The sequence below is a fragment of the Lolium rigidum genome, chromosome 6 (genome assembly GCF_022539505.1).
Source record: "Lolium rigidum isolate FL_2022 chromosome 6, APGP_CSIRO_Lrig_0.1, whole genome shotgun sequence".
Lineage (NCBI taxonomy): Eukaryota > Viridiplantae > Streptophyta > Magnoliopsida > Poales > Poaceae > Lolium > Lolium rigidum.
Genome location: NC_061513.1, coordinates 317,704,606 through 317,776,694, shown reverse-complemented (window position 1 = coordinate 317,776,694; position 72,089 = coordinate 317,704,606). Strand labels below are relative to the sequence as shown.

Sequence of the window (72,089 nt, the reverse complement as noted above, 5' to 3'; positions counted from 1 at the left end):
ACACCGGATTGGCAGTCAAATAGGTGGCACCAAGATTGTCACACCACAAAACAGGAGGACTGGATAGAAACACACCCAGAGCTCGATGGAGGCGAGGCAGCGCGAGGCGGGGACGGCGCTGGAGGCGGCGAAGAAGACGTGTCTGTCAAGACACAGTCAGGCGCCGAGCGGGACGTCGATCGAGGCGACGAGGCTGCATGGGAGCCGGGCCCGGGCACGCCAGCCGAGGCATGCAGGTGCAACGGTGGGACGTCGATCGGCTGTGGCGAGGCAACAGGAGAGGCCGCCGATGAAGCTGCAGGTGTAGGCGCCGAGGAAACCGGCGCATGATCCAAGGCAGAGGCGTCAACTGGTGAGACCGAAGGCGCTGAAACCTGCACAGGAGAACTAACAACACAACCAGGTGCATTAGCCGGTAACAAGGTGATGTCATAATTGCGCGTGTCGAGTACTTCGTGTAACTGGTTCATCAGGAGGAAACGACACTGGAAGCAGTTTAGATACATCAACTGTGGCACCGGGAGTAGCATAGGGAAAAACTGTCTCGTCGAACACAACGTCGCGAGAAATATAGACACGACCAGTGGACCGATCTGGACACTTGTAGCCTTTATGCATGGGACTATATCCAAGAAACACGCACATCCGAGACCGAAACTCCAGTTTGCGAGAATTATATTTACGCAGACTAGGCCAACACGCACAACCAAAGGTGCGAAGAAACGAGTACTCGGGAAGCATGTTCAGAAGGCGAAAAACAGGTGTGGCATTATTGATCACCGGTGTAGGCATCCGATTGATAAGAAAACAAGCAGTAAGAAACGCCTCATCCCAAAACCGAAGGGGTAGGGAAGAGTGGGCGGGAAGAGCGAGGCCCGTCTCGACAAGATGACGATGCTTGCGTTCGGCGATACCGTTCTGTTGAGAAGTATGAGGACATGACACACGATGAGCAATGCCGGTGCGCTGAAAATAAGCGTGGAGACGATGATACTCACCGCCCCAGTCCGACTGAACTGAGCGGATCTTGGCATTAAGGAGGCGCTCAACGTGATTCCGAAAGGTATAGAAAATACTCTCAACATCAGATTTATGTTTGATCAAATAAATCCAGCAGTAGCGACTATAATCATCGATGAAGCTCACATAATACTTAAAACCCCCAGAAGAAGGCAAAGCAGGACCCCAAACATCAGAATGAATAAGCTCAAGTGGAGATGTAGACACACGAGTAGAGTAATTATAAGGTAATTGATGACTCTTAGCACGCTGACAAGCATCACACACGGAAGACTCAATGTTTGAGGAACAAGGTAAATTATTGGAGCTAACAATTTGATGAACTACTTTATTTGAAGGATGACCAAGACGCCGATGCCACTGCTCGGAAGACAGCCGAATGCCAGAAGATGCTTGACGTCCAGAAGCCGAGACACGATTGAAAGGAAGAGGGTAGAGACCGCCGCGACTCCTACCGCGAAGAAGTATTCTCTTCGTGACCTTGTCCTTGACAAAGAAAAAATATTTATGAAACTCAACAAAGATATCATTGTCAGACACAAGGCGATAGACAGAAAGCAGGTTAGTGCTAAGTCCAGGGACATGAAGAATATTTTTGAGTTCAATAGGTGATGATGAACCAGGTAAACGAGAGTGACCAACATGCGTAATAGACAAACCTGAACCGTTTGCGACTTGCACTTGGTCCGTGCCGGTGTAACGTTCCTGGACAGTCATCCGGCCCATGTCGTTGGTGAGGTGATCAGTAGCGCCGGTGTCGAAGAGCCAAGACTGACCGGTGCCTGCCTGGTAGGCGGCAGAATTACCAGCACGATTGCCCTCATACTGGAACGCCTGGTTGAAACGCTGTTTGCATTGGAGCGCGTCGTGTCCCCAGTACGTGCAAATTTGGCATTGTGGCCTATTGCGACGGCGGCCGCCCTTGCCACCACCGCTGTTGCCGCCACCACCATTGCCGCCACCACCACCGCCCCCTTGATTTGGACGGTTGCCGCGCTGACCCTGTGGCTGCTGCTGCTGACCACCCCCGGAAGGCTGGCCGTTTGGGCGGCTGCCGAAGCGACCCCCGTTATTGTCAACGAACGGACGCCCTCCCCCACGGTTTGCATCGCCTTGCCTAGACACAGCATTGGCGGAGGTGGAGAACTCAGGGGCTGCAAAGTTTTGCTCGTTGATCTTCTCGCAGTTGAGCAGCATGGAGTAGAACGCCGACAAACTGAGGTTATCGGCGCCGGTGGCAGCAAGCACCGTGAGAGAGTGCTGAAGGGACGCGTACTGCGGCCCGAGACCGATGATGATGTAGTCCACCAGCTCGTCGTCGGTTATAGGGTGGCCGGCCATGGCCATGGCATCGGCATATCCCTTCATCTTGTGAAAGTAGGCGTCGGCGGTGAGATCATTCTTCTTCTCCGACGTCAGTTGGCGCCGCATCTGGCGCGCTCCGGCCCTGTTCTGAGCCGAGAACATGGTCATAAGGCATCCCCACACGGACGCCGATGTGCTGCGGCCGACAAGGTGGCCGAGAATCTCCTCCGTCATAGAGCCGACGAGGATGCTAAGAACCCGCTGATCGGTGTAGAACCAATTGGCGTACTCCGGGTTGGGCTTGGTCACGGCATCGGCACCTGATCCTTCGGTGACTGTAGCCGACGGCATCGTAGCCGAGCCGTCCAGGAAGCCGTACCATCCTTGGCCGGCGATGTTGGGGACGACTTGCATCTTCCAAAGCAGGAAGTTCGAGCGGTCGAGGCGGACCGTGATGGTGTTGAGGGTGGAACCGGTTGGGGCAGAGATGATGGCGCCGGCGGGGATAGATGGAGCGGAAGCGGAAGCCAACGCGCCGGCGGAGGTGGAGAGCTGCAGCGCGGACGACATCTCGCGCGAGGACAGCAGCACGGTGCGGCGAAAGCCTGCACGGAGGAGAGGCGGCGGCGGCGCTACGAAGGCGCGGCGGCAGCGTCTCGAAGGAGGACCGAGAAAACCCTAGGTGGATCGGTCGCTCTGATACCAAGTCAGAAACAATTGTTTGCCGTGGTTTGCCCCAAACCGGCTGGCATCATTATATATGGGTAAAGACTTGTACAACAAGTATACACACGGTAGATCATACCGGAACACACACATATATCTATACAATGCCATATACAACTCTAACACAAGACAAGTTAAGAAAATAACTGTCAAGAGATCTAACGTCAGTAACCAAGATCTGTACGTCAATTATAGTGCAATAGCAACAAAAAATAGGCAAACGCTTGTGGTGCCTGCTAAGCCACCTCACTTTCACCTGCCTTCAAAACCTCGACAACAATATCATCGAAAGTTGCAAGGAGATGCATAGAATGAAATAAAAAAATAAACATGATATGTCATGCTCAGTCTACAGTCGCAAATATTAGCATTCAAGCTACTGGTAAATCATGATATATTGACACATAAATAATTTCACTGGATAGGCTCTAAATTGTTGATGGATAGCTACATTTTAAGTACCCTTTGTTAGAATAGAGAAAAATGAGATATAACAATACGGAACGTCAACTCACTGTTTTCGATATCTTCGTATGTACATAAACTAATGAATCATCTAGAACTGTCACTGTTCACTTACTTGGCCATTGTGTTTATCTTGACAGATCATAGTGGCTATCCATATATGTGCATTAGACCAATTGCTCCACTGACACACAATCCATAGATAGCCCAATGAGGCGGTGAAGAGGGTTTCTAAGATTCTAGTCATGACTCGGATGGTGGTGAAGGCATCAGATGACGATTTTGTTCTAGCCATTAAGTAAACCTAGAAGATTCAAGTCTTTGTGACCCCTTGCCTGCAAGAGTTTCATCCAGGTGTTAGTTCACATGGCTCTGCAATAGAGTATAGGATTATGAGATACCAATTAAAGCAGTAACAAATCAATTAACATGTGACTCTGTTGTAAACCAGAACAATGAATATTCAGTTAACTTGTTTTCCAATATGATCATCAGAAGTACTTCTCTACACTCTATCATTAAAAAGGTATCTGTTCATAGAATTCTATAATAGCGGTGAAACATATTACCGAAAAAACAATAAGGTTTAATCGGTAAATACCACACCTGCTCTAAAAATGTAAAATCTCCGGTAGGCATTCCTAAGAAGTGAGCGCATATCATTACCTTGCGTGCAACATTAAACTTGAGCAACACGCTTGTTCTTCAACTGATATGCATCGCCTTGGAACCATGGAAAGAGCTGAACATGATCTAAGAAATAATAGCAAAACAAACCATAGAGTTCTCTGGAAGAAAACAATGCTTTAGTTGATTGTTGTTCTGATCAGCTACAGGCACAATGAGCTCTCGTATATTCTCAACTTAGGAGTGGCGTCATGAGTGGTGTCGGTGAACTGATCACACTAAATTAGAGGCAAAAATAAGTTGCCATTTTCTTGCAGCAATTAGTGTTAACAGCAAGACAACCTGAAAATAGAACAATCTATTAGCACCCACAGGGTTTGGATTTGTTTATGTTATTCAATGAATTATTCTGCCACCAAAGCAAATGAAAGCGAAAGAATGAAAAAAAAGAGATAACGGAAACCAAAACCACGAAATGTGTGTGTACTCCCCCTCAAGCTCCCATATAATCTAGCGATACATCCTCCATATTAGGAAAATCACTATAACAGGCCCTTTTTGCTAACCCAAAATCATGGAAACTTCTTAAAGGTGTAATTTCTGTAGAAATTAGCAACCAATTTGAAAGTTCCAGACATGCTTGGTTTCAGGAAAATCCATCTAATTATGCCCTGCACAAATTATAGATCTTATAGCTAAGAGCAACCATCTGATTTCAGCTACGACACAGAAATTTCTTTTATGGAATCAGAGATATGTCGTCTAAATAATACTTGATATTAGAACACACCTCCTGCTTCTCTTTGGCTAGGTTCGGAAGTAGTATTCAAAACCAGCCAGTAGCTTTGTATTTTCGAACATCCAGAAGCTGTTGAGGAGACGACGGAATAATTTGCATACATCTTGCTTGCCAAGATCTCTAAATTAGCATCGCAACACTATAAATCTCAGCTGTGATTTTCCATCACGTCCAGCCTCTGAATTCATGCACCTTGAAGTTTTTGGAAGCAATATTTGTCATAAATATTCGTAATTAGTATTGAAATCAAATATGTTTGATGTTCACGGTGTTTACCTGCTGATGGCTATGAACATTTGATCTACATGAACTTGGTGGCAGTAGATGATCTTGGAAGTGTTATTTCCTAATTAATTTACTGATGTTGAAGCCCGTAGTCCCCTTTTTGGTAGAGTACTTAAATTTCATAACCATGCTGCAGCTATTAGGCTATACGTTTTTTTTTAGATAATAGGCATAGATATGCCCGACTTTAAATTAATAAAGCCAAAAGAGTTCACAGGAACCAATACGAGTACAACCGCTGCGGCATACAGCTTAGCCAAATAGGACAAAACGACAAGCCAACTAAACAAGGGCAAACGTTCATAGCTGACAATGCATACCATCCAAACTGTCGACTCTCAGTACACTGCAATGCAAATGTAGAGTGACAGGTCAGGTCTACTCTATTACTTGTCAAAGAACATGCAAGAGGCAAAAACTTAAGAATGTCCAGTGGCAGATGAACAGTAAAGCGCAGATTTCAGAAAGAAAAGTGCAATACACCGCCTAGTTGTAACTTGTAACTATATACTTGGAAATAACAAAATACCATATACTACTTGCTAGAACCTGGCTTCTGCAAGAACAACCATTTAATTGGGCGACCTCCACATTGACTAAAATGTATGGATAAGTAAATCGAACGGAAGCATTAAGACCATACACACACATATGAGGAAAGAGAGAGAGGTTACAGCTCGTGGAGGTACCTGTCGCTGCGGACGGCGACTGTCTAGTGCCACCAATCCACCACATGGAACCTGCACCAATCGCTGACGAAAAGCATCACAACCACCAGGTAAGGGCGAACCAACCCGTGAGCATGAACTCCGCTGCTCCCCCGCCGTGCTCTCCTGCAGCCGCTCCATGGTGGACATCAAGCGCGACATCAGGGACCTCCATCTGCGTCGGGTCATGTCCCATCTCCATCACCGGCGCAGTCAAATCCCCAAGCGTCCGCCGAGGAGATTTGATGGTGCAGTTGTCCAGGAGGCCCGTCGAGAAACTAGATCGCATGTTGATGGATACCGAATGGGAAAGTAAATACCCTATGGTGTCAGTCCGTGCACTAGAACGTATTGAAAAACTGTCTGACCACGCTCCCATCCTTCTAACCACTGGAAATCCCAGACCTGTTTGTAAACGGCCGTTCAAGTTTGAACTTGGCTGGATACATCGAGAGGGATTTCATGATATGGTTAAAAGGGTTTGGGAAAGACCGGTCGGTGGAAGCACACCTATCTTGAGATGGAATAATAAAATGCGGTCTATGCGCAAACATCTCTCTGGTTGGGCTGCCCATACGGCTGGTATTCTTAAAAAAGAAAAGACTCGCTTATCAAATGTGATTGATGGGCTTGAGGCTGTTGCGGAGATTAGACCGCTGTCTACACATGAGATTGAACTTAAAAATCAATCCAATGAACAGATGGCCGGTCTTCTCCGCGAAGAGGAACTCAAATGGTATCAACGATCCAAGGCTCAATTCATCTTGGAAGGAGACTCAAATACGAGGTATTTCCATGGCCTAGCCAATGGGAGACACCGGAAAAAACGTATCCACTCTCTTATTCAAGATGAAGGGTTGATTGAAGGCCATGAGCAACTCAAGTCTTACATTACTAACTATTATAAGGGTCTGTTTGGTCCTCCTGAGGAAAGTAATTTTACTCTTAACGAGGACCTAACGGATGATATACCCCAAGTTTCGTTGGAAGAAAATGGCTTGCTAACCGCACCTTATACTGAGGAAGAGGTTAAGAAGGCTGTTTTCCAAATGGAATGCAACAAAGCACCGGGTCCAGATGGTTTTCCAGCAGAGTTTTATCAAACCTTCTGGGATACTATTAAATCGGACCTTCTAGACTTGTTCAGTGATTTACACATTGGACAACTAGAATTATTTCGTCTAAATTTTGGCGAAGTCATCTTGTTACCGAAAATTAATGAGGCAGAAAGGATCCAACAATATAGACCCATTTGCCTATTAAATGTAAGTTTCAAGATTTTCACTAAAGTGGCCACCATTAGACTTAATACGGTTGCGGATCATGTGGTTTTACCATCGCAAACAGCCTTTATGCAAGGACGGAATATCCTTGACGGAGTGGCGGTTTTGCATGAGACGGTACATGAGATGCATTCTAAGAAATTAAATGGGGTTATTTTAAAGCTTGATTTTGAGAAGGCGTATGATAAAGTTAAATGGTCTTTCCTTCAACGGACACTCGGGATGAAAGGCTTTTCACCCGAGTGGCGAGCTCTAATTAATGATTTTGTGTATGGTGGTAGTGTGGCTATACGGGTCAATGATGACACCGGACACTACTTCCAAACGCGAAAAGGGTTACGCCAAGGGGATCCGTTATCTCCGATGTTGTTTAACATCATAGCGGATATGTTGACGATACTCATAGAGCGGGCCAAGTCTGATGGTCAAATTGAAGGGGTGATTCCACATCTAGTTGATGGTGGCTTATCTATCCTTCAATACGCCGATGACACAATTCTTTTTATGGATCATGATCTTGAAAAAGCTCGAAATCTGAAATTAATTTTAGCAGCTTTTGAGCAATTATCGGGATTGAAAATTAACTTCCATAAAAGTGAATTGTTCTGCTTCGGTGATGCCCAAGACGATGTAGCTCTGTATTCGAGTTATTTGGTTGCGGGCAAGGCCAATTTCCGATCCGCTATTTGGGTATTCCGATTCATTATCGGAGACTTACAATTGCGGAATGGAAATTAGTGGAAGAAAGATTACAAAAACGCCTCAGTAGTTGGAAAGGTAAACTGTTGTCCCTGGGTGGAAGACTGGTACTCATTAATTCAGGTACTAACTAATATGGTACTCGTATATGTTATCATTCTTCATCTTACCCAAAGGAATTCTGCACAAACTCGATTATTATCGATCCAGATTCTTTTGGCAAGGGGACAACGAGAAAAAGAAATATCGATCGGTTAAATGGAGTATAGTTTGTAGTCCCAAAGATCAAGGAGGGCTTGGAGTTCATGACCCGGAGGTCAAGAACTCAGCGCTACTGGGTAAATGGCTATTTAAGCTACTTACTGAGGATGGGATTTGGCAAACTATACTTCGGAGAAAGTACATTGGCTCGAAGACATTATCTCAAATGGTTTGGAAACCTGGGGATTCACACTTCTGGCCGGTCTTATGGCGACAAAAAATGTCTTTTTCGACATGGGACTTTCTCCATTAAGAATGGTGCACGAGATACGGTTCCGGGAAGATGCTTGGCTCGACAATGCACCCCTATGTGAACAGTATCCCGCTTTGTATAGAATTGCGCGTCGCCAAGGTGATACCATTGCAAGCTGTAATGGCTACCTCACCCCCGAATGTGACGTTCGGACGGGTTTTACTAGGACAAAGGCTCGTGGCATGGAACAACCTAATTCTGCGGCTTGGAGATATTCAATTATCGCCAGAGCCAGATGAATTTCGATGGAACCTCCACGTAGATGGTTCCTTTTCTGTAAAATCTTTCTACAATGCGATGCTGCTCTCTGATTTACCAGATTGATAATAATAAAAAAATTTGGAAGATGAAGATACCATTAAAAATTAAAATTTTTGGATGGTATCTTCGTCGTAGGGTTATTCTCACCAAAGATAATCTTGTTAAGCGGAATTGGCACGGAAGTACACGATGTGTCTTTTGTCATCATGACGAAACCATCAATCATTTATTCTTCCGGTGCCGGTTTGCGAGATCTATATGGTCGATCATCCAAGTAGCGTCTACCTTGTATCCCCCGACTAGTGTTGCTAATGTCTTTGGCAATTGGCTGCATGGTATCAATTCAAGGATTAAAATGCTTCTTAGGATGGGGGCGCTGGCGATTATCCGGGCGCTACGGCTATGTAGAAATGACAAGATTTTTAATGACAAAAATTGCTCTTTGTTGCAGGTTATCTACGGATGTACAGGTATTCTCCGTTCGTGGTTACCTCTTCAGCGGGAGGAGAACCGAGACCTGTTCACGGAGGTCTGTACACGGTTGGAGGATACGGCGAGGGATACTTTTTCCCTACATGGGTGGCAGCATAGTCTACGGATAGAAGCTCCACCTAGCTCTTAGGCGTTATACAATTCATCGTTCCGATATGTATTTCACCTCTTTTTGTTTTATGTAACTTTGGTGACTTGAGACAAACAAACGGCTGTGTGCATCCTGGTTATGCAGAGGCTGGATGTAATTGCTTCTTGAAGTAATAAAGCATCCTTTATCGAAAAAAAGGAGGCCCGTCGAGAACGGCACGTCTTCAGGGATCCGCCATTGAGCAGCTCTCCATCGTCGTCATGAAACGGCACACCCTCACAGGTGCACGCCATGGTGATGATTCCTCGAGGAGGCCGACCACGGGGGCGTAGCGAACCAGCGCACGGTCGAGGAGCTTCTCGATGAACTCGATGGGGATTTGGCCCGTCCGCCAAGGAGCAGCATGGCTTCCTGCTGAGAGGAGGGTGCCTCAATTTTGATGGAGTGTGCCATAGAAGGCACGGCGGAGTACCTGGTTGAGAGAGGGGCGGAGATCAGGAGGAGGGTCAGAGGAGAAAGCCAATCAACCAAGGATGCTCCGTCTCCAAGATCCGAATCGAGAGAGGGGGAGGAGAAGGCGGCGGCGACCTCCCGTGATGGCGGCAGCGATGACAGAGATCAGGTGACATGCAATAGGCATGTCACCGATGAACAGTGCCGTAACATGCGTTTTAGACCGTTTGATCAAAAATGCATAGACAAGATCAAGCACTGTAGCGACGCACTGTAGATGACCCTGTAGCATATGTACTGTAGCGACACACTGTAGATTTGCTACTGTAATGCACCGTAGATTGTCCCTTAGCAGCTATTGTTCATGTTCATCTGACCATCCATTTTTTATCCAACGATCAGAACATGGTCGCATGTTACGGCACTGTTCATCGGTGACATGCCTATAGCATGTCACGATCTCTGTCCAGGACGGTGGCGTGGAGCTGCCATGGCATCTCGGGGGGACCTGGAGAAGAAGCTGGACACACCGAAGGAAAGTGAAGAAGAAACGTCACGGTCTCGGCTGCTCTACCGCCGCCTTTGACTCGCCGGTTAAGCGGCGACCGCTTCTTCGCGGTGTGTGGAGGCTACAAAAAAGAAAAAAAAAAAAGGGTAAGAGGCCTTGTTACCGGGAAGGAAGCCTCATAGCCGGTATCCGGTTGCTCATCTAGGAAAAAAACAAAAGAAAATGTAACAAAACAGCGATCTACGTTACCTGGAGGTACACGCGTCGGTATAATATTGGAGAAAAATACGCATCAACAGTACCCAAATTACTATCATAGCTAAACTGTTTAGCAATTATATAGGGTATAATTTAGATGTGTTTAGACACTATCTAGTATATTCAAATTTAGTTAAATCTTAGGCAAGTTTCATGAGACGGAGTATATGTACTCGGTATATCAACTTTCAGAAATCATTTTGTGAAACTCATTCGCAGTCCTTCCCGTTGTTCTCCAGCGGCCCGACCCATTTAGGTCACAGGGTTGGGCCGCGGTCACGAAAATCAACTAAAAAGGCTAGAGTTGCCGTTTGCCTCTGCGGTGTCCCCAGTGGCCCGATGATTTTTTTTAACTATCAACATCATTTAATGGCGACCAACGTTTCCGTCGAGTCCCGTCGCTGGAGATTACCAGTTCCCGCATGAGGGCAGTCGATTCCCACACCTGGCACACCGCCTCTCGCGTGCAGGAAACCGAACGTTGGTTCCCACCCTGTCGTGCCCATATAATGGACGGTACCTCCCTAACAACGGTAAACCCTATCTACAATCCATGGACGACCACAAAAGTACATGGAGCCGCATCACCGCCATGGCTCGCGCCCGCTATACGGAAGATCCGGACAGAGCAGAGCTCCACGTGATGGTTGCGCTCGACGCGGAGCAGACCACCGCATACGCTCGCAAGGACGAGCTCTACGGGCCCTACCGGGAGGGCATGGGGGAGGCGGCAGCGCGTGTGGTTGTTACCCAGGCGGAGGAGCATGGGCCCCTGGAGTCCCTCCGTCGCTAGCCACCGTCGGCGACTCAAGCCGACATACAAGCGGCCAATGCCAGCCTCGCCGAAGTGCTACTACGGGAGTCACGGGAAGCCCTGCGCGCCCTAGGCCCCAACCTGAGCGTCGTCTACCTCAACGACGACGAAGATGACGACCTCGCCGACTTGGGCGACGACAGGGCCATCGGCGTGACAGACGAGCAGCTTGCGCTACTCGCGTCATTCGAGAGTGTCCCGCGGGACGCCAATGTTGGCTCTTTTATAAGTAGTGGGGATTGGCGAGGATACCGGCGTTGGAGGAATCCGCGATGACCGATGAGGGCATCATAGTTGGGGAAGGTGATTTTCATCATGCCTTGGTGGGGGTGGATTTTGTCCGTGATATGCGCGAGGTTACCGGGAATCACTGCTGGTGCGGTTTGGGCGACTCGGGTTGTCAAAAAATGTCAAAAAAAAAAACGAAGTGCAATGTCATTGGAGAGGCATAGACCGTTGGATATCAAAGAATGAAAGGCCCAGATTGGATGTTTCTGCCATGTTTGCTCTTTTATAAGTAGTGGGGATGGGGATGGGGATGGGGAAGTGGGGATGGGGAGGAGATGGTGGCGGTGCTCAACGGCTCAAGTACGTCATCAACTCCGTGCGGCCTCCATGGTCTGTTCAAGCACGCCAGGATGGTAAAGTATATACGTCATCTTACTTTGTGCACGTTCTAAGTACTCCATATTTCTTTTCTTTTCGTGATCTTTGGATCTTCATATTCTGATCTGGATTATTTTTCCGGTGCTTCTATCTCTTCTATAAAGAGTACTCTAGAAAGCACGATCCACCATGAAGGTATGTTTTTTTTTTGAAAATTTAAGAGATATAGATGTTGGAATCATGATGGTGTTGGAAAATGTGATAAGTTGCCTTTACAGCTTCTATTTTTCCCTGGTTTGATGCGGTGATGCAACCGAGAATTTCAGAAATGAAATACATACAATCTGAATGTCATCAAAATTGGTGCAGATGGTACATTCGCAGTACTTGGATCCATCTCTGCTGCCTCAAGTTCTAAGGCAACTAAATTGAATTTTGATGCAAGTAGTACATTTTCTATGACCAAAGTAGGTGAAGAGATTTGAACGAAAATTTTCTATGACGTTTGTATTTTGAATTGAGAGAAATATTTTCCAGATGCAATACAACTTTATATACTAAAATAAAAATGTAGAATATAGCTTTAAAAATCACCTACATGTTTGGCTAGCTGGCCAGTCAAGTCTAATCAGCGAAGAGAATGCATATGCTAAGGAGCAGGGATTTTTTTCTCGGCCAATAATTTTGAAATATCACCGGTAACCGGATTTCTCGGTATGCACCGGTGTAAGAGAACACCAGCCAGTATTTACCACATTTTTTTTAATTTACTCAAATTTGTAGAATTTTAAGGGCGATATTTGGATCGGTATTTCCGGTAACCGGTAATACCGATGTCCACTGGTATTTTTTCGAGAAAGAGAATAAAAACCTTGCTAAGAAGAGGAAAACATTGTTTTTCTAGCTGGCTCAAACGTGACCTCGTGCATGCAACACAATTTCTTATGTGTCAGCCTGCTCTAATGGTGTCACACTAATCCTTGTTCCTAGCCGCCGCCTCCAAGAAAACCGCGCATTGGCCTCCACTATAGATCGGTTCCCCCTCCTCCAGTCGGCCTTGCCAGCGTCGTGATGGGTGGGGAACCCGATCCGTGCTTGAAGTTTTTTATAAATTAAGTAGGTTTTCAACATATTAGGTTAGGGTTTGGTAGTCGTCTTCTTGTTGGCCTTCGCCACATTGGAGATTTCATCATCTACAATAAGTATTCTCAGTCCTTCATTCGACGATAAGATCTCATTCGTGGTGTCAATGGTGGCATTGGAGGATTACAATTATCTAGGTATGGATCTTCAGATCTTTCGTTGCTACAATAATGTTGGATCTTTTCTCATGGTTGCCGCAAGGAGGATTATCCTCGCAATATTTGTCACGGTTGCTACGTCTTCGACAATGGTGATTCGTACTCTCGGCTCTTCAGCGACATCGACCATGCTATTCGGTTAATTTTCCTTGGCATACTGGTGTTGGTACTCTTGCTGATGTTGATTGACTACTGATACGTCTCCAACGTATCTATAATTTCTTATGTTCCATGCTAGTTTTATGATAATACCTACATGTTTTATTCACACTTTATAATGTTTTTATGCATTTTCTGGGACTAACCTATTAACAAGATGCCACAGTGCCAGTTCCTGTTTTCTGCTATTTTTGATTTCAGAAAAGTTGTTTTACAAGTATTCTCGGAATTGGACGAAACAAAAGCCCACGACCCTATTTTCCACGGAGTGTTCCAGAAGACCGAAAAAGAGTCGAGGAAGGCCAGCAGGGGGCCCTCCCAATATGGCGGCGCGGGGGGGGGCCCACTACCGCGCCGTGACGTGGGGAGGGAGCCCCCTGGCTCCCCCGACGCTGCCCCTTCGCCTATTTATTCCTTCGTCCCCGAAAACCCTAGTACCGAGAGCCAAAATACCAGAACAGTTCCAGAGACGCCGCCGCCGTCAACCCTAACTCGGGGGGTTCAGAAGATCTCCTCCGACACCCTGCCGGAGAGGGAATCATCACCGGAGGGCTCTACATCACCATGCCCGCCTCTGGACTGATGCGTGAGTAGTTCATCCTTGGACTACGGGTCCATAGCAGTAGCTAGATGGTTGTCTTCTCCTATTGTGCTATCATGTTTAGATCTTGTGAGCAGCCTATCATGATCAAGATCATCTATTTGTAATGCTACATGTTGTGTTTGTTGGGATCCGATGAATATGGAATACTATGTCAAGTTGATTATTGATCTATCATATATGTGTTGTTTATGATCTTGCATGCTCTCCGTTGCTAGTAGAGGCTCTGGCCAAGTTGATACTTGTAACTCCAAGAGGGGGTATTTATGCTAGATAGTGGGTTCATGTCTCCATTGAATGCTGGGGAGTGACAGCAACCCCTAAGGTTGTGGATGTGTTGTTGCCACTAGGGATAAAACATCAATGCTTTGTCTACGGATATTTGTATTGTTTACATTACGCACAGTACTTAATGCAATTGTCTGTTGCTTGCAACTTAATACTGGAGGGGGTGCGGATGCTAACCCGAAGGTGGACTTTTTAGGCATAGATGCATGCTGGATGGCGGTCTATGTTCTTTGTCGTAATACCCTAAGTAAATCTCATAGTAGTCATCATGATATGTATGTGCATTGTTATGCCCTCTCTATTTGTCAATTGCCCAACTGTAATTTGTTTACCCAACATGTTATTTATCTTATTAGAGAGACACCACTAGTGAACTGTGGACCCCGGTCCATTCTTTTGCATCTAAAATACAACCTACTGCAATCATTGTTCTCTTTTGTTTTCTGCAAGCAAACATCATTTTCCACACCATACGTTTAATCCTTTGTTTTCAGCAAGCCGGTGAGATTGACAACCTCACTGTTAAGTTGAGGCAAAGTAGTTTGATTGTGTTGTGCATGTTCCACGTTGGCACCGGAATCTCTGGTGTTGCGCCGCACTACACTCCTTCACCAACAACCTTCACGTGATCTTCATCTCCTACTGGTTCGATAATCTTGGTTTCTTACTAAGAGAAAACTCGTTGCTGTACTCATCATACCTTCCTCTTGGGGTTCCCAACGGACGTGTGCTTTACCGTCACAAGCAACTACTTCAGTGGTTGCACGCGTGCACATAGCCTTGGCATTGGGGCTCAAGTTAAAACAATAGGAAAACCTTGGTTTGTATTTTGAGATCTATGGTTCGGTATCTATTTTTGGCTGACTTTAGAGAACTATAAGATTGTGTCATGGAAGGAAGGAGAATTTGAAGATCTCAATGATTTGCTTGTATCTCTACCATGTATTATTTGTTACTATAAATATATATGTATTGATTGTAAAAAAGAATTGTCATGTGTGTCATGCTTACATGTACGGCAAAATATAGTTTGAGAAAACCGTAGCGACGCACGGGCATTCAACTAGTAACTCTAAAACTACGGCTGATTTTTTTGTTGGCTTGCCCATACATAAGTTTAGTTGGCAACCCTTAATTTCTTTTTCAACACACCACCTTGTGCAAGACTCTAAAAAAACCAAAAACACGTTAATTATACATAGTTCAGATAGAACTCTCACACATTAAATTATCATAGTACGATGTAACATAAAAAATCAGGGTAATTTTTTTTTAGAAATGGGGGAACTCCCCGACCTCTGCATCCAAAGGATGCACACAGCCTTTTATTGCATCATCCAAAAAAAAAAGTAAATAGTTGTGAATACAAAACGAACATAGGATCATGGATCGGCTAAAGTTGCGACATGAATCAACCATCTAAAAAAAGAGGATAAAGACGATCTAAGCATCTTGTAATCTATTAATATGCCGCCAGCCACCCTGGTTGAAGATAGCCCGAACGACCGCCATCAAGCGAGTGCACCCAGAATCCATATGTGCCCGCTGGTCCTCGGGGAGTAGATGGGTCCACATATTTATCCAGTAAGTAGTTCGATGAATAGCCTGCAAAAATTGGGAAGAACTCGCACCGTTAAAAACAATATCATTTCGACAATTCCAAATTGCCCAAAGTAAAGCGCAGACTCCTATACGAATCCGCTCTTTAACAACTTTGTCAATACCATTCAGCCACTTCCCAAACAAGTTTTTAACATTTGTTGGAGCAGGAATATTAAACGTGAAATAAATAACTCTCCACAACAAGGTTGCAAAAGGACACCTGATGAAAAGATGTTCTATAGATTCCTTAGAATCACAAAACACACATTTAGTACAGCCAGTCCACTTCCGCTTTGCCAAGTTGTCTTTAGTAAGTAAGACCTTCCGATTCAAAAACCACATGAAAATTCTGATTTTCAGTGGCACTTTTAATTTCCACAGGTATTTTTTCAAAAACCGAGTGTGTCCACTCATGAAATCAGTATAAAGAGATTTAACTGAAAACTTCCCAGAAGTTGTTAAGTTCCAGCAAAAGCTATCCGGCTGATCATTAAGTTGTACCTCCATCAAACGTTCTACTAAACTCAACCAATCTTCCCATGTTGAACCCCTTAAAATCCTATTGAAAGTAATATTCAGCGTTGGTTGATTAAGAACATCCGCGACCCTCACATTTCTATGAGCCACCTTGTTAAAAAGTACCGGATATTGAACAGAAAGAGGAGAGTTGCCAAGCCAAGAATCCTCCCAAAACCGCGTAGTCAGTCCATTGCCAACACTAAAAGATCCCCGTTGAAAGAACTCATCTTTCACACTTAGAATACCCTTCCAGAAGGGTGAATCCGTGGGTTTAGCTTGAACTTGGGACAGGGTATGAGACCTAAGATATTTGTTATGCAATAGCTCCTGCCACATCCCTTGTTCATTAAGTAACTTGAAAAGCCATTTACTTAACAAGCACTTGTTTTTAATATCTAAAACCTCAATCCCTAAGCCCCCTTGGTCCTTCGGTCTACATAGAATGTTCCATTTTGTCAATCTATATTTCTTTTTTAACTGATCGCTTTGCCAAAAGAAACGCGACCTATAGAAATCTAGTATTTTCCGTACCCCTTTGGGTATTGGAAAAAAGGATAGTAGAAACATAGGTAAACTTGACAGAACGGAATTAATTAAAACAAGACGATCTCCATAAGATAGTATCTTTCCCAACCAACACCCTAATTTTTTCTCAAACCGATCCTCCACAGGTTTCCATTCTTTGTTTAAAAGTTTTCTATAGTGAATAGGAATTCCCAGATATTTAAATGGTAACGAGCCAACCTCACACCCAAAGATTTGTCGATAGTCTTGCTGTATATCCTTAGCTTTACCAAAGCAAAATATCTCGCTCTTATGAAAGTTGATTTTCAGACCCGACAGTTGCTCAAACAAGCATAGAATTAGCTTCATGTTAACAGCTTTCTCTACATCATGCTCCATAAAAAGAATCGTGTCATCAGCATTTTGTAGAATTGATACCCCACCTTCTACAAGGTGGTCTATCAATCCCCCGACTTGTCCATTCTCTTTCGCCCTTGCAATGAGAATAGCCAACATGTCCGCAACAATATTAAAAAGCATGGGCGAGAGGGGATCACCCTGTCGGAGACCTTTCAAAGTTTGAAAATAATGACCTATGTCATCATTCACTCTTATACCAACACTTCCCCCTTGAACAAACCTCGCCACCCAATCACACCACATAGGTGGAAAACCTTTCATACGCATAGCTTGCTGTAAAAATGCCCAATTCACCTTATCATAGGCCTTCTCAAAATCTATCTTAAAAATGATACCATCCATTTTTTTCCTATGAAGTTCATGGATGGTTTCATGAAGCACATCAACTCCCTCTAAAATATTTCTTCCTGGAATAAACGCAGATTGTGTTGGTCTAATTACCTTATACGCCAAAGCAGTCACTCTATTTGTGCCAACCTTGGTAAAAATCTTGAAACTAACATTCAACAAACAGATAGGCCTATATTGCTCTATTCTACTAGCATCTTCTTTTTTAGGGAGTAGTGTGATCACACCAAAATTTAATTTAAACAGAGGCAAATCACCAGTCCGCAACTGCACAAACATGGCCATCAGATCCTCCTTTATCACTTCCCAAAATTTTTGGTAAAACTCCGCTGGCAAGCCGTCTGGCCCGGGAGCTTTATTTCTCTCCATTTGCATTACCGCTTCCTTCACCTCATCCTCCGTAAATACCGCCGTTAGAACCTCAATCTCATCACTAGATACTTGAGGAATGTCCTCATTGTTCTCTTCCAGCATAGAGAAACAATTCGGAATCGGCGCCCCAAATAGTTTTTTATAATACTCAGAAATAAAATTTCTCAAGTTAGCCTCACCAACTATTGTGCCCTCATCCTGTTCTAGTTGGAAATTTTTTTTCTTTCTGTGTTTTCCATTAGCAATTAGGTGGAAATACTTAGTATTATTTCCGCCTTCTCGCACATGCCTCACCTTCGCTCTTTGGGCCCATTTGGATTCTTCCTCACGCCTAAGCTTTGAGAGAGAATCATCCGCCTCCTTTTTAGTTGCCCTCTCAGCCACACTAAGTGGCATGGTTTCAGCCTTGATGTCTAGTTCATCAATGACCCTTTCAAGTCTTTCTCTTTCTTTTTTATACACCCCGGCTAAATTTCTCGCCCACCCCCGGAGAAATTTTCTTAATTGACGCACTTTAAGTTGCCATGTCTCTATAGGAGATGAACCAGTACCACATGTAAGCCACATCTCCTTTACTAGATCATAGAAACCATCCTTCTTTAACCATGATAACTCAAAAGAGAAGTGATTGTTCTTCCCTACATGAGCTGGACTACCCGTATCAACCAAAAGAGGAGTATGATCCGATCCTGTACGAGTCAGTGCACGTACAGTTACTAAAGGAAACTTCTGTTCCCATTGAACAGATGCTAAAATCCGATCTAACTTCTCATATGTAGGCGTATCTCGTCTGCTGGCCCAGGTAAACTGTCTACCTGAAAGAGCTATCTCCCTCAAATCAAGATTCTCAATTATTGCATTAAAAATAACAGGCCAACGAGCACAGAAGTTGTCATTGTTCTTCTCCTCTTTTCGTCTAATTATGTTGAAATCCCCTCCAACCATCAAAGGCAGTGTTTCATTATCACAAATTCTAACCAACTCTGCTAGAAAAGCTGGCTTATTTGCATCTTGCGCTGCCCCATAAACAGCAACAAAAGCCCATTCAAACGCATCCGAATTATTTTTGAGATAAAACTTAACACAAAAATCACCAGAGACCACATTCCTCACAGTAATATGTGTGTTCCTAAACCCCGCAAGAATGCCTCCAGAGCGCCCTTGTGGAGGTAAAACAAACCAATTAAAATCGAACCCAGCAGACAAATGTCGAAGAAAAGGAGTGGAGAAGTTACTCCGACCAGTTTCGGAAATAACAACAAAGTCCAGACAATGCTCCCTGACCGATTCATTAATAGTAAGATGTTTAGCTGAATCTCCTAACCCATCACTATTCCAAATAAAGCCTTTCATCTTTTTCGTTTTTGTATTTTAATGATACGTGCACTCCTTCTAACCGGCACCCTAACCTCCATCTCTTTCTTCTTAATTTTAGCTCTCGGAACAACCGAAATCTTACTCAAAGGACCAAGAATATCACCTAAAATCTCATCTTCTTCATCATCCAAATCTTCACATAAATTGGTTGCTCTAGATAGAACCAAACTATGTTGTTCCTCATCCACATCCTGACCCAAATTATTCTTAAGAAAAACGACATTACGTTGCAATTCGATATTTTTAATACTACTAACAGATTTAGAAACTTGTTCAGTAGATGATCCTAACGACACACCTAGTGAAGTAGCTTTGGCAACAATATCTCTTTCAGAAAAATCAGGGTAATGAAAGTAATCTTCATGAGTTAGAACTTTAATACTTCCTCCGATTCATATTAATTGACTCTAATATAGATGTATCTAGACACATTTTAGTTCTAGATACATCCATATTGAAGTCAATTAATATGAATCGGAGGGAGTAGCAGAATTCATTGTAACAACGCGAACGCGTCCAGATAATTCTACAACTCATTGTAACAACCACAACTCATTGTAACAACCACATATATACTATAGTGCAGAAGAGACTTAGGGAGTAGGCTGTAATCTTGAGTTTCTGGACAACCACAACTCATTGTAACAACGTGAAAGTGTTCAGGTAATTCCAGACAAGTGGGTAAATCGCGTACCACCGTCCCGAGTGCTCTCCGCCTTATGCCCCCCCTTCTTCCACCCTTATTGAAGATCCCTCCTCCGGGGTATTGTCGAGTAGGCAACGACAAGGGCCCTTCTTCGATCTTACCCCCACACCCACCTAGTTGGCTACTTGGTCTGCTCCATCTAATCACGCGTCGTTGTGTAGAAAATTTCCTGTCTATTTCCTCCTCTCATTACACGGTCTTAGATTTGCCCTGCCCTCTCCAAGCCAATCAACGTTATCGTGGTATCTTCACGGCAGATGCCATGGGGTGGCTTAAGCCGAGTGATTGAGGCCTAGTGGACTACTACGAATTCCGAAGGCGGGTATGAGTATGAGCGACACGGCGACATACCCGGATTCGGGGCCCTCGTATAGAGGTAACATCCCTACTCATGTATGATTTGTATGACAAGTACAATGGTGCTCCTACAGCTGGGTTCGGCTGAAGGGAGGGTTAGAGGTAGACGAAGGTCTCTCCTCCCCTTAGAGGTTTCTGGTGTGGAGATGAAAGAATGAGCTGATCGCCCTCCTTCGGGGCGCTACTAGGCCTTATATATGGTCCCAACGGTACACAGAGTGCCCTAGAGATGCCCCTAGATGCTACTCTTCCGCTCCCACCGGGTCCGGCTGCTCCGCATCTTCCCAAGGCGCTGGGGGCCCCGGGCTTCTCCTCCATCCTGTCCCCTGGTCGTTGTCGACTGTGACGTGACCAGTAGAGCGACAGGGCGTAGGCGCTGCCCAGAATCCCGGGTCATCATCACGGACGGCTACGGCCCGATCCTGTAGAGCAGTAGTATCCCGCGTTCAGTGGGATGGGTTGTGCCCGGAGACTTTTGCACCCGGAAGTGAGTCCAAATGGCTTCTCTTGCATGGCTTTGCCAACTTCTGAAGCCGGCCGGGGGAATTCCGTGTCTATGGACTATATATAGCCGCGGAGAAGCACGATGGCGCATTTTAACCGTAGAGATTACCCTCGCATCAACACCACCTTGTGCAAGACTCTAAAACAACCGTTAAGTTTAGAAACCAAAGTTACAGTACGCGTTGTCGTTGAAATAAAGAGAACCAAGGTCCCAGAAAACAACCAAAACCACACGATCCTTTTTGAGAAAAAATCAGTGTAATTCAACTAATATCCATCAAGGTCCCAGCATTCTTCTTCGAGCTTCTAGGCAAATCGTGTCCACGCCGTTGCTGTCGCGAGTGTGTCCGACTTGCGAATAGGAAACGAGAAGAGTCCGCACGGGGGCTTTGATGCACAGTACTCCAGCTGGCTACTTGGCCCGCTTCTTGTGTAGGAAATTTCCTGGCTATTTCCTCCTTCTCTCATTTCGCGATCTTGACTCCAAGCGAATCAACGTGTCAATGGACGGTGGTGCTGGTTCTCAATCGCGCTGCAGTCTTGTCGATGCCTTTCACACGGGTCCAAGCCAAACTGGACACGCATGCGAAACAGAGCCCATTGGAAAGATAAATACGTACTAGAAGATCACAACCTAGCTCCACGGCAGAATTGATCCCACAAAATATACCGCACGATAAATCCATTGAGGTCCCATCGCTCCCCAGTCTTGAGCGCGAGCTGCGGCGGCCATGGCGGCGCTCGGCGGCTTGCTTGCCGCAGCCATCCTCAAGGTGGTGGCCGACCAGATTGGTTCGGCAATTGGAGGTCAGATCATGATGCAGAAGAACTTCGAGAAGGAGCTGAGGAAGATGAAAATGGCTCTGGAGTCCGTCAAGGCGGTGCTCAAGGTCGCCGAGAGGCGGTCCATCACCGACGAACCGACGCTTCTGTGGCTGAAGCGGCTTAAGGACGCCATGTATGCCATCTCCGACATGATTGATGAGTTCGAGGCTGACACTGAAGCGATCTCTAAACCGTCTGCTCAGAAGGTAGCCCGTTCTCTGCAATCTGTTATCAATATCTGCGACGAGTTAATTACATATGACATACCGTTTTCTTAAATTTTGTTAAACCTTTCGCATTCTGAATCTGGATTTCTTACAATTTTGTTCTCCCTCTGTTTTTATGTAGTTTGATTTCTAGCCTTCTTTTAAGTCAAACACTATCAAGTTTAACAATAATTATTAGAAAAAAATATCAACAACTGTAATATCAAATACATATATTATGAAAAATATAATTTATGAAAATTTGAAAACTGTAACTTTTATATTGAAATGTTGATATTTTTTCCTAAATATTTAGTTGAACTTTAAAAAGTTTGACTTTGACTAAACCTAGAATGCGGATTAATAATAAACGGAGGGGCACTAACAGGAGTTATAGGGTATGACACACTAGTAGAAAAAACAGACATCAGTCCCAGTCGGTAACGGTCTTTCGTTTCAGTTGCACAACCGAGACTATGCAATCGGGACTAAAGTTCTACACGCGTCAAGCGCTAGGATACGGCCGTTTCTCTGCCGCTGCAGAGAAAATTTCTCTGTCACGGCAGAGGTTTAGGGTTTTATGTTTTTCATTCAACTCGATCATCATGAATATAGACATCGTCATGGATACAATCATATAAAATATAAGTCCTCTTACGATCCCTATTGTCTAAATACAAAGTTTCGAGAGTATTCTCCATTTGGAGATATGACCTCTATAAGTAAGAATCCCGCATTCTGAATCTGGATTTCTTACAATTTTGTACACCCTCTGTTTGTGTTCTACCGTTCTTTACATAAATTATGAATATATAGTTTGTGACAATTCAAAAACTGTAACTTCTATATAGGGATGTTGATTTTTTTTTCTAAATACGTAGTCAAACTTTACAAAGTTTTATATTAACTAAACGTAGAACGCAGACTAATTATAAACGAAGGGAGAACCAATAGGAATTATAGGATATATGACATGTCTCTTTAGAAGGCGCGTCTATTCATGTTTTTGCCGAACTTCGTACCTCTATGACATCTGCTATACTTGTATTTGTACTATCATATTGCATTACTTGTGATTTCACACTGTACTGAGTAAGAAAATCAAATTTCTTGCAGTTATCCTTCAAAAAATATTTGGCAATTATGATCCCTTGTATTACAATTGTTCCCAAGATTACAATGGCCAATAAGATGGAGAAAATGAGAGAAGATCTGGAGGTGATAACAGATCAACACAACAAATTCAAATTAAATGAAGGGACTAACGTCAATGAGCCACACGCAACCGACATACGGGAAACATCGTCAACCTTGGAGACACAAATTATTGGAAGAACCGAGGAGAAAGAGGAAATTTTGGCCTCTTTATCCGAGAGCATGACGAAGAGATCACAATCCTTCCTATATATGGCATTGGAGGCATTGGCAAGACAACCTTGGCCAAAATGATTTACAATAATACCCTGTTCAAAGAATACTCTCAGGTGTGGGTCTATGTGTCCCAAACATTTGATTTGAAGAAAATCGGGAACTCTATCATAACACAACTATCGAAAAAGAGACGGAAAGTGACTACACTGAAGTTGAGATGATACATAAATCACTTCAAAAGCTCATCGCCAATAAGAAGATTCTAATTGTTTTAGATGACCTATGGGAGGGTGAGGAATTTCATCTGGAAAGACTCAAGGTTATGCTAAGTGTTGGGAAGGGTGGTAATGTGGTTAGTATTGTAACCACACGCGATGACAACATTGCAAAAAACATCTCTACCATCAAACCATACAAATTAGCACCATTGACTGATGATATCTGTTGGTCTATAATAAAGCAAAATAGTGCATTTGAATCTAGACGCGATAAAGAACAATTAGAGGAGATAGGGAAGGTCATTGCAATGAAGTGTGCTGGTGTGGCTTTAGCAGCTAAAGCACTTGGATACATGCTGCGATCTATGAAGATTGGTGAATGGGAATCAATGAGAGGCAGTGATATATGGAATGTATCTACTTTGAAAGATACATCTTCTACGCAAGTTCTTGCGTCTTTGAAGTTGACCTATAGTGTTATGCCTTCATATTTGAAGCTTTGCTTTGCCTATTGTGCAATATTTCCAAAAGGTCACAAGATAATTAAAGGTGATCTTATTCACCAATGGGTGTCTCTTGGTTTCTCTACTTGTCTGCTTGCTAAGAGATATATTAATCAACTTTTGGGACTCTCTTTCCTTGAACATTCGAAGTCACCATCGGTGAGTTTATGCATACCTTATGCGATTGAACAATTGTGTTATTTTCTTTGAATAGTTGTGATGCTACGCAAGCATATAGTAACAAATGTAGTGATGGCTAGTAGAAAAAGGTAATGTCCTGTTGTAGGAAATGTCCACCCTGGGGTCTGAAGTCAATTTGCACCCATATATGTAACATATAAATTTGCATAGACAGTCTCATCACTTATAGAGCTGGGTCCTTGTGCTTATTGTCACTATATGATTACTTGGTTCAAGAAGTTAAACACTTTGTTCTTCTAAAATATTAAGTGTAAATATCCACCAGGTTATATGATTTTCGATGTGGAAATGTTACAGCTAAATTTACCACAAAAATTACTATATTGTATTTTTACAAACATATGACTAAAGAGGTAATGGGAAATATTTTCTCAGATGACCCTATCGATGCCGAAAAATAAAAAAAGCAACAGAGGTAATGCTAACTTGAGCAATTTACGATAAATCCTCACATTCCTTAGCAATCAACGCCTAGTCCTCGGTCGTGAAAAATACGTACATTCCTTGCAATAGAACAACTCTATTATTTTTAATTTTGTACGAATGATATTTTTACTATCAAGCGTAAACATGACATTATACCGAAAACCGCATAACAAAAAGTTCAAGATTATAGTGCATGCCCTTCTTCAAAGAAGGTTCGGTTTAGAATGTTGCAATTTTGCGGGACTAGTAATCCAATTATATTGGTTTATATATGAAATTCCAGAATCCACATTTTATATGCCACTAGGATTATTTAGCATTTGAGACTAGATCGTACATCAAACCGACACCTGCATACTGCCACACTTACACACTGGTCCCTGTTATAAGTTAGGATTGTAAATCGTGATATGCCACTTAGGCCTTGTCTGGATACAATGTTTTAACAAAACTGGTTTACCTTAATCCAGGGCAACCGTATAACTAACAAAATCTCCTTTTGGCTGCGCCATTCAAAACACACATAAGGAAAATTTGGCTTTCACAACCCATGGAATTAGAGTTATGGGAAAAACGGATATTCATTGTTTTTCTGAAAACGCAGTTCAGGCTACCCCAATTGTTGCTAAACAAACTTTACAAACCTGATTTTCCATTTCCGGAAATTATTTCCAAAACAAGTTTTCCTAAAAAACTATTGCCAAAACTCTCTATCCAAACGAGCACTTAGGTTTTCCCTGGACAAATGGAGGAACAATATGTAGAGCTTAAGAAACCACAAGGTCACCAGTTCTGGTTTATTCCGGTCTGACCAGAAGTCTGGTCTGGGATTTTAAACTATAGTCAAAACATAGTGGCTTGATCCAGTATAATATTACAAGGGAAAGTAATTTTTTGTTGATTAACTCTTGTCCGCCCTAATAAAATAATAGATATTATAATTTGAATCTTAATTATCCAAACTATGTAAATTTCTTTCACGGTGACACGGCAAAGGTTTCTGCACACAAGCCTAACTAGCACGAAAAACTGAATTTTTTGGGAAACTCGAAAATAAAATAAAGGCAAAGTAAGGGGGAAAAGGGAAAGGAATCTAACATATAAACCTTTGTGTAGCTTTTTTATGCCTTCATACCTTTCTACAAATTCTGATTTATCATAGATGATTTTTTCTCTAGTTTACATAAATGATTTGTGAGTTTTGTAGACCTGTTTTATCGTATGATTACTTTCCATTCTTTGGTTTTGCTAGAGTTCTCATATATTTGGAACTATCTTATTTCTTCAATATGATGTCAATTTACTGCGATGCATTGAAAAACACCATCACGTCATCCAAAACTGCTTTGCACTTGTCCGAGAAATGAATTGTATATAGTCGTGACACTTAAGAACGTAATTATCTAGTTTTATAGTTTACAGTTTAGGGACAAAACCTAGACTTGGGAAACAGCAGAGAAGCACAAGTAGAACTTACTATTCAATAATGAATTTAATTCACAAATTGTCTTAAATGTAAGAAGCTTCAAAACCTGACGCTCCAAAATGATTTTCTTGCAGACTATGAAACTGTATGATGAAGATACTACATTGTTGACCATGCATGATCTGGTACACGATTTAGCAAGATTAGTCATGTATGATGAAATTAAATTCGTTGGTAAAGGCGGCAATATTGAAGGAGACTGCTACCGTTATGCTTTGCTTGACGATTGTAGTAAGCCATTGGGCTTGGAGTCATCAAAGATAAGGGCACTCCGTTTTATGAACTGTGACAAAATTGAACTTCATGATGATGCATTTTCATCTGCTAAGTCACTGCGTGTCTTGGACTTAAGTGAGTGCTCCATACATAAGTTGCCAGATTCTATTGGTGCATTGAAGCAACTGAGGTATCTTACTGCTCCTAGAGTCCAATATGTAACCATTCCCAATAGTATCACCAGGCTCTCAAAGCTAATGTACCTTAGCCTTCATGGATCCCCTGCAATCTTAGCACTACCAGAGTTAATTGGAGAAATTGAAGGTCTGGCATATCTTGATTTGTCCGGTTGTTCAGGAATTGAAAACTTGCCAGAATCATTTGGGAGGCTAAAAGAATTAGTTCATCTAGATTTTTCAAATTGCGTGTCTCTTAGAGGTATATCAAAATTCTTGGGAAACCTCACACAACTGGAATATTTGAATTTATCTTACTGCACAAATATTGGAGAGCTACCGGAATCTCTAGGCAACCTATCAAAACTTGAGTATTTGAACCTATCTTCAAATGACAGTTATTTTCAGAGTAAGCCAAAATTGCCGAGATCATTTGGGAGTCTAAAATATTTGGTGCATCTTGATCTATCAAACTGTTGTGTAACTGATTGTCTAGATGACCTGTTGGTTGGTCTTTCCCATCTCCGGTATTTGAATTTGTCTGGGAGTAAGGCAAAATTGCCGAGGTCATTTGGGAGTCTAAAATATTTGGTGCATCTTGATCTATCAAACTGTTGTGTAACTGATTGTCTAGATGACCCGTTGGTTGGTCTTTCCAATCTCCGGTATTTGAATGTGTCTGGGCTGAACATTAAGCCTCAAGATACCGTGGATAGTTTTTTTAATCCCCAATATAAAAAGAAGGCAGATATCATGAGCGGTCTCATCAACTTTATATGCAGTAACCTTTCCAATCTGGAGCATTTGGATTTGTCTGATAATTTTTATATTCATAGTGTACCTGAAAGTATTTGCAACCTAAGAAAGTTGCATACATTGAACCTTTCAAGATGCACTTCTCTTAGTGAGCTACCAGAAAGTAGTATACGTACAATGGATAGTTTAAAGCTTCTTGATATAAATAATTGTCGGGGAATCTCCAAAGGCCCCAAGGTTGGTAGCAGTGTGACGTATTTACCACACTTTAGGGTCCAACATGGTGATGATGGTCACTCTAGTAGCAACCTCGTTCTCCTACAAGACATGGATAGTGTGATGCTCAAGTTGACTGAACTTGAAAATGTGAAGTCCATAAAAGAGGCACAATGTATTAATTTGATGGGGAAGCAAAAACTTAAGGACCTGAGACTGAAGTGGACTCGAGATGCCGAGAGATTTGTGGATGACAAAATTTTGATGGAAAATCTGATGCCACCAAGCACATTAGTGTGGTTGAAGATATGTGGTTACAACGGTGCCAGCTTTCCAGCATGGCTAGTACTGGACCAACTGCCAAACTTATTGTATCTATATCTCAGTGGCATGGCAAACCTGGAAGAGTGGACCACGTCACACTCCAGTGGCGAGCAGCACATGCTTGAACGGTTGGAAATTCATGATTGCCCCATGTTAAGGATTGTACCACTTCCTCCTAAATCTACCAACTGGGTGATATCAAACAGTGATAATGTGCTATCATCATGGGAAGAGTGTGCCACCTCCTCTTTTTCTCCTACTAGGCTGTCGCTAAAAACTGCAACATACCTCTCGCATCGGTGGAGGTTGCTTCAGCACTTCCCTTGCCTCACCGATTTGCATATTAAAAGCTCAGTCGATCTGACCGGCTCACCAGAGGTCATCCGGCGTCTCTCCTCTCTAGAGACTGTACACCTAGAAGACCAAGACTTTGAAGAGCTGCCAAAATGGCTAAACAAGAACAAGTGGCAACTCGAAGAACTACGTCTGTTGGGTTGCAGCAATATGGCATCGCTGCCGCACTGGTTAGGAGAATTAACCTCCCTCAAAGATCTTGTCCTGATGCACTGTGCTGTCTTGTGTTCTTTGCCGGAAAGCATACATCAACTCACCCGTCTCAAGATACTAAACATTACTGGCTGCCCTGAATTAAATCAGTTGCCTGAGGGCATGGAACAACTCACCAACATCCAAACACTAGTTATTTGTTATTGCCCTAACCTAAAGCAGTGGTGCAGATTAGAGGAAAACATGAAGAAGCTGGCTCACATAAAAGAAAAGGTACGTGTCCTAATCTTATTTTATTTTACGTACTCTCTCTCCTTTTCTTATATTAGAATTTACTCTGTCTTGCATTTCTTACAGAGGGTTCTTTCATGCAGAAATGTCTACATATTCATCTTCTTTGTCTTTAAATTTTCCTTTTGTTAAACACCACTTCACTTTCATGGACGAATTTCCTGGTTTCTAGAGTACATCTAGTGATAATAGCAACTAACATTGTAACGATCGAAATAGTAACCTGGGAATTCCTTTGCAGTGCCGGCTAATCAAAGAAGTTTCATTATTTACTTTGCAGGCCATTCCCTAGAGGTGGTTGAACTAGACAGTGTATACCGCACATCAACGCCCTGGCTGTCACCGTCAGCCAGATGACGGCCCCCAAGGCTCCCATGCCAGCTGCAACTGCTGCGTGCAGGCCAAAAAAGGGAGACGCGACACTCGTGCCTGTCGATGTGTCTGACGAATTCGAGCCCTTCACTCCGGTTTCAGGTCGCCAACATTCCTCTCCTCGAAGATGCATGGGCATGCCGCCTGTCGAGCAGGTCGTGCTCTCAGCGCTGGGCCAGAAGGGCCTAGATCCAGCCAGGTGGGTCATGTTGTTGTATTTATTACTCCAGGCGTGAATTAGAGGAGAACATGATGAAGCTGGCTCACATAAACGAAAAGGTATGTGTCCTACCAAAGCTGGCTCTCTGTAGTACTAATCTTATTTTATTTTTACGTACTCTTCCCCTTTTCTTATATATTAGAATTTATTATTTCATACATTTTTTACAGAGGGTTCTTTCATGCAGAAATGTCTACATATTCATATACTTTGCCTTGACATTTTCCTTTTGTTAAACAACACCTCGTTTTGCAAAATATAGTGGTAGAAAAAGATGATTTCTTTGGTTTCTAGAGTACATCTACTGGTTATAGCCACTAATGGAATGATAAACATAGTAACCTAGGGATTTGTTTGCAGTACTGGCCAGTGTATCACACTTGGAACCATCTGAATGTAACATTTGCCTTACGTATACAGCTTATCATTCATATGAACTAGAACCCAAGTTGATAAAATTATTGTTATTATTCGTTTTGCAGCTTATTTACTAGGACCGTGACCTAGACAGGTTATACCCACAGCAGGCTGCAAAATTTAGGGCATGAATTACATTGCAAGGTTTCGTTCAGGATGAATTAGATTCATTGAGTTGAAGGAGGACCATCACGAGAAGTGGAATTATGATTTTTGCTTGCAAACTGGAGGGATATAATTTCTACCATAGTTTGTTCGATTGAAAGAAAGCATGAATGTCAACGTGATGATTGTAATCAAACAATTTGTAATGTCCTGGGGCTCTGTTAGTTTGATCCTTTTGTAACCAAACAATTTGTAATATCTGTGGCATCCATCTTTCCCGTCCTGATGAGTAAGATACATGCAACACTCGCTCAGCATTTATAGAGCATGGCACTTCCTTGTGATGATCTGGTGGTACATTATCTCTTTGAATGTGTACTGGTGTTTTGTGCATTGGGTAGGGGAACAGAAAATGAGCATGCCCGAATCAGACTGTTGTAGTGGCTCGGGCATTAGCCTTATTCTACCACATCTAGTGTACGAGCCTGACAGAACAGAACACCATTCAAGAAAAAGAACATATATGCTATATAACAAACTGGAAACTGAATCTCAAAATATGTATACTCGTCATTCATTTTCTGCAAAAATATCATCAACCTTCAGAAACCCATTTGTATGTTGTGGAAGGAAGAAGAAACTTACAGAGCGATCTTGAGTTCGCCAGTTGCACACGCCGGTTGTCCTTCCCGTCGTCATCCATAGAGTCCACATGCCGGTTGCCGGCAGGTCCGACGAACTCAAATGGGGGTGGAAAACGAACAGCGACTCGCCACCATGCCCCATCGTGTCCTCGCCACAGATTCTGGCACCTGGCAAAGGGAATAGCGCAACATTGAGCAGCTGCTCTGTTTCGCGCCACGAAACAGGGCAGGGCGCCGACAAATCCACAACTCGCGCGCCAACCCCACTCAGATCTCCAGCCGCTGCGTACGCCTCCGACCCACGAGTTCCTCCGCCACTTCCTCCATCGGGTCCGCACACCTGCTCTCGCGCCGTGGCCGGTTTGATGCCTTCCTTGGCTGGCCGGATGGAGAAGAAATGCCGGCAGATCCAGCGGCGGCGGTCTCCGTTCAGGCTGCCTCCGACGCGTGGTACTTTTTTTTGTCTCGCCTCAGTTTGTCCTACATTTTGTAAACTTCGTACACTCCGATTTTGTGTGATCCAAATACCATGGTTTAAGAGCATCTATAGCCGTGTTCCGTAAAACCTAAAACGTCTCTAAATCTGACATCCAGGCATGCGCTTCAATGTTCTTTTCCATCCGACCCAGGCTAATATGGTGTCCGGCGTCCTAACCAATCCCCGCTACACACAGGATACTGCTCAGGCGCTGGATGTAACCAAAAGCCGTGTTGCCAGTGGCGGGACAACCTCGACAGCCACACAGAAGCACGCGAGGTTTTACGCTGTCACCTACCTCCAATCAAGCGGTGTAATGGCCGCGTAGCTTTCTCATCGAGCCGCGCAGCTGGCGTCGCTTCGCGCATGGCCGTGTGGTCATCCACGCTAGAGTTAATTGCGACCAACCGTCACAAACCGCTTCGCATGCCACCACTGTATAAAAGACGAACCGGCCTTCTCGGCGACTCCACGCCATTCGCGCACTCCTCCCACATCTCAGCCATGTCGAGCATACGCCACAACATCGCCGCAAATGGATTCGGGCGCTGCAGTCTCACCATCACCGAGGCACGCGCGTTCTACGTGGCGCGTTACCCTGTGCCTTTGTACATGCGCCTGCCGAGAAACGGCGGCTGGAAGATGACCGTCAACAGGATCAACATTCCACCCGCGCTGGAGACTGATTGTTGGCACGACGAGATCAAGGCCCAGCGGAGGGAGTACAACTAATTGTTTTTCTAGTACATACGTCCAAAATACAAATCTGGCTCATCACAAATTTGATTGATCTTCGTTAACTTATCCTTGTCTGCATCACTATCCTTTAGAACATCATAGAAGGTGTATTTCAACTTCTTTTTCTCCCCCTTTAGTTTTTTTATTTTTATCCTTCCATATCTTCTTCTCCTCTAGCAGCGAATTCCTCTCCTTTTCCATCTTGTGCAACTCACTTTCAAAATCGTTCTTACAATTCTTTTCTAATCTTGCCATATTTTGCTCCAACGCACGCTTCTCAGCAGCATCCATCTAGTGATTCATATCACAGGTGTATTTTTCTTCCACCTTGCTCTTTTCTTCAATTAAATTATTCGTCAGCTCAACATTTTGAATTTTCTCGTGATTTTGAGAACCTTTGCCTCATAGATGCCCCGCAAAGAGGTTAATGCATGTTGGCATGGCAAAGATTATTGAGGATCACCCCAGTACACAAACCCACAGTTGATACAATCCTACAAATAGGAATTATGTATAAATCTGAGAAATTCATCTCTTACTAAATCGAGACAATGTAGCACACTTCTTGTTTTCTTCGAACATACATAGAAATGATGTCATACATACGGCACCGCGGGGCTGATTCGGGATCGGCAATGCCGGACCACGCTGGGTCGGCGATCGTTTTCGGCGTGTAGTCCAGCTGGGGGTACTACACATCGGCCAAGATAGGCATAACTCTAAGCTTTGAAGACAATCCTTAAATAATTGCTAAATTGACAAGGCTTGCCCAAACGCTAAACCTAAAGCACACCGCCAGTGTAGGGGAGAGGTTGGAGGGGATGGAGGACTCACACGCCGCGCCAAGACTCCCTGGAGGTCTCCCCGTCATTCCAGCTCGACATCCTTCCAGCAGCGTCAGTGGCAACAATCCAGCCACAAAGGGTTGTTGCGGCGGTCCGCATAAGCGATGTAGCGGTCCAACAGCCGGCGACATGATGGGCACTCGGTCCTGTAGCTCTCACAACCCGCGGAGTTTCTGGCACGTCGAATCATGGATGGCGGGGACGGTGATTTGGAAGCGGCGAAGGGAGTAGAGTACCGCCGCAAGGCCTGGAGAGAAAGAGGGCGAATGAGGAGGGTTGCGTTGTTGCCAGGACGGCCCTACATGGCGTTTAGCGCATGCCGAACGTTCCTGGCGCCCCCCGTTCGATCCCCTTGCTACAGGGCCGGCACGGGAGTGCCGGTAGAATTATCGGGGCCCTACGGGCGCAGCACAGCTTGGGGGTGCCCGTGGGAGACGATTTTAGGCCAGAACACCCGGATCCCCTTTGGGCCTTGTTCGGCACGGAGGGATTAGAGTGTATTATGCCTAGTGTTTTAGGTGAAAACATGTTGTTCAATCAGGGATCGGGCCTTGCTATTGGTTCAACTAGCTTTGCACGGGTAAGACCAGCTCCGGGCTCCGTCTCCAGTTAGGCTGGGCGTTTTTGCCCTGGGTTGGGAATCGATAGAAACCTGGCTTGCCGAAGGGTTAAGCCGCCATTTGGAGGGAGAAAACGGGAGGACTGCTTAGGGTTTGATTCACACGTGTAACGCCAGGTTTTGCAGGAATAATTGAAGCCAAACTCTTTCAAACCTATAGAAACCTGGCTTGCCGAAGGGTTAAGCCGCCATTTGGAGAGATCTCGTAATGTCCTAAGGAAACAAAACATTCTAATCCCATAAATTCATGTGTGCCGAACGAGGCCTTGGGGGTCTTTGGTGGCTCCCGGTGGGGATGCTCTTAGTGGCAACCCGTGCATAGTTTCTGCTTCTTGAATTAGATCGCTACCAAAGTGCATGGCTTCATTGTTACATTCTGTATGTTTTCTTATCTCTGCTTAGATACAAAAGACATAAATTCATGTGTGCCGAACGAGGCCTTGGGGATCTTTGGGTGCTACCCATGCACAGTTTCTGCTTCTTCATTTGGATCGCTACTAAAGTGCATGGCTTCATTGTTACATTCTGTATGTCTTCTTATCTCTGCTTAGATACGAAAGACATACAACCCAGCTGTGTTTTCTATAACTAAATGAGTTATAACTCCAGTGAAATGTTTGGAGGTCCTGTTATTTTCACCTTTTTTTAGCCAAACAGATTGTACTTGTAAATTGTAATCGTGGTTTCTTTCATTGGTGCCCTCCTGTTCATTCGGATACTTGCATGTCTTTAGCATGATATAAAAGTCAAGGCAGCATTTGCCTGAACACTTGTAGAGGCATGTATACCTGCTTGCAATAAATCTGTTGCTAGTTTGTCATATTAAATTGAAGAAATCATGAATGACAACGAGATGAAAGGTTGAAATCTTCATCAGTTGTACCTCCTCCGATCCATATTACTTGGTGTTAAAATGGATGTACCTACAACCAAAATGTGTCTAGACACATCTATATTAGCATCAACTAATATGAACCAGAGGGAGTACTAATTTGGTGCATTTACGAATCAAGACTGTTCGAGGTTGTTGTTGTGTCCTGGATGGACATCAGATTCGGCTCACCGAGTGTCCCAGCCTGACAAGGATTGCTCATACCGTGCATGATTTTTCACTGGCATCTCAAATCATCTCCATCTTGGAGACAGATAGTACCCCAATCATCTCACGACACTGCAGGTAATGGTAATGGTATTTGATTGCAAATGGTAAGCATCGGAAAAAAAATTCCAATTGGAGCAACAAGAAGGAACTATTGTTGGGGAGGATAATCTCAAGGTCTATATCACGGAATTCTGTAAAAAATTATTTGGGGCACCGACTCCAAGTAATATTTCTTTAGTAGAGGAGGTGGTGCATGACATTCCGCAAATTCCATCTGATGAAAATAGGGTTTTAACAGCTCCTTTTTCTGAAGAGAAGGTCTATGAGGCAATCTCACATATGGGACATATTATGTCCCAGCCTGACAGAGATAGCTGATACCGTACATACCCTTCCACAAGTGTCATCGCCTTACAGATTTCTTGCGCAGAACATCCAAAGCATACCCCCACCTTGCAAACATCACACCGGTCATCGCCCTGCACTGAGGGCGTTGTGCCGCCGAGACCAAGCACAGGCGAAGGGCGTTAGATAGCCGAGATTGTGGCGACGACACCTTGTGCCGACCCCATGGTCGAAGGGCAGCGCAAGCCAAGGCCACCCCAGGACGTCAAGGTAGCTTAGCCCGGGCCACCATGACAGCAGCCTGGCCCAGAAGGAGACGAGCCAAGGGCCGGCGAGAAGACGCGAGACACAACTGTCCGACGCGTGCGAAGCTCCAAGACGGTGCCTCCAAAGAGGAAGAACGACACAAAGAGCGTCGTCACCGCCAGATCCGGCAAGGCACAGATCAGAGATTTCTCTCGGGGCTTGGCACGAGCACCGGGACAGGCCGACCTCCCCCACTCAGTGAAACCACGGCCGGAGGGTGGGCACGGGCCACCGGGACAGGGAGCGGCTGCGAAGCAGAGGGTCCAGCCTGAACGGAGTGGCAGCAGGCAGGCCCTGGCCCAGTCCCTTGACCTCCACAGCCAGAACCGACAGGGACGAGTGATGACCCACAAGTATAGGGGATCGCAACAGTCTTCGAGGGAAGTAAAACCCAATTTATTGATTCGACACAAGGGGAGCCAAAGAATATTTGTAAGCCTTAACAGCGGAGTTGTCAATTCAGCTGCACCTGGAAACAGACTTGCTCGCAAGAGTTTATCAGTAGCAACAGTTTAATAGCAGTAGCAGTAGTGAAATATCAGCAGCAGTGTAACAAAGACAGCAGTAGTGATTATAGTAAACAGCAGGATTAAAATACTGTAGGCACATGGATGGATGAACGGGCGCTGCATGGATAAGAGAACTCATGTAACAATCAAGGCAGGGCATTTGCGGATAGTAATAAAACAAGTATCCAAGTACTAAACAATTATAGGCATGTGTTCCATATATAGTCGTACGTGCTCGCAATGAGAAACTTGCACAACATCTTCGTCCTACCAGCCGGTGGCAGCCGGGCCTCTAGGGAATCTATCGGTAATTAAGGTACTCCTTTTAATAGAGCACCGGAGCAAAGCATTAACACTCCGTGAACACATGTGATCCTCATATCACAACCTTCCCCTCCGGTTGTCCCAATTTCTGTCACTTTGGGGCCTCGGGTTCCGGACAGCAATATGTGTATACAACTTGCAGGTAAGATCATAAAACAATGAATATCATCATGAATAAATAACATGTTCAGATCTGAGATCATGGCACTCGGGCCCTAGTGACAAGCATTAAGCATAACAAGTTGCAACAATATCATAAAAGTACCAACAACGGATACTAGGCGCTATGCCCTAACAATCTTATGACTATTACATGATCAATCTCATCCAATCCCTACCATCCCCTTCAGCCTACAGCGGGGGAATTACTCACACATGGATGGGGGAAGCATGGATGGTCGATGGAGAGGCGTCGGTGGTGATGATGGCGATGATCTCCTCCAATTCCTCGTCCCGGTGGAGTGCCAGAACGGAGTTTCTGGTCCCGAGACGGAGTTTCGCGATGGCGGCGGAGTTCTGGATGTCTTCTGGCAATTTCGTCTAACCCCCGTGCGTTTTTAGGTCGAAACCCTTAAGTAGTCGAAAGGGGGGCGTCGGAGGCTGGCCGAGGCGCCGCCACCATAGGCCGGCGCGGCCCAGGGGCCCACCGCGCCGCCTTGTGGGGTGGGCGCCTCGTGGCCCCCTCCTTCCGGTCTTCCGGCTCCGTCCATCTTCCGTGAAAATAGGCTCATTGGAATTAATCCCGGGATTTTCCCGAAAGTTGAGTTTCGCACAAAAACAAGACACCAGGGCAATTCTGCTGAAAACAGCGTTAGTCCGTGTTAGTTGTATCCAAAATACACAAATTAGAGGCAAAACAATAGCAAAAGTGTTCGGGAAAGTAGATACGTTTTGGACGTATCAACAAGCTGCAGCACGGGAGCAGCAGCGAGGACCAGAGGAGCCTCCCCGCAAGCCAGGAGCCAGGGACCCGACGCAGAGCCAGCGGAGAGTCGAGTCGCGCCACAAGGCTCGAACCAGAGCAAAGTCACAACAGGACGCCACTCCGAGGGCCTCGAGCTGACCGCCAGGGGAGGATCTCCGGTGAGAACCTCAACACCAAGGGTCAACCACCCAATGGGACAGGTAGCGGAATACGTGGAGACCAAACATGAGCACACCATGAAGCGTCACCGGCACTGTCGAAGGGCGTCCGATAGCCGAGACCGTGCGACGACACCGGTATGCCATCAGCGAAGCCGAAGGGCGTTGTGTCACCGAGACCAAGCATAGTCGAAGGGCGTCAGATAGCCGAGACTGGGGCAACGACACCGGTGTGCCAATCCCGTGGTCGATGGGCAGCGCAAGCCGAGGCCACCCTAGGACGTCAAGGTAGCTCAGCCCAGGCCACCATGACAGCAGCCTAGCGCAGAAGGAGATGAGCCAAGGGCCGGCGAGAAGACGTGAGGCACAACTATCCGACGCGTGCGAAGCTCCAAGACGGTGCCTCCAAAGAGGAAGAACGACACAAAGAGCGCCGTCACCGCCAGATCCGGCAAGGCACAAATCAGAGATTTCTCTCGGGGCTTGGCACGAGCGCCGGGACAGGCCGACCTCCCCCACTCAGCGAAACCACGGCCGGAGGGTGGGCACGGGCCACCGGGACAGGGAGCGGCTGCGAAGCAGAGGGTCCAGCCTGGACGGAGTGGCAGCAGGCAGGCCCTGGCCCAGTCCCTTGACCTCCACAGCCAGAACCGACAGAGCAACAGCGAGGACCAGAGGAGCCTCCCCGCAAGCCCGGAGCCAGGGACACCACGCGTCGGGTCCCTTGCTCCGGGGGGCGGCGGCGGCGTGAAGCAGCGGCCGAGCAGAAGCCACGACGGGGCAGCAGTCTCCCGAGGCGAGGGGGAGCAGGAGCGTCGAGGAAGCACGCGGGTCCGACGGTGCAGGGCCGGCACGGAAGGGGAAGGGGAGCTCGGGGGAGTTTGGATTTGGGGGGGAGAAGACCGGGGGTGCGCCCCGCCGCCTCCGTCCGCCATGGGACGGCCTCCTCCGGTGGCGGCGGGGGGCTGTAGGCAAGGTGTGTGGAGGGGGGCTGTGGCGGTGGCAAGGGTCGCCTCGGGCCCGCGAGCGACCCGGAGGCGGCTAGGGTTTTCTCTTCTCTTCTTATTTGAACTTCCGGTTATAAGGAAAGAACTACGAAATGCTATTCGTTCCTTGGTAGCCCTTTGTCATGCTTAGATGGCTTTTGGCATCGGTTCATTATTCTACTTTAGTTGGCTTCCATTGTGGTAGTACGTACGTACGTAGCCCTTTTGCTTTGGAGTTGATTCTTGCTCTCTTCCTACTCCTAGCAAAGATTCCTACACATTGGTGACAATCACAAAAGGTAAGGAAAGACACAGACTTGCAGAGAATGCAATTGCAGTAACCCAAACTCCATTCTGCTTTCAACGACCTTCAGCACCCACCCCACCCAATTCCGCACGACCAGCGGCAGCCATGGCGGAGCTCGGCGGCATGCTTGCCGCTGCCATCCTCAAGGTGGTGGGTGCCCAGATCGGTTCAGCGATCGGAGGCCAGATCACCCTGCAGAAGAACTTCGATGAGGACCTGAAGAAGATGAAGATGGCACTCGAATCCGTCGATGCCGTCCTTGAGGATGCCGAGAGGCGATCCATCACGGATAAATCGACGCGTCTTTGGCTGAAGCGGCTTAAAGACCTCATGTATGTCGTCTCGGACATGATTGATGAGTTCGAAGCCGACACACAGCCCATCACCCAGCCGTCTCCACGGAAGGTAACCATTAGTGATGGCTTCTTTATTAATAGAACACCCGGCTCTTTCATGTGGTTTTGGTTTCTAAACAACTTGCTGGAGCTAATTAACATGTCAAAGGTAAGTTAATTTATATATGTCACATGAAAAACGGTTTAGATATTATATATCTTTTAAAATTTTATAGGACTTTCACATTCTGAATCTTGATTTCTTACAGTTTTGTCCAGTAGCTAGCATATTTGGTGTATATTTACAAAATAAGAAACAATATTTGATTCAAGAAGAAGTTCCATATTGTCCTGAGTGCATTTCCAATTAGAGATGCAACTGGGTCAACATTAGGTACCCCTACCCTATTTAGTAAAAAATAAACTTGCTTTTGCAAAATGATGATATCATAAGAAAAGTTTGTTTAGGGTAGAGGGTATCCTAATATTATCCCACTTGCATCTATATTTGCGATACCATATTGTACTAGTAGTTATAATTTCACATTGTAATGAGAAATCAATTATCTTGCAGTGCTCCTTCAAAAAGTATTTGGCAATTATGATCCCCTGTCTCATAATTGGTCCCAAGATTACAGTGGCCAATAGGATGGAGAAGATGAGGGAGGATCTAGAGGAGATAACAGATCAACACAAAAAGTTCAAATTAACAGAAGGCACTGATGCAAGTGAGCCGAAACTTACTGATATAAGGGAAACATCGTCAATCATGGAGACACAAATTGTTGGGAGGACCGATGATAAAAATGATATATTGGCTTCCTTATCTGAAAGCATGACACAAGACATCACAATCCTTCCTATATATGGAATTGGAGGCCTTGGCAAGACCACCTTGGCAAAAATGGTTTATAATAGTTCCCAGTTCAAAGAATACTCTCAGGTGTGGGTTTATGTGTCTCAGACGTTTGATTTGAGGAATATTGGAAATTCTATAATAACACAACTATCAGAGAAAGAGAAGGAGAGTGAGTACACTGAAATTCAGATGATACACAAATCCCTTCAAAAGCTTTTTGCTGGTAAGAAGATTCTTATTGTTTTAGATGACCTCTGGGAGGGCGAGGATTTTCATCTGGAAGGCCTAACCGATATGCTAAAGGTTGGGAAGGACAGTAATGTGGTTGTTATAGTAACCACACGCGATGAAGGCATAGCAAGAAAAATTTCTACCATCCGACCATACAAAATAAAAGCTTTAACCGATGACATGTGCTGGTCTATAATAAAGCAAAAGAGTGCATTTGAATCTAGAGGTGGCAAAGAACACGCAGAGAAGATAGGGAAGGTCATTGCAATGAAGTGTGGTGGTGTGGCTTTAGCAGCTAAATCAATTGGACACACGCTGCAATATATAAATTTTAGTGAATGGGAATCCTTGAGGGATAGCAATATATGGACTGTATCTTCTTTGAAAGATACTTCTTCTATACAAGTGATTGCATCTTTGAAATTAAGCTATAGTATTATGCCATCGTATTTGAAGCTATGCTTTGCCTATTGTGCAATATTTCCTAAAGGTCACAAGATAGTTAAAGATGAGCTTATTCACCAGTGGGTTTCTCTTGGTTTCTCTACTTGGCAACTTGGTGAGAGATGCATTAGTCAGCTTTTGGGACTCTCTTTCCTTGAACATTCAAATTCACAATTGGTGAGTTTATGCACACCTTACACAATTGAACATTTTTGTTATTTTGTATGAATTGGTGTAGGGAAACTCAAGTATATAGTGCATACCCTTGCAAAAAAAGTATATAGTGCATAGGATTTTGGTGCACATTTGTGAAATACACAAACTGTAAGGTATTGAAATATATGATAGCATAACACATCATAGTTTTGTTGCTTAGACACATTTAAAAAAAACTACTTAAAAAGATCACATGGGTTGATATGCACAAACAAAGACCATTTTCATATTGGTGCACGGGCCCGGCACAACCATATAACATTAGATATTTGATTCTATTGCGGCATGCTAGCTAAATAAAACATGCAAGTATATTATTGTGGCTATCACGAAAAGGTAATGTCAAGTTGTAGGAAATGTCCACCATGAGGTACGAAGTTTGCATCTACATATGACTTTGCATAAAATCTAGGCTTGTGCCTACCGCGACTAGCATGATTAATTACTTCATTCGAGAAGTTAATCATTTGTTATTTTTTAAATACACACCGTAGAAACTTCAGTTGTGAATATGCTCCAACGTACATTGATTCACTAGTACATATATAGCTATCAGTGGTTTTGGGGACCGTCTCGGACAAACCCCATGATTGGCAACCTTCATGCAAGACATATGTGAGAGCATCTCCACCGGGGTGTCTCAAATTGGCACAGGCAGTGCCCTATTTGGGGAGGTACTTCCCACACCGACGCGCCCTATTTTTTTAAGCGGTGAGACAAATTCAAACAAACTAAACAAAGACGGAGATTTTCATTCAAATTTAGGTTTATATTACAAAATTGAACTAAAATTGAAACAAACTAAATCTCTCTAGTCGGAGAAGTCATCGAAGTAAAAGTCGAGTCATCGTCGTCCTCCAGATCGATGACCATGTCATAGTCCGACCCCGACCACACCTCGGCGAAGCCCTTCATCACTGCCGGAGGGATGTTGAACGACGCACGGAGCGCCTGGCTCAGGCAGGGGTATCCGCGGGATCGTTGGGGTGGCGGAGCTCCATCTGCACCCGCCAGTATTCGTCCCCCTCCTCCGGCTCCTCTTTGACCTCCTTCTTCGGTGCCGTCGCCGGCTGTAGGTTTTTGGAGCGGCGGAGGAAGAGGCGGCCCCTTAGTGGCGAGCACGGCTCTGGCTTGTGCAGCCAGAACGCGACACCCCCATAGCGCGGTGGCGAGTGCACCTCTGTCTTGGGCTGCCGAAACGTGGCGCCCCCGTAGCACGGTGACATGTGCGGCTCTGGCTTGGGCTGCCAGAATGCGACGGCTCCAGTAGAGCGCCCGTGCCACGAGGAACCCTACAAACGGACCCCAGTGGTGACGGATGGGTGCACGACGAAGACGAGTGTGAGGTTGCCCCACCGAAGATGCGAGGCGCAGGCCGCGGTGTTGGGTGCACGTAGCCGTTGTAGGCCAGCACCAACTTGATGGTGGGGACGTACCACCATTGGCGGCACTCCCGGCGGTTGTGACGGCTCGGAGGATACGACCCGACGAAGTAGTTGAGGGCCGCTTGCCGTTCGTCGTCGAACAAGGTTGGCCACAGGTCGCTGTCTGCCGCGAAGCTCGGGTCGGCACGCTGCTCGTCGGTGAGTTGGTCGCGACGCTCCTCCATGAGCGCCTCCAGGAGCTTGTCTTCTGGCACCGGCGACACCGCCAAGCCCCCCACGCTAATCTTCCAGCCGCTCGGGAGCCTCATGTCCAGCGGCATGAGTACGCCATTCTCCGCGAGGACAATGGCCTTGTTGAGCGTCACACTCGGTCTGCTGGCACCGGAGTTGCTGCCTTCACCGTTGAACGCCATCGGTGGACTGGATCTGCAGCACGCGGTAGGGTTTTGGGCGGCGATGGAGGCGAGAAGCGGAGGTGTGAGGGGAGGTGAGCAGTTCACCTCGCTTAAATGCACACTGCGGCAAACGAATGGTCTGGTGCGGCATTCACTCCGGCGTGGGGAGTCGCGCCATCACACGGCCGTCGACGCATGCGAGGGATGGGTGTCCTTGCCTGGGGAACCGAAGCGGGCAATAAACATCATTGATGCCCGCCACTGTAGCTGCCAAGCGTGGCCACCTTGTCAGATCCTACGTGGCGGTAGGCGCCAGCACCCCCACGTCGACCCCTGCCGTTCGGGGCTGGCGAGGGAGTGCCGACCCCTCCAGAACCCACCGGTTATTTTATTGGGGCTGCCGATGTGAGCTCATTTTGTACCCGGCACCCCAATAGGCATGTGAGGGTCGCTATTGTGGCTGCCGGTGGAGATGCTCTGACGCTTGGATCCCAGACGGTCCCAACATAGTAAACAAAACCACCACGGATGGACACTACATAAAGTTTTAAAAAAATTGCAGCCGCCACCATTGTGGTCGCCGCCGTAAAAAGTATGGACTCGTCCTTGCCTCATTTGGAGGAGGGCATCTTCCTGTTGAAGAAACAACGCATTGATGCCAAGGTCGGCTGCCACATATCTTGGCAAGGAGGTGGGGAGATGACGTAGTGAAGGCCTCATCGTCCTTCTCGGTGCTAGATCGTTGTTCTTTTTTTGTGTTCCTACGTACAGACATTTTACCAAACTTTTATGATCTTTTATGTTTTCAAGTTGAAATACTTATTTTCCAACTTGATTTTTACTTCTTCAATTTGATTAAAATTCTCACATTTCGTAAATTTTGTATTTTTGAAAAAAAAACCATGATTAACTGCCTGCCACTGCGGAAAAACATCCAGTCATGTCTTTGAAAACTACTTTACAATGATTTGAGTGATATTTTTTATGATTTTGAGACATGATTTTTACCAATTTGATTAAAAGTTTCACATTTCATAAATTTCTTATTTTTGAAAAAAAAACCATGATTAATTGCCTGCCACTGCGCAAAACATCCAGTCATGTCTTTACAATGGTTTGAATGATAAATTTTTTGTATGATTTTGTGACACAAGGGTACAAATAGTACAGTGTTAGAGCCTAGAGTCCAATAGACTTTGGAAGTAGTGGAGGACCAAAAATAGTTTTATTATTTAATAAAGGAGTCAATAGATAAATATATTAATGTAAGGAAGTTAATTCATAAATAGTCTTAAATATATCGACTTAGAGAATCTGATGCCGCGGAATGTTTTTTTTTTTTTTGCAGAATATCGAGTTATATGATGAAGATATTACATTGTTAACCATGCATGACTTGGTGCACGATTTAGCAAGGACAGCCATGGACAATGAAATTCTTGTCGTTAGAAAAGGCGATAATGCCCAAGGAAGCTGCTATCACTATGCATTACTCGATGATTGCAGCAAGCCATTGGTGTCGGAGTTATCCAAGATAAGGGCACTCCGTTTTATGAAGTGTGATAAAAGCACAATACATGATGTTGCATTTTCATCCCCTAATTCCCTGCGTGTCTTGGACTTAAGTGAGTGCATCATACACAAGTTGCCAGAGTCTATTGGTGTACTGAAGCAGTTGAGGTATCTTAACGCTCCGGGAGTCCAACATACAACGATTCCAGATATTATCACCAAGCTCTCAAAATTAATTTATCTGGACATTCATGGATCTCCTACAATTGTGGAGCTACCGAAGTCAATTGGAGATATTGAAGGTCTGGTGTATCTTAATTTGTCAGGTTGTTCAGGACTTGCAAAACTGCCAGAATCATTCAGGAGGCTACAAAAATTGGTGCATTTGGATCTGTCAAATTGCTCTTGTGTTGGAGGTATATTGGTACTCTTGGGGAACCTCACACAACTTCAGTATTTGAATTTATCTCACTGCCAAAAAATTGGAGAGATGCCGGAAGATCTGGGCGTCCTATCCAAATTAAAGTATTTGAACTTATCATTCAGCTCATATCTTGAATGTTGCCAGGAAGCAGAAGTTTTGGGCGCCCTGAACAAACTTGAGTATTTGAACTTATCTTCAAAGCACTGTAGTCTTCAAAAGCTCCCAGAAGTTTTGGGCACATTCATTCAACTCAAGTACTTAAACCTATCAGGTTGTCAGAGTATGTCAGAATTGCCGAGGTCATTTATGAGTCTAAAAAATTTGGTGTATCTTGATCTATCAGACTGTTGTACAATTGATTGTCTAGATGAAGCTTTGGTTGGTCTTTCCAATCTGCAACATTTGAATTTACAGGGTACATGTATCAAGTTCCTACCAGAAGATGGGAACAAACTCCGGTATTTGAATGTGTCTAGGCTGAAAACGATGTATAAAGATACCATGGACAGTCTCATCAACTATATATGCAGTAATCTTTCCAATCTGGAGCATTTGGACTTGTCTGGTAATTTTGATATTTACAGTATACCTGAAAGTATTTGTAACCTGAGAAAGCTGCATACATTGAACCTCTCGAAATGCATATATCTTAAAAAGATACCAGAAAGTATAGGTACAATCGATAGTTTGAAGCTTCTTGATATAAATGGTTGTTACAGTATCTCCAAAGCCCCTCAGCTTGGTAGCAGTGCAATATCGTTACCACACTTTGGGGTGCAGCATGGTGATGGTCACTCTAGTAGCAATCTTGTCCTGCTAGAACACATGGATCCTGTCGTGCTCAAGTTGACTGAACTTGAAAATGTGAAGTCCGTAGAAGAGGCACATTGTATAAATTTGATGGGGAAGAAAAAACTTGAGGACTTGACACTGGAGTGGACTAGAGATGCTGAGAGTTTTGTGGATCACAAAAGTTTGATGGAAAATCTGGTGCCACCAAGCACATTGAAGAAGTTGGAGATATGTGGTTACAGTGGTGTCAGCTTTCCAGCCTGGCTAGTGGGCCAACTGCCAAACCTAGAAAGATTGATTCTCAGAGGTATGGCAAACCTGGAAGAGTGGAACACGTCATACTCCAGTGGTGAGGACCACGTGATTGGACAGTTGGAAATTCATGATTGCCCCCTGTTAAGGATGGAAGCGTTTCCACCTAAAGCTACATATTGGGTGATATCAAACAGTGATAACGTGTTATCATCATGGGAAGAGTGTACTGGACCACACACCAATGCCACCTCCTTTTCTGCGGTAGCTACTGTGCTGTCAGTTGAAAACTGCGAGGTACCTCTGCATCAGTGGAGGTTGCTTCAGCACTTCCCTGGCCTCACTTTTTTGCATATTAAAGGCTCAATTGATCTGATCGGCTCACCAGAGGTCATCCGGTATCTTTCCTCTCTAGAGACTCTAATGCTAGAAAACCAAGACCTGGAAGAGCTGCCACAATGGCTGAACGAGAACATGATGCTACAATCACTACAACTGTGGGGTTGCAACAGCATGGCATCACTGCCGCACTGGTTGGGAGAATTAACGTCACTCAAGGAACTTGCCCTGTTGGATTGTGCCGTCTTGGGTTCTTTGCCAGAAAGCATACAGCAACTCACTGGACTCCAGAGACTAAAAATTAGTAACTGCCCTGAATTAAATCAATTGGGTGAAAGGGTATGTCTCTTGCCCAGCTCTCTTGAGATTCTTCAAATCTGGGATTGTAACGGTATCAAGTCTTTGCCTGAGGGCATGGAACAACTCACCAACCTCCGAAGACTAGTTATTTATGGGTGTCGTGACCTACGGCAGTGGTGTCAATTAGAGGAGAACAAGATGAAGCTGGCTCACATAGAAGAAAAGGTACGTGTCCTACCAAAGCTGGCTCTCTGTAGTACTAATCTTATTTTACTATTACGTAATGTTTCTCCTTTTCTTATATTATAGAATTTACTCTGTCTTGCATTTCGTACAGAGGGTTCTTTCATCCAAAAACGTCTACATATATTCATCTACTTTTCTTTGTAATTTTGTTTTGAGTAAAACGTTTCGGGGGTCACGAAGTTGCCATCGATGAGCGTATTAGTCACGAACTGGGAAAATGGCAAGTATTGGTCACGAAGTTGCAGAATTGTGTCTCGTTAGTCTTTCCGTCAGGACGGCCGTTAAGTTGGTGATGTGGCGCCATCAGTGGTCACGTGAAACGCGCGTGAGGCTGGCCCGTAGGCAAAAATCTGACAGAAATTATTGTAATATTGTAAAATCAATATAAAATATCTATAGGCCCAAATTTAGCAAATAATATACCGTTGGATTCAGAAAAAGGAGTAGAACACTTTGGTACTGTTGGTTTGCACTTTTGCAAAACTAACAGATATTCAAATTTTAATGAGTGTTTATAGTGTTTTTGACATTATTTAAAGCGTTTAACATTAAACCAATACCAAATGACTCATAAACACTCATTAAAATTTGAATATCTGTAAGTTTTGCAAAAGTGCAAACCAACAATACCAAAGTGGTCTACTCTTTTTTTTCTGAATCCAACGGTATATTATTTGCTAAATTTGGGTATGTAGATATTTTTCTATTGACTAGGACAATGCCCGCGCGTTGCTGCGGAAGATAAACAATTTTTGATTTAGAAAAAAATGAAATACTCGTTATATCTAGAACATTTTACTATTACATATTATGATCAATCTTTATAATTCCCAAAGTGCCCTCAATCTTTATAACAGTTGACACGTTTTCTTTATAATATTTCACAATTATATATTTTCGGCAGTCTTTATAATTTACACAGTGCCATTAGTCTTTTAAAAAAAATCGCCCCAAGCCATCGAGCTTTGTAACAACATTCGGTTCGATCTAGTCAATTGAATATAAGTTTAGTTTGCCCCCGGATGATCGCATCTTGCGCGTCCTCCCTGGATGCCTCTGTATAGTGCACCTTATATATCTTTTCCCATCTCTGTTCTTCCATGCAATTATCCCCCTCTCACTACCCGCTTCCGCACGACCACCGCCGCGCCTCCAGCCACCGGCGCCCTCACTTATGCTCCCGGCACGAATCGGGCCAAACTCCGAATGCCTCCGGCTGGCCATACGACGCCGCGCATCCCGCTGTTCCTACAAGCGTTCCATCCATTTTTTAACTCCATATACTCAGGCAGCGTGCGGGTCTCCTTTTTTTATCCCACATATAACTCGGCAGCCAACGGGTCTTCCTTGCATCTCGAGGGATCTAGGCGGGGCTCTCACCCATTGTTTGTTGCTTGTTGTTCCCAAGGCTGCTTGTTTCAATCGAACTTTGAAACGTATATAAATAGGTGGGAGTGGAATAAAAAGAGCGAGGTGGGACTATTCCTTTGTTCCTTGCTCTCGTGCATGTGGAGACTCATTAGGATTCGTGTGATCGGTTCCTTCTTGGCCCGTTCAATTAGTTCCCAGCCCAGCCCACAGCGATCGCCCACCAAAAGCTAGGGCGTTCCCCAGCCATCGAGCGGAATAGACATAGCAAACCGAACATTTTCACTTAAGCGGTGGCAGAACATGTAAATAGCCCAGCGAACAAGGGGTTAAATCGGGAAAAATGTAACGTACCGTTTCACTAACCGATGTCAATAGTGGGTTATATGTGAATTTGTTGGAGGGCAAAATGGTCCAAAAAAAAGCGTTGACGAAACTTTTGGCAGAAACCTTAGCTCCTTTATTATTAGGTATTGACTAGTTGAATGCCCGTGCGTTACACGGAATCTCACTTAATTCATGCTCTCTATGTACAAATATTACAACAACAAACACAGTTTGACCTTTTTCCCATAAGTGTCTTGAATTCATCTATTTCACAATTGAGCCACCATTGTGCTTAGTACTCTCCCCATTCTAACAGCACATCACTGTACTTTTTTTTTTGAACAACAGAAATTTTATTACTTTAAGCACATTTTACCATCACTGTACTTCGTAATCAACTGAATCACCGCTGCAAGCCTGCGTTTTCTCCGACTCTCGCAAATCATCGTGGTTGTTCCCGTATCCTATGATTTTAGATAGATCACATACGACTCCTCCATTCACTATTATGAAATGTTTTAGTCTTTGTCAAGATACATGTATTTAGTCGTGTTTCTAGTCCACATTGAAATATCTAAAATATTTTATAATAGTCAACGGAGGGAGTAGCAATTATCAAGAGACTTGCAATTATTCTCATAGCCCATGACTTTACAGATATTGTAGCAATGATCCAACGAAATAAGAAACTTGCACCATAACATGTCATTATGCAAAAAAACTATATATAATTCATATGCTTGCCTTATTCTATACTGCAATACTTCTACCAACCAAACTGATAGATGGTGTTTGCCACACTCTTACTTTGTGCCAAACCGAGCAGACACATTATAATTGGTTAAATGTGCAACAGACTGTTAGTTGTACCTCCACTTGGCATATTAACAATAAAAAATTGTGCTAAAACACAACCAAGGCCTAGAGTAACTTTCACAGGTTGAATGGAGTCGATGACAAAGTAATCCACCGTCATCATGAGCTAATAAATATTTCCCTATTATGACCGGACCAACAAAAACATAACAAAAAGGTGAAGAAAGTGCAAAACTAATATCTGAAAATTGATAAGATAAAAGCAGAAGAAAACTACGATAGTGATTTACTTCTGTCAGTTCATTCCTGTACCAACCCGTCACATCCACTCTCTGATGGGCTCCACCTATCATCTTTGCGTTCACTCTACTCTACGGCCGCCTGTGCCTCTAGCACCCTTCCATTCTAGCGATATCTCTGATGCTGGTGCCACGCCTAGCTTAAAGAAAAGAACATAAAGATATTTCAGCACTAACATGCAAATATTATTGCTTTGTAAAATTGCAACATGATGATATCATTCCAATTTTTGCAGGTTACAATGTAAAACCATCATGCTAAACATGAAAAGAACATGCCAGGCACAAACACGATGAACAAAAATCCAACTAAAATAGAGGTGTTTCATGAATATCACATTGATGCAATAATGAGCAATACAATGGGAAAGTTAAGACACATCTCTAGTGTAAATCACACTTGAAGTCTTAGTAAGATATATTCTTATACCTTTCGAGCTTCCTCATATACAACTCAAGCACTTTGCCATTTAGGACTGAGATGAGTCAAAAAAAATTGACAAGGTTATTTTACCAATCACTAAAAGTAACATCAATCAGGCGAAAGACGTTTGATTATTTAGGATCTTATGTGTGGCCTAAAGGAATATCAGTGGTAATCATGCAAGTAAATTAGATCTAGATATCTCGCAGTGATCAAGCTATAATTATATCTCACAGTGATCTAGATATCTAGATATCTCGCAGTGATCGCAGTAAATTATATCAAACTGATGACTAAGTCCGGCGCTCCAGTATTCTGATTTCCTACCAAATCACGCCTTTTCTTTTCTTGAGATCCCATAATCACTTAATCTCGAACAACATTAATTATCAAAAAAAAATGCCAGTTCCTCACAAAGAAGAAACAGCGGCCAAACCATTCGTTCCAAGACCCAGAAACGTAAAGAGAATGCAGTGAACGTATGTTGTTGTGCCATAAGAAATAGCTTATTTGCTTCACAAGAGGCAAATTTATACTGTTCAACAAAAGTACAAAGCATGGTCTTCATTATCTTAACAGCGAGGTACAACAATCACATGAATAGCTCAACCAGATGACACTAACTTTGGACATGTATATGAGATGGTTGACAGAAATACTAACTCAAACGAACAATAAAGATGAGCAGTTTTGCATTCAGAAACCAATCATTAGCTCTATGTCCACGTGCATTCCTTGCTTGAATTCTTTTCACAGAGAAAACACAGTTTAAGATCATCTGTTCTAACATATTTGTCCACCACAACTTACAGTTTGCTAGCTGCAAAAATCCACGTTGATCAAATTGTCTTGAATCCTCAAGTTTTATTGACACCCCAAATGACAACCATGGGAAATACTGGAAGTTTGTCATATATTCAAGTACGGGTGATTGCAACGAAATTCTAAGATTGTCCCCTTTGAACGAAGTAGCATCTTGTTGGCTGATGCAGAGGAGTACTATGTGCCTCTAGTCATACCAGCATGCAAATCTCCAGATTAAACAGTAGTGAATCCTACCTAATTATAATAAGTGACATTTTAAATTTTAGGTGGAATTTATAAGCAACAACAAGAAGTCTAACAATGGCAATACAATAAATTTCTAGACAACTCATGCCACCTTACCGACTTTCCCCCTGTCTTTTATGATTTTACAAAAATAATTGCCCATCATGGCGAAAAGATATATACATATATCTTTGGTTCAAATCCTCGGGAAAATCTTCCATCCAAAGGAAACCACAAGTCACCGAATTCTATCAAATTGTATTTCCCAACATTTACTCTTGTACGGCCCATAGTCGTCTTTTCTCAGAGTTTAGGTTGATGCACATGTCCATGAGAAAAGAGTTTGTTCTATCCAAATTTAAAAATGTTGAAAATAAAATGTGCTAGGTTGATTGTTAGGACCTGAAAAAGTATTCATGAGACAAAAGCAGTCCCTGATAACAAAGATAGAAGAGAATGTTATCTAGTGTTACAAAGGAACTATGTAAACTTCTCATTGCTAGAGCTGTGCAAATTGTGTTCGACATGCTTTATCCAGTGTGGCTGGTGCAGGAACTTATTTTGAATTCTCTTAATCCCTCAGGACAATCTTTAACTCACTCCCTCTAATCTAGAAAGCGCAACCAGTTTAAAAAGAATACGAATATGCAGAGTGAATTTATCTGCAACGCAACAGCCGTGTAATAGCATCTATGGCTAGTTGGCAACCACACAACAACCAACCAACCACGGCACCACAGAATCTTCAATCCTTCATGGATAGATAGCGTAGTAACCAGGAGCTAGCTGTTCGGGTCATTGTCCTGATAAGAAACATTTAGCTTTAGCTCATAAACTCTTGGTCTTAACCCATTGGTAAATATCTGCAAACAAAACCTCATCAGGCTCACTTGAGATAAGAATTAGCTAAAAAATACTGAATTTGGCTTATCAAACCCACAGAAAAGAACGGTAAATTCACTCTACGTACCAATTGCATCCTGCGAAGGTAGGTTCACAGTTTCCCACCAAAGCATGAATTCTCGAGAGTGATTTCTATGTCAACGAAAGCATGTCTAATCTCTCACTTCCACGTTGGTCAAACGCCAATATCGTTAGTGCATCCATGAAGCATGAGAAAATTATTCTCCGGTGTTTAGAAGACCATACCATCTCTACACTAATTGGAAGAGCAAGTCATGTTCAAATTAAGAACCACGAAGATCCAGGTCGCCGAGGTCTTACAGGCGTACAGACCACAGCGTTTCCTTTGCCCGGATCAGGGAGGGCGTTAGATCCCTCGAGGTTGGTCGGCCGTGGTGAGGTGGACTGCCGTGGAGTGGTGCGATATAGGAGGTGGGCGTCGCGTCGACGACGGCCATGGGGGCCTCCCACAAGAAGCCATCCTGAGCGCTGCTCCTCTCGTCCACGATGGCGATGGGGCTCTACCACAAGCGGCCATATCCCGAGCGCTGCTCCTCTCCGGCGACGTCCCGCAGGACCTTCTCGAGGCATCAGCAGAGTTTAACAACGGCAACAACAACTTGCCGAGGAACTCATTTAGGAGATGGAGAGGCCAGTGCGGTGGTGGACTACTGGTGGAGTCGCCGTGGCAATCTAGATCTAGCGGCGTGGAGAGTGGCGCGCTGGTGGTGTCGGTGTCAGCATCGCATGGGGCGAGGAGGCCGGGCGTTTTTGATCTGGCGAGATGGGGAGCGTTGGGGGGAAGAGGAGAAGATGGTTGGATGAAAAAAAAAACGCTCGGGCGAGGGAGGTGGACGAAGCGGACGACGGACCAGGTATTAGTCTGACGACGGAACACGTTCTCCTTTTTTAAGTAGTAGAGATTTTACAATATTACAATAATTTCTGTCAGATTTTTGGCTACGGGCCGGCCGCACGCGCGTTTCACGTGACCACTGATGGCGCCACGTCACCAACATAACAACCGTCCTGACGGAAAGACTAACGAGACACAATTCTGCAACTTCGTGACCAATACTTGCCATTTTCCCAGTTCGTGACTAATACGCTCATCGATGGCAACTTCGTGACCCCCGAAGCGTTTTACTCTTTTGTTTTTGTTAAACACAACTTGGCTTTGAAAAATAGAGCAGTAGAAAATGGACGAATTTTCTGGTTTCTAGAGTACATCTACTGATAATAGCCACTAACATTGTAAAGATTGACATAGTAACCTGGGAATTTCTTTGCAGTGCCGGCTAATCAAAGAACTATCATTATGTACTTTCAGGAAATTATCTAGAGCTAGCTGGTTGAGCTAGACAATGTATATCGCACATCAACGTTGGCACTAACTGGCGCCCTCGCTGTCGCCGTGGCTCTCGAGGCTCCCGTGCCAGCTACAACTGCTCCTGCCCTAGGTCTGGAGATGCACGGCATGCAGGCCAAGGCCACGCTGCACACGACAGCCGCGCTGGTTGACGAATTCGAGCCCGGCACTCCGATTTTAGGTCGCCAACATTCCTCTCCTGGAAGAGGTATGGCCATGCCGCCTGTCGAGCAGGTCGTTCTCTCAGCGCTGGGCCAGGCGGGATGCGCCGACCATGGGCCCTGTTGTTGGGGCGGTGGATGCCAGCCCACCAAGAGAGCTGCTCCACCTCGCCCAGATTTCGAGGGCGCAAGTAAACCCTCTAACCGGATGCGGCTGTTTCGAAGCATAGAAATCGTGGAGTGGTAGCAACAATCTGCAGGGATATGAGGCTGGTGCCTATGTGGGGGCATCGGTTTTAGCTTTATCTGAAATCTCCAATCCAGCGACCTTAGAAGTTGTGGCCTGCCGGGAGGGTCTGGCTCTAGCTGCTGATCTAAATCTTCAGAAAGTGCCAGTATCGTCAGACTGCCTTGAGGTCATCGGCAATCACTCCTCTGCCTTCGACAGCCCCCTCTCCACCCTGGCTATGTCCGCTAGCAGGAAGGGGTGCCCGCTCCAGCCAAGCCGCCCGCCCCTGCCCAGATTGTTGCCCCGGTCCAGTAAAGATGTTGTTCTGTTGTCAGTTTGTATCAGGTCGAAATTGTAATGAGTCACAACCTTATTATCGGGAATGTCCATGGCCTCAACGACCTTGCTCGTAGAGTAGTGTGTGGAATTGTTAGAAGCAACAGTGCAGTGGTAGTTTGTATCCAGGAAACAAATTAAGTTGCAAGTGATTGATCTGAATGTGGTTCAACAGTGTCGTGGCTCCGATTTCACTGAATTTTGCTTCGCGCCGGCTGACGGTACCAGGGGTGGCACGCTCGCGGCCGTCCTGGAGCCCTGGAGGGGTCTGGCGCGACCCGCTGCTCGAGATGCCAGCGTCGCGAGCACCATGCCAGTGGCTTCCAAGGGAGGCTACGCCGCGCTCGTCGTCTTCAGGGCGCGCCGGCGCACGCGCGCATCTCCCTAGGCCCCTACCCGTCACACTCCACCTTCCAATCATCTCGAGAGACTGGTGGTAATGGTATTGATGCATATAATCTGCAATTCCGTTTATTGATTTTTTGATGTATGTATTATTCCACCATACATAATTTGCTAGTTTTAGATTGGTCCAATCTTTGCAGAGATTTCGATAAAGGGAATATATTAATATCGAGAGATACCAATTACACCCAGCCTCTGCAACAACGTACCACCCTAATGGCACTACGGATGCACACAACCAAAAAAACGAAAAGAAAACTAAGAAACAAAAGTCCCGCTACTGATATCACGGACCTAACAACGACAATACATCCACCACCATGACAACACTGAATTGCGGACTCTCAAAAAACGACGCCTCCAAGAAGGGAACAGTGCTCCAACACCGTCGTCGCCCGATCAAAGATCTTAGGTTTTCACCCTGAAGATAGTCTCCACTCTCAAAACAATGCCTCCACCAAGGTCACTGCCAGGCACAACCAGTTAAGGCCAGACCTTGGATTTTCACCCTGAAAGGTAGGACTCTGCGCTTCACATGTGTTGTCGCCCCCACTTTCATACCGCTGTTGTGAAGCCCGGACACCAAGCAAGCCCCTCAACAGCGCGGAGACTTGAACCTCCCTTAGCTAGTCCTCCCCTCCGGCCTTCATGAAATTCTCTTCTTCCGACTTTCATCATGGATCCATAGTCACTTGATGTCAACACGAAAAAGAGCTTCGCGCCGCTCCCTCCGGAACCAAACGGTCGGAATAAACGCATGGGTGCGCACGACCGAATACCTCCGATCCAGACAAACTCCGGGAAAAGCATTGTTACATTCGCCGGCGGAGCCTTCCGAAACTCAACCCTCCGGCCGGATCACGAGTCCGGGCCTCCGGTGGGTCCTCCTCTTCACGCAAGAGAGGCCCTAGGACCGCCGCCTTTATTCCAGGCCGGACCCCCACGTCGGCGACCATCCCGGGCTGGCCAACCCAACCCTCCACCGGCGACACCATCGCCGGCTTCCATGCACCTCCATCTCACCGCCGGCTGGCGATGATAGATCAAAAAATCCACCACCACCAACCGCAGGCCGACCCTCTTCGGCGAAGAAGAGGCCACCTCCTCCGTCAAACCCAAGGCTGCTGCCCCGGGCGCCCTCGTGTCGCGGAAGATGCCCGAGATCGCCTCCACGCACCAACGAGAGGCGGGGGTGGATGGCATGGCGCAGACCGAGGGTCTGGCCGCCGCCCACCACCAACCCCTGCCGGAGTGCTGCGGGAAGCCGACGAGAAGAGGGAGACCGCAGCGCCGCCCATCCCACCCTCGCCGACCTGTCCGCCAGGGGACAGCCGACGGGAGGAGGGCCGCCGCCGCCGTCACCCATCCCACGCGTGTCTGCACCGCCAAGCATCGAGGAGGTGGGGATCCGGCTGCCGATCTGCACGCGGCGAAGAGGAAGGGCCCCCGCCGCCGCCACGCCCCGAGGGACTTTGCCCCCGGCGGCGCTACCGGCGGCGGCGGTGGCGGAGGGCGGGGTGCGGGAGGGTTAGGGTTGGGGGTGGAGGGTTGGGTTTGATCTTTCAGGTTATTACTGGTCTACTGCAGCACTGCATCACCATCTTTGCAGAGATGGGAGGTGCTACGTCCAGGTTGTTGGCTGCTCGGATGAAGCGGAGGCGCCGACAGAGGGCGAGGGCAACGAAGAAGACCTTCAGGTCGCTGAACTGTTCATCGTGAACACCATCACTATGGGCCTTGGCCTGCTTCAAGGACGGCATCAAGGACACCACGGTTTACCTCATAGCTCGGCGATTAAGACTGCTTGAACATCTCTGTGAGTGTGAGGCATGACTTTATGGCTTCAGAGTCTGTTCCCAAGAGTGATTTGTATTGATTGGAGATGTTCAGGGCATAGGGAGCTCTGTGTTTATGCACTCCGGCCCACCAAAATTGTGTTAGATTTGTCAAAATTTAAATGTATCTAAACACTATCTAGTATATTCAAATTTAGTTAAATCTTAGACAAGTTTTATGAGACGGAAGGAGTATATCAACTTTCAGAAATCATTCTGTGAAACTCATTTGCAGTCCTTCCCGTTGTTCAATAGCGGCCCGACGCATTTAGATCACCAAAACTGACTGACTGCATTTGTTTGGATCGGGCCGCACTCACGGAAATCGGCTAAAAAAGCTAGAATGACCGTTTGCCTTTGTGGTGTCCCAGTGGCCCGACGCATTTTTTTAAACTGTCAACCTCATTTAATGGCAACCAACGTTCCGTCGAGTTCCGCCGCCGGAGATTACCAGTTCCCGCACGAGGGCGGTCGACTCCCGCGCGCGGCCAAGAGTTTTGCGCACTCAGCCACCACCTCTCGGCGCGCGCAGGAAACCGAACGCTGGTTCCCACCCTGTCGTGCCTATATAATGGACGGTGTCGCCCTGATGACGGTAAACCCTATCTACAATCCATGGACGACCACCACGAAAGTACCTGGAGCCGCATCACCGCCATGGCTCGCGCCCGCTATACGGAAGATCCAGAGCTGAGCTCCACGTGATGGCTGCGTTCGACGCGGAGCAGACCACTGCGTACGCCCGCGAGGACTACGGGCCCTACCGGGAGGGCATGGGGGAGGCGTAAACGCGCGTGGTTGTTGCCTAGGCGGAGGAGCGCGCGCCCCTGGAGTCCCTCCGCCGCCAGCAACCATCGGCGACCCAAGCCGACATCTAGGCGGCGAGGAAATTGCACAAACCACTCACTTTTGCTGTCTCTGTTGCACAAACTACTCACTATTCACGTCTTTTGCAGAAAACACCAACTTTACGTGTAGTTGGTTGCAGAGAGGTCCAAATCTGAGATTAGGCTAGTTAACAGACAAATGCGACGGCTCGGGTCCACAACTAGTGATGATATGGCACCGAATATCATAAACTAGCTTTTTTCAAGAATTTTTAGAAGTTTGAAATTTTTCAAATAAACGAAACAATATAAATCGAGCAATCGGAGGCGGCGATAGGAAGATGGCAAGCTTGATGGCTTTAAATTATGTCAAACTTTTCGAAATTACGTATGTCATATTGTTTCAAATACTATAATTTTTTCAGAACTTTTTGAAAAGTTTGAACCCAAGTTTTGGCCATATCTCACAAAAAGTGCTAAATATTTTAAAGTATTTCAAACTTTCCTAGATTTTTTAGTTTATATTGTTCCATTTATTAAGGTTTAAAAAAAGAATAGTTGATGACACGTGTATGCCACATCATCACTCATTGTGGGCCCTGGCTATCATATTTGTGGTTGACAAGTCTAATCCTTGATTTGGACCTCTGTGCAACCAACTACATGTAAAGTTGGTGTTTTCTGCAAAAGACGTGAAAAGTGAGTGTTTTGTGCAACATAGACAACAATAGTGAGTGGTTTGTGCAATTTCCTCTCTAGGCGGCCAATGCCAGCCTCGCCGAGGCGAGGGCGCTGCTACGGGAGTCACAGGAAGCCATGTGCGCCCCAGCCCGCGAGCGTCGTCTACCTCAACGACGACGATGACGACATCTTTGACTTGGGCGATGTCGAGGCCATCAGCATCGTTCGAGAGCATCCCGCGGGACGCGATCATCGTCAGGTGATACGTTGCAAACGTATTTACAATTTTTGATGCTCCATACTTGTTTTACACCAATTGTTATATGTTTTGTTTACACTTTGTGACACTTTTATGCATTTTTCGGAACGAACCTATTGAGAAGATGCCACAGTGCCAGTTCCCTGTTTTCTGTTGTTTTGTATTTCAGAAAAATTTTACAGAAAATATTCTCGGAATTGGATGAAACAAAAGCCGAAATTCCTATTTTGTTGAAACAAAGACAGAGTCCAGAGGGCAGACGAAGGAGGGCCAGGAGGCGTCCAGACCAGGCCTAGGCGCCTCCCAGGCCCTTGCCGTACCTATGGGTGGTCTGGGCCCTGGCCTCCACCGACCTCACCCTTCCGCCTATAAGAAGCCTCCCAAAGCGTTAATTTCCTTTTCAACACCACCTTGTGCAGAACTCTAAGACAACCAAAAACACCTTAATTCTTCAGAGTTCAGACCAAACTCTGACACCTTAAATTATCGTAGTACAATGTAACATAAAAAAATCAGGGTAATTAAAGTAATCTCCACGAGCTTCAATGGCAGAACTAGGGCCCTTCTTCGATCTCACCCCCGCACCCGCCTAGTTGGCTACTTGGGCTGCTCCATCTAATCACGCGTTGTTATGTAGAAAATTTCCTGGCTATTTCCTCCTCTCATTTCACAGTCTTAGATTGGCTCTGCCCTCTCCAAGCAAATCAACGCGCCAACCATGAACACATACCTACTCCATGCCTACCTTATCGCTAAGCTTCCGGGCGGTGCTTGTTCCCAATCGCGTTGTCAGTCTTGCCGGTGATTTTCGCACGGGACCAATCCAAACTGAGCCTAGGATGCACTACCGGGTGGGAAACATAAAATTAGAAGATTACTAGCTCAAGCAGAATTGAGCCCACAATTAAGATGAACTGCTTACTTGTGTGAAGGATATAAGAAAACAAAAGTAAGGCCTGCATATTGGTGTTTACGGTTTACCTAACACTTTGCTGTGTGCTCCTAACTATTTGTGTGCACATTATTGGCCACAATCGGACGTATTAGCTGAGCGGCGATAGAGGCCAACACTAGCCGCCCTAGTTAGAGCGACTTGGACGCTTCCTCTCTCCCACCACTGTAGCGAGAGGGGCGATTTTCTGAAACCTCCCCGTCAACCCACCTTGCTCGCCGGCGATTCACGGTTTCCTCCGCCTCCGGCGGCCGCTCCGGCGGCGGGAGGTTGGGGAAACCGTGGATCCAGGCTTGTACATAGCGTAGGGCTTGGTAGGATCCCGGCCGGCGGCGCCATGGAGGCGGAGGCGGCGTTGGTGCGGGTTTTGGTGTCGGCTGGCTTCCCCTTCCGCGGCGGCGCTCCCTGGAGCTTCTCCGTGTGGTGGCCGACTTCCCCGAGCTCGCCAGTCTACGGATGCGGTGCGCTTGTAGTGCTCCCGCCGGATCCGGCGTGGTGGAGGATCCGGAGCTTGAAGATGAAGGTGAAGATGGTGATGGTGTTCATCGCGACGACGACGGCGCTCCAGCGAGTAGGATCTACGGATCCGGCGATCGGCGACTTCCCGGCTGCCACGGGGCTGGCTCCAATCCAAGGCCTGAGGCGGAGCAGCGGCAGCGGCGCGCCACCGACGGCTCCTGTTCGTCGCCGGAGTTGGGATCTAGAAGGGCTTCCTTGTAATTTTATGTTTGTTCTAGGTCTTTCTGTAAGAACGATGGGCTAATATTATCTTCACTTTCCGCAAAAAAAAAAAAAAACACTAGCCGCCCTAGTTGGCATTATAATCTGCAACTAGTAAAACTACCTCTTTTAATATTTTGCAGATACGTCAGGTGAATAAAGATTTTTTTAGATAAAAGGCACTCAAGTGCCCAACTTTAAATTAACAAAGCCACGAACGGCGAGATTGATACAAAGTGCTGAACCCAGCTTACAGAACGACACCACACACCCACACGAACTACCGAAAAAGCTACAGCCGGAAGCGCAACCAATAAGCTCAGCCAACGCGCCTACGAGGACTCGGAGGAGAGTTGGAGTCTACAGTGTCGGGCCGGAGCTCACTCGAGAGCGAGCCATTTTCACGCACGCCTCAACAGACCTCCTCCGTCGCAGAAACACCACCGGAAGCCGACTACCACCGGCGACCGAGCCAAGATGCTCACAAACCGAACATCAGTGCCAAGGAAGCTCGACAAGGGAAGGGCACGCAGCAAGCCTTGCCAAAGATCGTCGAAGAGTCACCTCCGACACGACCGTCGGAGAGCCTTGTGATGTGGGCTCCAAGACGGTGTCTTCAAGAAGAGCACGACACCGGAGTGCCGCCACCGACCGATCCGGGGATCTTGGGTTTTCACCTGGAGCACGAAAGGGGGCAGGGAGAAGCCACAACGACGCCTTCAAGAAGGAGACGACGTCCGTGGACGCCGCCGTCGTGGCCCTGGAAGAACCAGGGCGAGAGTTTCCTCTCGGCATCACCTCTCCACCACCCAGACATGGCGAGGGCCACCACCGAGGTGACAGCCACCACACCCCCACAGAACGCAACTCGCTAAGAACCATGACAACCCCATGTCCATGGCCCCAGCCAGCACCAGAACCTCGGGCTCGCCCGCCAACCCACAAGGTTCCCACCTTCCAGGGCCACCGCCCCGGCATCCTCCATCTTGCACCCGCGCAGCGAAAGGCACCACCTTGACAAAAACTTGGGACACACCCGAAGAAGGCCGAGGCCAGAAGACAGCAGGCGGACGGCCCTCCGCCAGACACGACCCTCCGTGCCGACGGCCCAGCGTGCCAGCAGACCCCACCCCCCCCCCTGAGGTGGCATGGCAACCGTCGGGAAGGGACGGGGCGGGTCAGGGCTGCAAGACCCAGATCCGGCCCCCTGTCCCAGATCCGGCCGGCACGGCTGTCCGACCGCCCCCACGCGCCCACCAAACCTGCTTGCTGCGCCAAGACGTCTGCATCGTCATCCCCAATCACCGTCGTCGGTAGGGCCGGCCGCCGCCGGATCAGATCTCGTCGGAGAAGCACCCGAGCCGCCCGCCTCCGCCTCCCACGGAGATGGCACCTGCAGCGCTCTCCACGCCGCCTCGAGGAGCGCGGACCTCGCCGACCGCAGGCCGCCGGCCAGCCCATCCCGGATGCGCCGAGATCCACGCGGGGACAGCGCCTCCGGTCACGCCGCCCGCGCTAATGACCAGAGGAGCGAGGGGAGGGAGGTCCGTCGCCGCCAGCATCGGCCAGGCTTTGCCCGACGGCTTCAGCCGGTAGCGGCGGCGGGGGGAGGAGGGGGAGAGGCCTAGGCGCGGCGCGGTGTTAGGGTTCGCTTGCAAGAAATCGTACGATTAATAGGATACTCGGAACCGCAGTTTCATGTTGAACTTATAAATTTGTGAAAACATAGGCTCCACCTTGTATCTAAAACAAATCTGTATCGCGCCTCTTCAAATGCATAAAGAGCCACTAAACTGGCTAAGCTTTTTTAGACTACTTATAGCGGGAGTAACTAACTTAGTAACATAGAGCTACATGCATTGCCAATTGACGACATGGTATGATATTAAATGAAGAAAGAGATGGTTGTGGTAACTAGCTACTTTTCAAGATAGTATGTTACCATAATATCACACTTTTCAAGATAGAATGAGTCTACAAGCTAATTAATACACTCATGCATGATACTACATCTAAATTACTATGCATTATGAAGGTACTAGTAACATAGATTTTTTTTTTTGAAAACATCATATATTAGGTCAGCAAGCCGCCTCATTAAAAACCTCCCAGCCCCCGTAGGTACCCTGGTGAGGAAAAGAGTGCGTAAGAAACTTGCCGCCTTGAACTCAAATAATCCTTACATCATGCGAAAGCCTATCCAAAAGAAAACTAGGGGGATCATCGTCCCAATTACAGCACAAATTATTGGAATAACAATGCTTAGCTAGCGAGTGAGCCACTTCATTGGCTTCCCCGGAGCAATGTCTCACGAGTAACTCCGGTAATGGCTTGTGCTTGATGAAGACAATCTGCCAATATTGCCGCATATGGACTCCAAAGCTCATTGTTATCATTAAAGGCATTAACTATTTCGAGGCAATCCGATTCCACAACCGCGAGAATACACCCCGTAACTTCGGTAAGTTGGAGCCCATCCTTTAGTGCCAACGCTTCAGCAGTCGCTGCATTAAGAACATTAGAGAATAATCTGCTTCTCCCTGCCAAAGCCACTCCTTTATGATTGCGAAGAATAACCCCAATAGCACCAGAACCATTTGGAAAGTAAGCAGCGTCAACATTAATCTTATAAGTATGAGAATCTGGCCTTGTCCAGGAAAGAACCCTTGGTTCTTTTGCCGTTTCAGCTCCATAGTAATTTTGTGCCAGGCCCGCAATAGCAAAAGCTGTTCTTCCCGGAGTAGCTACTACCTCTCCCTTTTTAATTTCTCGTCTTTGCCACCATATATACCAGGCAGCAGTAGCAATGAGTTCCTTGATCCCCACAGAATCAATCGGTGATGGTACCTGAATGTCACCGCAAATAATTCCCTCCAACACCACTGAACCAGATCGATCAATAATGGCCGGCTCCACTACATGCCTTAGGCCAAGAGCTCGCCACACTTCTTTCGCACGATTACATGTGAAAATAAGATGCAGAATATCTTCAGCTCCTTGGTGACAGACCGGGCATTCCCCAGAAACTGGAATATGTCTATTAGCCAGAATTGACATTCCGGGTATGATCCCATGAAGAGCCCGCCAAACGAAAATTTGAATTTTACTTGGCACTCTGAGTTTCCAAACCTGTTCCCAGACAGGGTTATGCGATGAGGTACTGTTGCGGTCAGAAACCCACCGGCGAGCAACGACGGGCAACACAGGAGAGCCGGGAGCAACTTAGGGCTGCGGCTGGCCCTGGTCCCTCCGAGCGACGGCCCGCAAAGACTCCGGCACGCACGTCCGATGCTGGTGCAAGGGCGTGCCACCTGACCTATACCGGTCAGGAAGGTGATGGAGATGCCTCGCTTAGTTTCCTGCATGGCATACACGTAAACATTAAATACGAGCCTCGATCGGCTCTCAGGTTGTCCTGTGAATCGGCTCAAAGAGCCGATCCACCCATGATTCGCACGGGGTGTACGAATATATGGTGGTCCTGCTTGATCAAGATAAAGCTAAAACGATCTACGACGATTTAGGGTTTTCACCGCATAATCGGAACATCCTACTCGTGATTGAGCCTCGCGGCCGCGCACGGTGATCGTAAGCCGATCCTAGATAAGGCCTAAAAACCAACACGAGGTTGATCCCGGAACATCCTGTCTAGGACTAGCAAACTACACCCTACACGTCGCTGGATCCTTCAACCCTTTGTAAGGCCTAACTATTGCAGATATTAAACTAATCCTTGAAGAACAAGGAGCAACCGTAACGGATCGGATCTACTGAATAATGATCAAGCGGGGTGCCGCCCCTACACCTAAGATAGGTGTAAGGGCGGCTAGATGTCTAAGGGTTGCACGACGACAGCATATGATACGAAGAACAATGCTAACCCTAACACATCTAAGATAACTACGTTGCTCGCCATCAAAAAGGCTTCAGTACGAGCAACGCATGGATGACGAATAAACTTGTACTGCCTAGATCGCAAGATGTGATCTAGGCAGCATGATGCTTACCCGGAAGAAACCCTCGAGACAAGGGAGTTGGCGATGCGCCTAGATTGGTTTGTGGTGAATGTGATTGTTGTTTATTTCATAAACCCTAGATACATATTTATAGTCCGTAGACTTTCTAACGTGGGAATAATCCCAACCGTGCACGAGACAAACTCTAACTAACCGACACGTATCCTACTATGTTACAGATACAAGGGCAAACTAGCCCAAACTTTGCATATAAGGCCGATTCACGTATATTCTTCCATGTATATTCTTCAAGCCCATCTTGATCGCGGCCCACCTCTGACTCGGTCAAATTCTAGTGATAACACATGCTCCCCTGGTTTTGGAATTGATAATTCCAAAATCACTCTGCTTTTCTTCGTCGGGTCATGTCGTGGCAGAACCGTTGCAGTATCCTTCATCATGATGCTTTGCCTCTTCCACTTCTGCGTGTCCCGGCAAATTTTTTTTTTGTTGGGCACCACTTCCTCGGAAACTGCTATGGCATTGAATTCCCACTATATCCCCTTTTATTTAACCGCTCCAAACAGTTTGCTTTCTCATCCCCTTCGCATTAGCACCCCAAAAAGCCCTCCTGCGCCACCATGTCTTCCTCCTCCTCTGCCTCATCGGGTCTTTCCACCCAATCCTCTTCCTCTCGCGAGCCGACGCCGGAGTTGAACCCGGAGGAGGCCCACGCGGCGAACATCCGCCGCGCCATCGCAGACGGGGAGGAATCCAGTCACGATTTCTCCGTCTGGTCTGAGGACGACAAGTCCTCGACCGACGGGGAAAGTGACCTCCGCTTCCTCGCCGACGGGGAAACGGAGGAGGAGAGCGATGACGATCGCTTCTCCGCGCGACGACTTCACCTCCCCCGAGGAGGAGGAAGAGGAGAAGGAGGAGGAGGACGACACCTCCTCCGACGAACCGCCGGCCAAACGCTTCTGTCCCTGGCCGGGGAACCTCAGCGACTTCGACAGCGACGATGACGACGCTGACGAGGAAGATGAGGACAACGAGGGCCCGGCCGGCGGTCGCTGGAGCAGCGACGACGAGCCCGCCGGGAGCAGCGCCGACAGCGGCGACGACGGCGACGATGAGGACGACGACGAGGGCAGCGACGGCCCGTAGATAGGACCCTTAGCATAGGATCAGTAGTAGTAGATGGGGCAATGTATCCCCTAGTACTTCCTTTTGAGAGTAATCAGCTCTTTTTGTAAGAAATCTTGCTTATCAATGAAGAATTTCCCCCAATTTGATTTTGCCGATCCCCTTCGAGCTAACTTAGCCGATCTCCCCTCATACTGATTTTGCCGATTTGTCCCCTTAGCCAATGCTTAATGAGCCGATAGCAACGCATCGGTCCTTCACAAACCATCCTTCAATTCTTCAACTGATGACTTTGAGATCTGTGGATAATGTGGAGTCTTCAAGAGAGCCCTTAAATTCCTCCCACCAGTTCCAGTGATCTTCTTCTGCCAGACTTCACCATTTTTTGAAGAAGGTTGCGACGAAGGATCAGCCGATGACGCCCCAATCGGCTTTCAAAACAGAGCATCTACCAGGCCAGCTGCCCCCCGAGCCTCAGTCAAGGCGAGAATAACGGTGAGGATGCACAGATCAGACAAAGAGCTTCGAACTCAAGTAATTCTGAGACAGCTACCATGCAGAATCAGCCAACTTGCCCCCATCGATCGCCTTTTCTTCCGCTGCAAGCCGATATTGTAGACGAAATACTAACCAAAATCGGCTCATTGCAGCTGAGGAAGCTCTCATTGTTCACTCCCTCGAGGAAGCAGAAGGCCTTGAAGCTGAACTGAAGACCGTTTTTGGCGAAAATCCGTGTCTTGAACACGCAGCTGGTAGATCTTGTGTAACTGTACTAGAGTCGATGGCTGTACATCGGCTTTGTTTCTTAGCTCTAAAGTCGATGCCCGTGCATCGGCTGTATACCATGAAATTTTTTTTTTTACTTCGGCCGATTTCCTATCGGCCCCCACTATTTCACCGCACATGTATCGCACATGTTCCTCCGATTAGGTGCCCCCCGAGCCGAATCTGTTAGGTAACTGCAGATATCGGCTCTGTAGTTAGCCAAGGCACTGTATTTGCACGTCGGCTCCGTTAGGACTAATGTTGACTCTCATCAGCCGACGTGAAACCGCTGCCCATCAGATCGACGTTGAACACGAGCAGAACGTATGGTGAGGATAATTTTGGCCGATTGCTGGAATCGGCCTCCATGTTGATCGAAGCGCTCAATGAAGGTTTTGCAATGTCCCTCCATAGATCTTTGGGGCCGATCCCAAGGATCGGCCTCGCCACGTTTGTCCATAGGCTCGTTCTTGCTACACGGTCAGGCCGGTGGATAAGACCAGCCTAACCCCGTTCTTCGTTACGTCGATGCGCTCGCAGTCGTCCAAATTGATGCCTGAGAGTGGCTCTTGGCCTGCTGTTTCCCAAGCGTTCATGCCAGCCGTTGAAATCTCGAGCCGAGTCATCGGCCTGGACGACCTCTACCTCATCTCCATCCCATTGTATTACGCATTGGTGCATCGTGGATGGAATGCAACGGTTGGCGTGGATCCAATCTCTTCCTAGCGAGGACGAGCATAGGTGCTTTTGCTGTCGACGATAAAGAACGTCGTAGGGATGGTTTTCCTTCCTACGGTCAGATCCACGTTCAGAACACCTTGTGCGTCAGACGCTTGGCCGTTGAAATCGCTCAATGTCACGTTGGTCTTGATTAGATCCGAGCTAGAGCGTCCCAACCGACGTAGCATGGAGTATGGCATAATGTTGACTGCCGCTCCGGTGTCCACCAGCATCTTGTTGACGGGCCTCCCATCAATATAACCTCGCAAGTACGGGGCCTTCGGATGTCCGTAGCTTCTTTCTCGTGGCTTCTCAAAGATAACCGGCCGTGGGCCGCGATCAAGTTGTGCCACGGGTGCTTCGTCTAATCTCGGAGCACTAAACTCCGTCGGAAGGATGAACACCATGTTTGTGCCAGCCGATGTTTCATCATCGGCTTTCCTTTGCTTGGGGCGCCACTCCATTTTCTGTGGTCGACCCTCTTCATCCAGGGTTCGTTGAATTTTAGCGGCCAGATCAGGCCGCGCCTTCCTCAATGTGTGTAGGTATAGCCTTTCGCCTTCCTCTAAACCACGTAGTCGCTGAACCCTACGTTTTTGGGAACGGCTGAGTCCATCAGGGCACCACCTTGGCCGGTGGTACCTGTCTTCTTCTTCTTCATCATCATCTTCCAAATCCTCGAGATCTTCCACCCGAGGGGACTCAGCGTGCTTGTTCCGAGGCGGGAGAGGCCCTAAGCGTTGGAACACGGACACGTTAGCTGCCTCCTTCTTCGTCTGTTTGCATTCTGGGCAATTGCCGCTCGTAGGCAATCGGCTCATTCCTGAATCCCAGCAGTGTCTGAAGAAGGGACAGTCTCAGTGCCTATCCTCGTCATCTTGCTCCCTTGACCTTTCCTTGGCACGGCGCTCGTATTCCTCCTCATCGCGATCATGCTGATGATGCCTCCTGGCGTCCCTAGCCAGACGATCTCTTTCATCATCGTCGTCGGACCATCGGCGTTGGTCATACTGACCCACGTACTTGTTGAGGAGGTGATCAGAGAGAGGTCGCTGATATCTTACATTCTTCACTTCTCTCTCTGTGATGTAGCGCTTGCCATCGTGACGGAGCCGATCGCGTGGAGCGGCCTCCTCTGTGTCCTTGCTACGAGAGCAGCTGTCCTCGTCTCCGTCCTTACCAGAGTGGTGTCCAGGTCCTACCATGTTGATGTTGAACGAGAATCCTGGCTGGCACCCTTCAGGGTAAGTGCACTCCACCATGTTAACGGCGGGGAAGGGGTGGGTGTCGACCTTCATGGCGTCATCGGTTGAAAATTAGACGTCCTTGTTCTATCGCCATTTGGATCTCGCTGACGCCACACCTGCCGGTCGTTGGTGGTATGGGAGAACGAGTTATGCCATTTGCAGTATGGCTTTCCGTTCAGCTCTGTACCGTGGGGATTTTGAGGCCTTCGGGTAACTTCAACTGCTTCTCCTTAAGTAAGAGGTCAAAAATTTGCTCGGTTTTAGTTACGTCGAAATCAAACCCTCCGGGCGGACTCGGTGGCTTAACCCATTTGCGGGACACGGGGTTGCCCCCGAGTCCATTCAGCCACTGCTACCTCTTGATCTCCCGCGAGCCTTCATCTTCGTACTGCCCGAACCGGGACTACCGCACGCTTGAATTTGTCCCGGTACAAGTACGGGGTGGCTGCCGTTCATATAACGACAGTTTACGAACCATGTGCGCCGGTGAAGGGTAGTCCGCTTGGGAGGCCATATCCTTGATTGGTGATGCAAGGCCCACCACTCGCCAACTCGGCTCGCTTCTTTTTCGGTCACACGAGCCGAATAACATCGGTTCCTAAGATTTCTGAAGCGCTGGACGTATTCTGCCACAGTTTCTCCATGCTTCTGACATACTTGTGCTAGATCGGCAATGCCGGCCTCGGAAGCCTCTGAGTGATACTGCATGTGGAACTGCTCTTCCAACTGCTTCCACGTCCGGATTGAGTCTGGTGGCAGCGAAGTGTACCACCCGAAAGCCGATCCTGTGAGGGACTGTGCGAAGTACCTCACACGCAGTTCATCTGCTGCTGAGATCGTGCCCAGCTGTGCCAAATATCGGCTCACGTGCTCGATGGAGGCTGGAACCATCCGATCCATTAAACTTGGAGAAATCGGGGAGCCGATATTTGGATGGTAGCGGGATCAACTCGTACTCGTTGGGGTACGGCTTGGAATAGCCGATTGTCCTCCTTTTTCGGCACCATGCCGAACCGGTCTCTCGGGATCGTGTCGATTTGATCCGCGGTGCCGGGCTGCGGAGTCGAACTGCGAAGATTCGCCGGAGTGGCATACTTAGCCAGCCATGCTTGCTTTTCCATCTCTGAGCCAACTGCAGGAGCTGGGCTCTGGAGGTTCGTCGGAGTGGCATACTTAGCTAGCCACGTCTGCTTCTCAAGATCTGTCGCCGAAGCTCCTCCTGTTGTTCCAGAAGTCCGTGCTGTTGCAGTCTGGTTTGTGAGTGCCCAGTTACTGCAGTCTGGCACGTATGTGCACGTGTATCCGTGAGGGATCTCCTTAGGCGCCTCATGCAAGAACTGGTAGTCGCTAGGGTCACCACCGATCTTGTAGACGACGTATGCCGGTGAACTCGGCACTTCTGGCGCTGTCAATGCGAATGGCAGCGGTGGACGGGACTGGAGTGGCATCTCTCCTTGGTAAGTCCCGAGAGCTGGTCCTGACGGAGAGTATTGATGCCTCATGATTTCCTGGACCACCCGAAGAGCGACACGCTCTAAATTGTTCACCAGGCTCTCAGAATGGCGGTGCAGCGAGTGAGCTACCATGTAGTTAATCTCCCGACGCGAGGACACGGGTGCGTTCTTCGACGGGGCGGACGGGTCCACTCCATCGAGCGCGCCTTCGAGGGGAGAACCCTTTCCACCGATGCCATGTGAGCGGGTTCCGTGAAAAGAGCCGATGAGGTCGGCTTCGAGGATCGCTTTGACCTCGTCATACTTCTTCTTGAGCTCCTCGGTCGGATCCTCGTACGTGGCTCGGAGTGCCGTCCGCCATCTCAGATGTAGATGGCGATGCGGTTGATGTCGAAGATTGTCCCACCGGGCGTGCCCAGAATGTGTTGCGGTCGAAACCCACCGGCGAGCAACGACGGGCAACACGGGAGAGCCGGGAGCAACTTAGGGCTGCGGCTGGCCCTGGTCCCTCCGAGCGACGGCCCGCAAAGACTCCGGCACGCACGTCCGATCTTTGGTGCAAGGGCGTGCCACACGACCTATACACGGTCGGGGAAGGTGATGGAGATGCCTCGCTTAGTTTCTGCATGGCATACACGTAAACATTAAATACGAGCCTCGATCGGCTCTCGGGTTGCCTGTGAATCGGCTCAAAGAGCCGATCCACCCATGATTCGCACGGGGTGTACGAATATATGGTGGTCCTGCTTGATCAAGATAAAGCTAAAACGATCTACGACGATTTAGGGTTTTCACCGCATAATCGGAACATCCTACTCGTGATTGAGCCTCGCGGCCGCGCACGGTGATCGTAAGCCGATCCTAGATAAGGCCTAAAAACCAACACGAGGTTGATCCCGGAACATCCTGTTTAGGACTAGCAAACTACACCCTACACGTCAGCTGGATCCTTCAACCCTTTGTAAGGCCTAACTATTGCAGATATTAAACTAATCCTTGAAGAACAAGGAGCAACCGTAACGGATCGGATCTACTGAATAATGATCAAGCGGGGTGCCGCCCCTACACCTAAGATAGGTGTAAGGGCGGCTAGATGTCTAAGGGTTGCACGACGACAACATATGATACGAAGAACAATGCTAACCCTAACACATCTAAGATAACTACGTTGCTCGCCATCAAAAAGGCTTCAGTACGAGCAATGCATGGATGACGAATAAACTTGTACTGCCTAGATCGCAAGATGCGATCTAGGCAGCATGATGCTTACCCGGAAGAAACCCTCGAGACAAGGGAGTTGGCGATGCGCCTAGATTGGTTTGTGGTGAACGTGATTGTTGTTTATTTCATAAACCCTAGATACATATTTATAGTCCGTAGACTTTCTAACGTGGGAATAATCCCAACCGTGCACGAGACAAACTCTAACTAACCGACACGTATCCTACTATGTTACAGATACAAGGGCAAACTAGCCCAAACTTTGCATATAAGGCCGATTCACGTATATTCTTCCATGTATATTCTTCAAGCCCATCTTGATCGCGGCCCACCTCTGATTCGGTCAAATTCTGGTGATAACACTTTGATCCGCTGTCCTGTCTAGCTTGTGTCCATGAAGATGATTCCACTGAGTATAATAAGCAGACCGTACTGTGAAGCAATAAGATTTTGTCATATGCCATGCTATGAAATCTTCATCAATACTTTCACTCAATGGTATCCGTAAGATTCTGGCTGCATCAATTGGGTTAAAAATATCTTGAATCAAAGCTGAATCCCACTGTAAGGTGGTCGGATCGATCAGCTCATTAACCAACTTAATTAGCACTTGGCCTTTAGGAGTTTGGATCTTACGGTCTGGACTATCTGGAATCCAACAGTCATCCCAAATATTGATTTTTTCTCCCGTACCCACTCTCCAAATATACCCTCTTTTAAACACATTCAGTCCCGCAATGATACTCTGCCAGGTAAAAGATGATCCTTTCTTTGGTCCAGCTTTCAACAGGTCACTATTTGGATAGTACTTTGTCTTCAAAATTTGGGCACAAAGAGAATCAGGCTTGGTGACAAGACGCCAACATTGTTTTGCCAACATAGCATGATTAAAAGCATGTAGATCCCTGAACCCCATACCACCATATTTCTTGGGTATGCACATTTTCCACCAAGCCATCCAGTGAAGCTTATTCTTCTCTTCAGTATCACCCCACCAGAAACTAGCCATGGCATCTGTCATCTGTTTGCATAACTTCTTTGGTATATTGAACACCGACATAGCATAAACAGAGAGAGATTGGATGACTGCTTTTAACAAAATTTCTTTACCTCCCATAGATAGGAATTTCTCCTTCCATCCCTCTAATCTTTTAATAATTCTCTCAAGCAGATACATGAAACTCTCACTCTTATCTACCCCTACCATAGCTGGTAGACCCAAATATTTATCCGATAAAGCCTCTGTCATAATATTCAGTTCAGAACACACATCAGCTTTTATTCCAGTATCCACATTAGGACTAAAGAACACACTGCATTTCGTCTGGCTAACCAGCTGTCCCGAACTTGCACAGTATTGATCAAGTACTTGTCTCAATGAGGTTGCATTAGTCAAATTTGCCTTCATGAGGATAAGGGAGTCATCAGCAAACAGTAAATGAGACACTGATGGAGCATTTCTGCTAACCCTAACACCTTCCATACCACGAACCTCCTCTCTATGAGCCAGTAAACTCGACAATCCTTCAGCACAAATGAGAAACAGATAAGGGGACAAAGGATCCCCTTGCCGAAGCCCTCTAGACGGAATAACAGAGCTTGTTTCTTGGTTGTTAAACCTGATCTTGTACTTCACCGATGTAACACACATCATTAGCAGATTCACAAATTCCTCTTGGAAACCCAATTGTCTCATCGTACTTTCCGAAAAATTCCATTCAACCCGGTCATAGGCTTTGTGCATATCCAATTTAACAGCACAATACCCCCACTTCCCCTCTTTCTTATTCTTGATTTTATGAAGACATTCATGGGCAATCAGCACATTATCTGTAATTAATCTTCCAGGGACAAATGCACTTTGCACAGGAGAAATGACCTCATCAAGCACAAACTTTAGTCGGAAGGCAAGCATTTTAGAAATAACCTTATAAAGGACATTGCATAAACTGATAGGCCTATATTGCATGACAGATTTAGGGTTATCCACTTTGGGTATTAAGATGATTACCGTGTCATTCCAACCTTCCGGGATAGATTTATTATTGATGGCGCCTAGGACCTCCTTTGTTAAGACCTCTCCCAAAATGTTCCAGCATTTCTTAAAGAAAATGGCGTGGAGGCCATCTGCCCCCGGAGCCTTCATATCACCAATAGAAAACAGTGCTTTTTTAACATCATCTGCCGTGAAGGGTTTTAATAACTGTTCGTTCATGCGATCATCAACCTTGGGGTTAACTTTATTTATGATATCCGGATCTGGTTCCTCTATCTCAGAAGTGAAGAGACCTGCAAAATAGTCCGAGACCAATGGATTTAGATCCGCCACTCCTTCTACCCATGCACCACTGTCATCCTTTAATTTCTTAATCCGATTTCTTTTTTTCCTTTCATTAGCAAAATGATGAAAGTAGGAAGTGTTTTTATCCCCATGCTGAAGCCAATTAATTCTACTTCTTTGTGCCCAATGAATCTCCACTAGTAACATAGATTAGTGTTATATGCATGACATTACTATATGTGTTACTCCCCAGTCTTAATCAGTTGAATGACTCTAGGTGGTTGTGTCATCTTGATGTGATGTTTGTGCAAATAAGACTCCATCGAAAATCAAACGACTAATTTGATTGTAGAGTTTTTTGCAAGCAATCATTAACTAAATCGGTTTTCCTAGTCCTTGGTCGACCGAGAAATAGATTAGAGATCGGTCTGGCTACACTGTAGTTATATTTGCCTTGTGATTTGTGTGTTACGTGAGTTGTCAATGAGTTGCAACTAAGTGTTTTTCAAATT

At 46.3% G+C, this 72,089-nt stretch overlaps 1 protein-coding gene, 2 long non-coding RNA genes and 1 pseudogene across 3 annotated transcripts; 3 read left to right on the top strand and 1 right to left on the bottom strand.

The window, feature by feature from the left end:
• Positions 1-4,405: 4,405 nt before the first annotated feature.
• LOC124659412 lies at positions 4,406-5,366 on the bottom strand. Its single transcript, XR_006989570.1, has 3 exons — positions 5,219-5,366; positions 4,934-5,134; positions 4,406-4,485 (listed from the first exon to the last, which is right to left on the bottom strand). It is a non-coding gene; the product is annotated as an uncharacterized LOC124659412 (long non-coding RNA).
• A 16,336-nt stretch (positions 5,367-21,702) lies between these two features.
• LOC124659411 lies at positions 21,703-29,182 on the top strand (annotated as a pseudogene).
• Positions 29,183-29,285: 103 nt separating this feature from the next.
• Positions 29,286-30,121, top strand: LOC124659413. The gene is made up of 2 exons (XR_006989571.1): positions 29,286-29,344; positions 29,768-30,121. It is a non-coding gene; the product is annotated as an uncharacterized LOC124659413 (long non-coding RNA).
• An 8,077-nt stretch (positions 30,122-38,198) lies between these two features.
• Positions 38,199-52,396, top strand: LOC124659410 (putative disease resistance protein RGA4). Its single transcript, XM_047197289.1, has 7 exons — positions 38,199-38,498; positions 39,003-39,890; positions 39,975-40,139; positions 43,307-44,352; positions 44,614-45,616; positions 45,689-45,802; positions 52,341-52,396. The coding sequence occupies exons 1-7, from the start codon at positions 38,199-38,201 to the stop codon at positions 52,350-52,352; spliced, it is 3,528 nt and encodes a 1,175-aa protein (XP_047053245.1). The 3' UTR covers positions 52,353-52,396.
• The last annotated feature ends 19,693 nt before the right edge of the window (positions 52,397-72,089 follow it).

Coding starts and splice junctions, on each gene's coding strand:
- LOC124659410 (XM_047197289.1), top strand. CDS start 38,199: ATGGCGGAGCTCGGCGGCATGCTTGCCGCTGCCATCCTCAAGGTGGTG. Junction 38,499..39,002: donor CCCAGCCGTCTCCACGGAAG/GTAACCATTAGT, acceptor ATTATCTTGCAG/TGCTCCTTCAAAAAGTATTT. Junction 40,140..43,306: donor AACATTCAAATTCACAATTG/GTGAGTTTATGC, acceptor TTTTTTTTGCAG/AATATCGAGTTATATGATGA.